Below are 72,089 nucleotides of genomic sequence, written 5' to 3' on the forward strand. Positions count from 1 at the left end.
CTTGGACTGCAATTATTATCATTCCTTATTTATTTTAATGCATAGTGATGCATGCTTATGATTTGAAGGTCCTACTCTGGTACCGATTTATCAACTTACACATTATCAAAAATTTAGTTTGGTTTTAACGTGGTCTTGTCTGGTCCTGGTCTAGTAATATTGACTACCAAATGTCAAAGTCAGAGACGTAAATAAAATAAAAAAAGGCATGGAAGAAGAAAAACATAAGGAAAAAAGAAAAAATTAACAATAAAAAGAAGAAAGGATGAAAAAAAGAACAAAGTAAGATGAAATGAAGAAGAAAATAAAAAAGTAGAAGAAGAGAAGACAAAGAAAAGATCAACAAAAGAATAAACAAATAAAAGGAGAAGAATAATAAAATAAAAATAAATGAAGATGAAAATAAGAGGAAAATAAAATGACAGTAATGATTAAAACAAGAAGAAAACAAAAAGAGAAGAACAAGAAAAGAAAGGAAACCAAACAATACAATAATGGGAAAAAGGAGAACAAATGAAACAAGAAGAATTAAATAGAAGAAGAATAAAACAAGAAGAAAATACTGGTCTGGGGGGAAGGTGATGGTTGAAGAGAACAGTGAGGGGCCAACCGAGGGTGATCTACAGTGGGAGGGTGGCTGAGCGCAACGGGGGCAGGGGGGCAGGGAAGGGGAAGGGGCAAGGGGCACATAGGTTGATTCAGTCTCCTTAAACATCATTGTTTCCATAGTTGATAAAGGTGTCATACTTTGAGATTTAATTTGACTTCAACCTCTTTATGAAAAGTTTGTAGCTTCTTCAAATGCAGGCTCTCTATCCCTATTGATCAAAGTTGTATTGAATGGAGCAAATTGTAGACATAAACCTTGAATAATATTGTGTAGTTGGTCTTAGAATATATTGCCCAATACTTTCAATATCTCTTCCATTGCTGATGCGCACCTGATGAAATCACCTTTAACCAATGTGAAAATTTTTAAGCATACATTAATCAATTATGTGCACATTCTCCTAGTATTTAAACATACGGGATTTACAATAGAGGCATCTGATAACATGCATATTACATGTATAATTACATATAAACCACCTTATTTGTTGCATAAGTGACATCATTTTTACACATGTAATCATGATATTCATACCTTTTTCATCTATGCCATGACATTCTCCCTAAATGCTATTTCTGAATATTTTTATCATTAGTTTTATATTAGGGTATTTGACCTTTTCCAGGTTAAACATCTTGAGTGTAATTATATTCATGAGCTTTAAAGTAGCAGGCTTAAAATGAGAAAAATAAGGAAGAATGATGAGAAGAAATGATACAACTCTTTCAAGAATTTTGTTGGACAGGAGGTGGGTGCCCGCAGATACCTCAAAGATAGGGAAGGGGCATGGATAGGCTTGTACTTATCTCCTCACTGGCAACAACATCAGGTGCCTTAACCTTAGAACAGCGGCAACCTGTTGCATGCGGGTGCGCACGCAAAGGCATATGACCAATGCTCCATGAGTCCATCATAGCACTTAAGGAAGGGGGTATGTGGGGCAACAATAGTGGCTATGATAGAATGACAGACAAATAAATCCCATATATATCAGGTTAAGATCTGACGGTGGATATATCTTCCGATAGACTTCTCACCCTCCCTAAATAGAGGGTGATGTGGCCAAATCCTAGCTATTTTCACTCAAAGTCGGTGCTTTTTCACTCTATAAATAGGAGATTGGACGGCCAACAGCCACCAGGGGCACCCATAAACATGTGTCCTTTTCATTGAGTGAAAAAGAAGTGTTGGTGAGCTTGGGGCCTTCTTGACATGACTTTCAGTAAAAACATCCATCTATGTGTTGATCTTGACCTGATATATGAGGTACAAAGAATAGCTGTGTACCGAGGCCGGAATTGTGTCAACATCAATCCTAAACAATTCAATGGTGGATCAAAGTTAGTATAATATGTTTCACTATCTCATCATATAATTAAGTGTTATACCATATTATATTAATATTTTCAAAAGTTTCAAAAAAAAATAGCATTTTCAAATGTTGTTATTATTTTGTATTGCTCATATATTATTTTCTCTATCTAACATGTCTCTATGATATCTCTGTCATTCCTTGTCTGATTTGGATGTTCATGAGATTTTTGTAAAGCTAGTCTACTTTCCAAATACTACTTTGGAACTCAGAATAATTATTTTCATCAAGTGATTTTCAAAAATTCAAAACTGTTTTCATTGTATTAGTTGTCAGTGCCTCTAATTCCCCATATTACCAAACTTGACTTGCTGCTTCACCAAACTTGAACGCAAGTGTTGGGCCTAGTTATATTTCTTTTAACATGTCATTTGTTCATTTTCATTGACGTTATATAAGCTAGGTCAGCCTCCTAATGTAAGGAGGCATTGATTCCAATAACCATTCCATGATGATGGCATTATCTCTCTTTAACTTTCAGTTAGGGGATTTTTGGCTATTGGAGATTGATTGGGTATTGCCTAAAATTTGGTCATCCAATCAACATCATTTCACATATTCCAGAAGATTTTGTCCTTTAAACTTTTATTCTGTACGAACTTTTGCGAGTTTGGACTTGCTCTTCACATAATCATTAGTAGAATTAATTGAAACAGAGGATATCTTCAGAGTAGTTTTTAACATGGTAATGACATCAGGTGTTGACCTAGGCACATTTTCCATTCAATTCTACAGTCAAATGACACCAAAAGCAACTATCTAAAAAAAATGGCTCTTGCCCCGAACCCTCCATGAATAGCAATGTATTGAGGGTTTGAGGCCCTATGACAAATAACAGAGGAAGGAAATGACAGAGCTTAATGTTTCTTTTTGTGTAGGTGTGAAAGATTTTTATAGGTTCTGGTACCTTGTTATATTCGATGTGTTTATGGGCGAAATGTTTAGCACCAAAGACCCGTTAAGCTCGTAGAAGACACACAGACTGATTGGTCACTGAACACCCAAAAAGAGAATAATTAAGTGAAGTCAATGAAATCAAGAGAAAATTAGGGTAAAGCCCCCTTTTTTCAACGAAAAAAGAGTGATGGTGAAGAGGTCTTATTTCTAAATACATAAATTTATAAGCATAGAAAGAAAATTCCTATTTTCTCAAAAACAAGTAAATTTTTTTCTCTGAGGTTATAAGGATACAATAATCGTTCTTCATCGATTACTTTTCCTCTAGTTTTATAATTTTTGAATTATTTAAAAACTCGTTCCGTCATGTTTCTTCACAACAAAATGAGCGTCAGGAACCCAATTATTTTCCAATAATTAAAAAATAAGTGTGGAAAGCCTTCCCGTTATTTGCTTGTCTATGATTCACCATGATATTGCATAGTATTTGTAAATTCAAAATATCAAATATCATTTAAAATAATTAAAAATCTGAAAATTTTTAAATAATAAACTAAAATTACATAATTCTTGAAATAACTACGATAAGTTTTCACAAACACACACATTTAATTATCCTATATATATTGTCTAATTGGCTATATGTATACATATATAATTAGATATACTGAAGCCATCTAACATATCCAATATTAGAAATTTATTCTACTAATAGGTTGGAGGACATAATAGATCAAATGGAAATGAGATTATGTGATAGATGAAGATGTGAAGTGATGATGGATGTAGAAGATGAATAAGATGATACATTAATGAAATAGGTGAATGGATGTGAGTGGATGTGGATGGATGATGGTGAAATGGAATGGTGGATGAATGGATAGGTGGTTGTGAGATGGAGAAGATGATGATAGACTGGATGATTTAGGTTTTTTAAATGAAACAAAGGTTACAAGGTCAAGATCTAGATTGGATATGGCTGTGGTTGGGTGAGATGGTGGAATATGGCAGTGAGAATAAGTTGATGATGAACATAAGGATGTAGATCTGAGTGAAAGGATGTCGATGAGAGAAACCAACATAATACAAGATACTAACCTTAGATCCGTATGTTCCACCAGGATCAAGGATATTTTTTGATGCAAATCAGCTGCTCCACTTCTCTATTGATCTTCCACAATCACTCAAAACAATAAGAACATTGTGATTAACCTTCAAAACCCTCACTCTCTTTCAATAACCCTCCCTTGGAGGAAGTGAATGCAAAGATAGTTTTTACAAAAATATGGGTCTGTATAAATAGATCCATTAAAAAGGAGGCTCCATTAAAATTTTCAACCCAAAACTCCTTCTAGATCATCAGATATTGCAATTCGAATTTTGATCATCCTCATGTTGGGTTCTGTGCCTTGGTTCGTTCATGGAAAACATGTTCCATGGATGCGGAAGTGTGTCGATTGATTCACAATCGATCTTTAAAATGATATATTGCATGTACCTTTTGGGGAAATCATTCCACCATTGACTTTTGATGCTTGGAGATCATTATGAAGCCATTCACGCGTCCGGCCTCTACAAGTATTCATGCGATCACTTGGCGCTTGGATCTCCACGTCTTACTTCTTCAACTCTTCTTGAAAATCTAGAAGATCTCGTCACCATGAAGACACTCTTTCTTGGATGAGTGGAGAAGAGAGTGGAGAAGGGGAGATGCTCTCAGATTAGACTTTCATAGGTGCTCCAAATGAGACCCCTTTCCCTCTTTATATTTCACTTAAGATTTTTCTCAAAAACCCTCAAGAGTAAAATATATCTACCGATGCCCTTATGACCTTGTGTGTGTGACTCTCTAGGCCCATGTATCAATCTATTTAATAACTTTAATGACCCAATAACATTTATTGACTAACCTTATTAATTAACTGTATCAACATATAGATTAATTAAATAAGGATCGATTCAACCTAATCGATAGGTTAAATTTCCAGCCCGTGGGGTGCCAAGCTACGCCTCGTGCTCTAGAAGATACCGAGTAGTCTCGAACTCTCTCATGGAACCTTTACCGTCATCTGTTACCGTATATGTATAATCCATCATCCGTGCGAGACTATCGAATGACTTAGGGTAGGGCTTATCTTCAAACCCTAATCCATCATTCGATTAGTACTAATGCGTAACGGGGATCATTGGAGAACACCTTCTCCAATATCTTCACTACCCTGGCCAGGGATTTTTCTGCATCGTCTTCCTCGAGTCAATCTCCTCTTATACCGAGGACGGATGATCCCATCTCGACCACTCAATCGTCTTCGTAAGCTTCTTTCTATATCCCATCCATAACTTATTTAAATCCCATGATTAGAGGCTCGTAAGTCATAGTCAAAACGTAGTCGTCCACTCACGAGATGTCCTTGGTGTCTCAGGTCAATGGATCACTTATACAACTGTGACTTGAATGAACGTAATTGACGTTTAGGTTAATACCATTCAGTGAACTCTTTCTCCAAAGAACACCCACTATTTGTCCTTAGTGTCACCACACTAATAGCTACATGATCAGCTATACTTATCGTATAAGTAGGATCAGCTAGTGTTATTCGATCTGGATAATCCAATGTCCATCCCGATTATCCATCAAAAAGGAATATTTAGAAAACATGTCCAAATATTCTAAATATTTAGAATATTTAGAATACATCTCATCATAATTCACTAGGTCATTGCATACATTCATGGACTTCGCTATAAACATCACACAGAATAATAATGAATGCAAATATTTTATTCAACGAATTTAAATAAACATGGTAGGGTGATTGGCTTGACGGCCACATATATCCATCATCTGAACAATCTGATTTTCTTTCCCCTCCAATTATCTCTCTCCTCCCATTTTGGAAAAGTCAATAAAATCATTAAATAATTCCAAAAATAGATGTTAATACATTAAAAATTATATGTACATATTTGAAGTTGATACAAATTATATGAAACAAATTCAAGAAAAATATATTCTGACTAAAAAAATTATGTTCTTTCAGAATTTCACGTCATAAAAATAGTAATTTTTTAAAAATCATAAAATCAAAATATCATTTTAAAATTAAATTGAATCATTTTAGGCTTGATTACATACATATATAATCAATTTACTATAAATAGATATGTAAATATGGTCATATTAACCTATTAAAATTGGTGCTATCAAAAACCTGGGGTTGACACTAGTTACCTTCTTCGTAGTCATAACTAATATCGTCTTATTTGGAAAGGCATTACTAGTGGTCACATTGTAAACCTGCATAAACAGATGTTATGTATAGAATCATATGTCTAACTTAAAAGTGGGAGTTTGTTTTTCAAATGTTGACCTTGGGATGTAGTCCAAACTCTTCTAGGATTTGGACAACGATAGATGTCATATTCTCACCATCGTGCTTGCCGACGAGCTCTCAGATGCAAAGTACTCACTTCTGGTACACACAATTCTTGTCAACCCAATAAGTGGTGATGCCTAAAAGTAAAGTATCATTCTCTTCAGTCCATGTGTTTTCAATGAAAGGCACTTGGTGGACATTATCCCATAGCTTCTATAACCCTTCTTTCATTGGGCTATGCATTTGGACCATCGATTGCTTCCTGACCTTTTAGGCATGAAGGAGAAATGGAGGACAAGATGATGAAGAAGAAGAAACGGAAATAAAAAGGAATAACAAGAAGAGGGAAGGAGAAAAAGGAGGAGAAGAGAAAGATAAGGAGGAAGAATGAAGGAATGAGGAGGAGAAAAAGAAGAATTAGAAGAATTGGAATATGCAGCGGAAGAGGAAGAGGAAGATGAAGGAAGGAAAATAATAAGAGAAAGAATAAGAAAGGGGAAGGAAGAAAAAGAAGAAGACGAAAAAGAAAAAAGTGTAATAAATTGTTTTAATATTTAATAACAGGCATTTATGATCATTGTAATGAAAATAAGCACATAAAATAAATGAAATTTCTTCTAAAAGTTGCATTACATTTATTATTAATATTAGGAGGCATTGGGATGGTGAAAAATGATGAAGCCATGAGTAAAAAAAATGAAGATAACCTCAACATCATGTGCCCAACGGCCTGAGGTGTTCTTTTTTTCATGTGTTTTCATCTAACAGACACTCCTGCAATCTTGGAGTGAAAGAAAATACTAATAACACAGATTTTAAAAAATTAATTTAACCATATTTACATGTTTATTAAATTAAAATTGATTATATATGCATGTTATCTACCATACAATGATTAAATTTATTTTTAGAATTTAATAAAATTAGAAATTTTAATGGTTTTTATGTCAAATTCTGAAAAGACTATAATTTTTCCTGAATTCTCAATATTATATTCAAAGATATATGATTTTTAAACTCAAATTTTATATTTATAACACTTTTATGAATTAATGTCTATATTTTTGAATTATTGAATGGCTCTTTGATTTTTTCCAGACTTCCAAAATTAGAATAGAGAGAAAATGAGAGGGTTGAGAATAATCCAAATTCAAACTGGGATATCTAACGATCCAGAAGGAGTTTTTGGCTGAAATTTTGAGTGGACTGTAATTTTCCCATGTCTTTCCTTCCATATGTTGGATTTATGAATAGAGCTTCTGATTTCTGTAAAAAATACTTTTAAACTCACTTCCTCCTAGAGAGGTAGATTGAAAAAAAGTGAAATTTTGAGGGTCCATTAAGAGTGTTCTTGTTGTCTTGAGTGCTTGAGGAAGATCAACGAAAAAGTAGATAGGCTGTTCTACATCAGTAAAATACCTTCATCCTGGTGGAAGATAGGGATATAAGGTTAAACTATTATCTTACATTGGTTTATCTCCTTTGTATCCCTTTATATAGATCCACATCCCTATTTTTATCATATCATTCATAACACCATCTTCCATAATGTCACCCTACCATGCCCATTACAATCTCAATCTCATCACTTTCATGTCATATAAAAGCCCTAAATCATTTAGCCCATCATCCTCTTCTCCATCTCAGAACCACCTATATTTACCAGGTGATCATTTCATATTATGTCATCTTTTGCAAGTGATTTGCTGCACTAATCATTGAAGAAAGAGACGATTGGTCCCCATTAATCAAATTAAATATATTTTATTTAAATGAAATAAAATTCACAAAAATATAATATATAAGTCTGAAATAGAAAATTAATGTCTTCCTGAATACAGTGTCAAAAAATTCATAAAAATATCTCAACTTAAAAATCAATTATTTAAGAATATGATGTAAAAAAATCCTTTAAAATACCAATGAATACACAAAAATAGGAGAGTCCCTTAAAAATGAATTTAAGGATTTTAGATTTAATAATACACGCATATAATTATGTGCATGCAGAAACCATGTTAATTTTATAGAAGTAACCAAATAAATTCTGTCGTATCGATAGTGTGTGCGGTACAAGCCTCTCATGACACTTACTACATGATTAATTAACAGCTGAGTACCAAGGAGATAATGCTAGGTTGCCAAATTTTAACTCTGCATCTCCATAGTTCTTATTAGTGCTTGCCTTCACGCACTATGTTGTACGCTTGAGGCTCTCTTAATCTATCCAAATATATTAATGATAAATGCACACTAATCATAAGGAAGCTGGGTAGTGAGTCAATACTATGTACTTCATCAACTCTAGAAGAGTGAGAGGTTGTAGTCTAGTCACAATCTCAAATGGCAAGTGTCTCCTCACTTAGCTCTAGTTGATGGCTCGGGAGCACTAGGTTGAGTCCCCCAACTCAACTTGAATTTCCCAATGGACCAGAAGGGGTGCCTTGGATACTCTTCGAGCATCCCATTCACCTGATCTAACTTCCCATTTAGTTGTAGAAACTTGGTGAGAAGTTGAGCTTCGAGCCCATGTACTTCTCTAAAGAGTTCCAGAATCAACCCATGGACTTTGCATCATGGTTTCTTACTATGTCAAGGGGCATCCAATGATACTTCATTACACACACCATGAAGTGTCAAGCCACCCTTTCAACCCTCGACCAAGATTGAGTTGGAATGAACACCATGTGCTTGGAGAATCAGTCCATAATAATTAAGATGGAGTCAAGCCTATTTATTCACGTAAGGCTAGTGATAAAGTCCATGGAAACGGATTCCCACAAATGGCCCATTTTTAATTGCCACTCTATAATCCCTGTTGCTATTCCCCCTCCATCTTGTGTTACTAGTTCACAAGACAGGATTGAATGTATACATCAACGTCTCAATCCATTCCTGGCCATTGGTAGCTGACAGACAGAAGCACTTGTGTGTACAACCATCAAGGGTGCATAACATAGTGTGTGGCTTGTGCCTCATACAGAAGCTTACACCACAACCCATCTGCACGCAACACATAAGGCCATCTTCAACAAAAATTATTAGGTGTCACCTGTGATGGCGCACTTGGTGATACATATGTAGTATGGATCCTCCTTCAATGCAAACAAAATCTCCCCAAAATGGACCCTTGAACCAGGGATGGGGCTGTCAAGAGTACTTCAAGTTCCTTGTGGTTGACGGTGAAAAACGTCAACCAAGGAATTAACCAGATTGGCCCACCATTTTTTTCTTCATTCTCATCTTATTTTGGGACTCTAACAGTTGGCCATGTTAAGAGTAAAACCATAAAGTTTCCCCAAGAAGGTAGTGATGGCATACCCTTAGGCAGTGCACCAAATGTCTGTTCATGGTTATACTATGCAAGAAATTAACCAAGGAACTTCCAATAGTTATTTTCTAGTCCAAAAAGGAATGCAGTTCCAGAGCTCTTAGAATTTTCCAATCTGGGAAAATGCAACCTCGGATGGATCCATCCTCACACTAATTTTTTGAACATATACTCAAGAAACCCAACCTCTTCCAAAGAGAATTCTCATTTTCTCAGTTTGAGGTAAAGTTAATGCTTGCGCCAACGACTTGCGCTTGGACCTAACATATCAATATGCACAAGGATACCATCTAATAACACTACACCTACATCATCAATGTACTCTAAAAATATTAAATTTATCAAACTGAAAAATGTTGCAGGGGCATTGGTGAGCCCAAACAGCATGATTTTGAATTCCAAATATCTATAGCATCTCAGTCAAACCCTCCTGGATCCATATTTGTCCCGACATCCTCCTATATCCATACATGGTATTACTTGCTCTTCAGAAGAATTTTGCCTCCCCAAGATGATCAAAAACCTCCTCATCAGTGAAATATCAGAGGTGTTCCCACACCACAGTGTTCTCTTCTTGGAAGGGTCCAATCCAGTGTAGTAATCTTTTGGATTCCCAGATAATTAATAAAAAAATTAAATTCAAAATTTAATCCCTACAAAATATTTAAATATGTAATTTAATATGTAAAACAAAATTTTACATATGACCATTCACATTATCATTTGATTCGAAAAATTAAAAACATTCATATATGACATGCACATATTCCTGTTATAAAGTTTACTCATTCAAACTAAAAGGTTTGAGCTACTGACAACAAAATAAGTTCCAGTCATAAATCTAAAGATAGTAAGCAATACATCCAATTTATTTGAAATTATTTTATTTCTTAGTTCCTTATTTCCTGATGTGTTATTATCATTTTCCCGCATTATAACATGAACTTACCCAATTCCCATTATATTTACCATTCCATTTGGAACTTATGCTATTTTTTTTAATAATCATAAAAAACCAAACGTACTAAATATTATGCCTGAGCCTTGAATCTTCCGACTCCAAAGCAGCACAAGTCAAAATAAGATTCTCTAAACTATTTGATCAGACACATGTTTTAATAATCATACAATCACTAGACGGTATGAGTCTACATGACCAGACACATTTGTGTTTACTTCAAAAAACTTTTTCCGCACATGATTTAAATTTAAACATTTGAAAGTAATTAGATATCATTTGATTCCAATGAGAAACCAATCACACTTGAAAAAGTCATCCTAAACACAATTCATGATTTCAAGCCGACCTTCAGAAAAATATCTAAAATCATTGTTATCCTTTGGTCTTTTGACCCAATTGAAATTGCACTTTTATTGTCGTTGGTTTTTAATTCATGTTCATCAAGGTTAACAAATGCGATGTGTACTGTATTTCCTCTGGCTAGAGCTGTTCCTTGCAACTATAGTTCCGGATTGTCCCGGACGTGGACGATGGTCGGGACGAGAGGAATTTCGTCCTGTCCGACATCCAGGGTAAGTTCATGGACGAATGACGGGATGGTTTTTCGTCCAATGATAAAAAATTGTCCCGTCCAATCATACCGGGACAGTTTTTCGTCCCGTTCAGTCCTCCTGGGATGAATTTTTGTCCTGAAATTCGTCCCGGACGAAAAAACCCATTTTATATTTTTAATCAATTAATATAGTTTTTTCTACGTTTTTTAAGGGAAATATGGAGGAGAAAGAATGCAAATGGACATATGTGCCATTAATTCTGAGCATCATCAGTTTGCACGTGCGAAACAATACATGGACCTTGATGCAAATTGTCATAGCGAGCCACGTGGTGAGATCTCAACCATCTGGATGTGAATCTGGCGGTTTTCGTCCACATCCGTTCGTCCATCGTCTGATACAATTACTAATATTCTCAACCAAGCCACTGCCTATGAGTCGCCGGCTCATTCTTCAACATGCACATGTTCAGAGATCATATTCTCCTCCTGCTTGAGAGCTCACGGTTTCATGTTCTATTTCACTCCCCCATGGGGGTTCTTTTCACCTTTCCCTTGGTAGATTATGTCGAAACCTTTCGCATTATTACAGTGGGTCTTAAAAAAAACAGAGTTTGTACCAAATAAAGTATATACTTAGACTTTCATGTGCTCGAATTTTGGCGCGTAAACATAAAACAACAGTACGCACTACAGACAGTTTTTTCGTCCCACTGGACAAAAACCGTCCCGTCCGATGGTCCCAGGGATGAATTTTCGTCCGTATCCTCGGACGAGACGATTTTTTCATTCTGGGACGGAAAAATCATCCCATCTGCGTCCCTGAACTATAGCTGCAGCTTTACTTTCATGTACAAGTTCACACAGAATAATTAGATATTTATATACTCTCCACCAGTTGTAGCACACATCTTCAACCTCTATTTATTTACTATACTTCAGACGAGATATTCCAAAACATAACAATAATTGTGTGCTGATCTGAAACATTGAGACACAATGTCTTCCCGTGAGCATACATTCAATGATATCTCAATCTATACTTAAAAGTTCCAAAAAATGAGCAGCTAGGGAATGACACTTCATAAGAATGCATGTATTCAAAATAAGAGCTTGGGGGAGTGGAATGGTAATTTATTCAATGGAGCTAGAGAATGAAGGGCCGGAGTCTACCTTGGTAAAGATAAAAAGATAGAGAAAGGAGGAGGTTCCGTTTTTTTTCCTCCTTGCCTCGGTGTAGGAAAAGGAAAGAAAGAAAGAATGAAAGGGAGGGGGCAGGTGAGTGTATAGATAGACTCACCCTGGTTACACGGTATAGTGCTGCTGGATGTTGTCGATGTCCAGGCCCTTTAGCTTCACCACCGATTCCACGTGGCCTTTGAGCGTGTGCAGCTCCCTTAGCCTGAAAACACGAAACCCCACGAAATTACTGTTTTGCCCCTTTTTTTCCTCTGTTACGCTATTTTTTAGGCTGTTCTTAAATCCCAAAAAAATCTTCCGAAACCTGCAATTACGAAAAATTTACGAGAAGCCGTGTTTCGTCGCTCTCTCTCTCTCTCAAGAAGGCTAGAAATGATGAAAGCCCGTATATCGCTCTAAATGCCCTCTCTCTCTCTCTCTTCTAGTAAGCCTAGAATGATGAAAGCTCGTATGTCGCTCTACATGCTCTCTTTCTCTCTCTTCATAGGTCTAGAATGATGAAAACCAGAAAACCCTGATATCTGTAGATGATCTCTTTTTCTCCCTCTCCTCATAGGTCTAGAATGATGAAAACCAGAAAACCCTGATATCTGTAGATGATCTCTTTTTCTCCCTCTCCTCATAGGTCTTGAATGATGTAACCCAGAAACCCAAATATCTGTAGATGCAGTCTCTCTTCATAGGTCTAGTAATATGAAACCCAGAAAAACCCTGATATCGCTAATGCTCTCTCTCTTCATGTCTAAAATGATGAAACCCACAAAAACCCTGATATCGCTAATGCTCTCTCTCTCTCTCTCTCTCTCTCTCTCTCTCTCTCTCTCTCTCTTCATATGTCTAAAATGATGAAACCCAGAAAAACCCTGATATCACTACATGCACTCTCTCTCTCTCTTCGTGTCTAAAATGATGAAACCCAGAAAAACCCTGATATCACTACATGCACTCTCTCTCTCTCTCTCTCTCTCTCTCTTCATATGTCTAAAATGATGAAACCCAAAAAAACCCTGATATCACTACATGCACTCTCGTCTCTGTCTATGTCTCTGTCTCTGTCTCTCTGTCTCTCTCTCTCTCTCTCTCTCTCTCTCTCTCTCTCTCTCTCTCTCCTCTCTTCATATGTCTAAAATGATGAAACCCAGAAAAACCCTGATATCACTACATGCACTCTCTCTCTCTCTCTATCTATCTATCTATCTCTCTCTCTCTCTCTTCATGTCTAAAATGATGAAACCCAGAAAAACCCGGATATCACTACATGCACTCTCTCTCTCTCTCTCTCTAAAATGATGAAACCCAGAAAAACCCTGATGTCGCTACATTTTTTCTCTCTCTCTCTCTCTCTCTCTCTGTGTCTCTTTATAACTATTGCACTAAACTAGGACGGCGAAAACCAACAAAAACCCTTATCCATCTAATTTCTGTCTGTCTCTGTCTCACTCTAGCTAGAACGATGAAAACCCAGAAAAATCTAATCCCTGTCTTTCTCTCTACCTCACTCTAGCTTGAACGATGAAAACCTGGAAAAAAATCTAATCCCTCTCTTTCTCTCTACCTCACTCTAGCTAGAACGATGAAAACCTGGAAAAAATCTCATCCCTCTCTTTCTCTCTACATCACTCTAGCTAGAACGATGAAAACCCAGAAAAATCTAATCCCTCTCTTTCTCTCTACCTCACTCTAGCAAGAACGACGAAAACCCAAAAAAATCTAATCCCTTCTCTTACACTCCCTCTCTTTCTCTCTCTACCTCACTTCGCCTAAGTATGTCTTTTTTCTCTCTCTAGGAGTCTAGTTAGGGGGGTTAAGGAGGGAGGTGAGAGGTCTGACCTGGCAACCTCGGCGCGGCGCTTGGCCTGCTCGGCGATCTCGGAGAGCTCGTGGTAGCTCGTCTTCTCCCCGAAGAGCGGCGGCGAGTCGGCCGGGTGCAGCCCGTGCAGCGTCCTCTGCGCCAGCGCCCACTGCGCCTCCCTCTCCCCCTTTCCGTAGTCCTTTTTAGTCGTGAACGCCGTCTGCCACGCCAACAAAATTAGTAAAATCCATTTTTTAATTTTAAAATAAAAGAAAACCCAACGACGAATTTTTTATGAAGAAAAAGAACATTAATGTTACAAAAGAAAGAAAGCGCAACGACGGATTTTTTCTTTTAGTATGACGAGATCGAGAAAATTGCAGCGAAAGTGACAGACCGGAAAAAAAGACATTTTTCTCCGAAAATCGAGGATATCCGTCAAAAAAAGCACGAAGAGAATCACCATGAAATTTGCATGGCAAAAAACGTGGCAAAGAATTTAAAACGTGGCAAAAAAGAACAAAAGAAACCAGACAAAATAAAAGAAAGAGAAGGATTAATTATATTTAAACAAAGACAATTAACTTCACAAAAAGAAATTGCGCAAGAAAAACCTTAAAAATTAAATTTAAAAAACGAAAAACCTTTAAAAAATTATTTTTCAAAAAGAGCACGAAGAAAAATTATTTTTCTTTTAGTATGACTTTTAAACGTGCAAGGAAAAGAGGCCACGGCAATTTTTTCATGCAACAAAATCCACAAAAACCCAACTAACATCGCGACGAGAAAAACAGCTCAACGTAAAAGGACCTCGAGAAAAAAAAATCAACACGAGACAGAAAAGTACCCTTTAGAGGTTTTAAACACTCTCACTCTCAAAAAGTCCCCAGTCAAAATTACCAAAAATACCCTCGAGAGATTTTAAACACTCTCACTCTCAAAAAGTCCCAGTAGAAATTACCAAAAATACCCTCGAGAGATTTTAAACACTCTCACTCTCAAAAAGTCCCTGTAGGAATTACCAAAAATACCCTCGAGAGATTTTAAACACTCCTCACTCACAAAAAGTCCCGGTAAAAATTACCAAACAATTGCGCAAGGAAAGCCTTAAAAAATGAAATATAAAACGTACCCAAAGACGCATAAAAGAAACCAGCAGGAAAATCAAAAAAAGAAAAGAAAGGAAAAAGAAAGGGCTTAGTAATTGTTACCTTGTTCTGGAGGAGGTTGTCCCAGGCCTTGCCGCTGAGGCCGTAGCGGATGGCGAACTTGAGCAAGTCGAGGGGGAGGTACGTGGCGAAGCTGTAGAGCCAGATGACGCCGGCCCAGCCCCAGCCGATGGCGCGCACCCGCGCAAAGTCCCATGTCGAGTAAACAGCGATGATGGTGGCGATCAACTGCGCGACCAAGAAGGCCACCACCAGATACATCCCCGGCCTCTCCGCGTACGACCAGCTCCTCGACCGCGTCACGAATATCAGCGCCTGGCTCACGATGCTCACTTGCAAGTACAGCGCCGAGTTCAGCTCGTGCGCGTCCCCCGCGATCGCCCGCACCCCGAACGTCCTCTACAAAGCGCCCTTGCAACTCCACCCCTTAGACAAAATCCGAGCTTCCCGTATGGGGCGTACGGGACGGGACGGGCTTCTGTTCGTCCCGTTCCGTCTCATCATGGAACGCTAGATGGTGGGTATTAGCGCCGAGTTGACTTGCGCGTACAGCGCCTGTCATAATAGGGCTGACGGAACGGGACAGGTTTCTGTGCGTCCCGTTCCGTCTCATCAAGGAACTGTAGATGGTGGGTACGGCGCCGAGTTCATTTGAAGGTACACAGCCAATCTCATAACAGGGCTTACGGGACGGGACGGGTTTCTGTGCGTCCCGTCGCGGAACTCTACATGGTGAGTATTAACGCCAAGTTGACTTGCAGGTACAGCGCCTGTCATAACAGAGCAGACTGAACGGGACAGGTTTCTGTGCGTCCCGTCCCGGAACTCTACAAGTCTACATGACTTGCATGTCATTACAGGGATTACGGGACGGGACGGCATTCTGTACGTCCCTTCCCTTCCCGTCAAGGAACTCTAGATGGTGGGTACAGCACCGAGTTGACTTGCAGGTAACACAGCGACTGTCATGATGGGAGCCTAGGACGGGACGGGCCTCTGTACGTCCCGTCCCCTCACGGACCTCTAGATGACAGTGCCGGATTGACGCAGATGAGAATGGCATAGTTGTTTCGAGAGGACAGACGATGATGATTGTGTTTTGAGGAAGACGACTAAGCCTCTGAAAGGCAACTGTTCTGAGGATTATCGCTGATTTTAATCAGAAATGAGTAAAGATTCATCTTCATCTGAATGTTCCGAGTCAATTCGGATGAAGATGAACGGCTTGTTGGTTGACGGCCGATGGAGAGAAGAGAAGAGTAGCGTACCGGGAAGAAGTCGGTGTCGTGGGCGACCCAGAAGAAGACGACGGTCATGATGGCGAGATAAGCGCCGAGGACGATGCCGGTGGCGAAGATCTCGTTGAGCTTCCACGAGTCGGGCAGCGGGGAGGGCTTGACGCGATCCTTGGAGATGGTCATGATGGTGCCGTCGTTCAAGACGGCGATGATGAGCACCATGAACGGCGAGAAGTCGAACTCCCAGATGAGCGCGATCAGCAGGAAGCCCAGCACGATCCGGATCGTGATCGACACGGCGTAAATGGTGTAGTTCTTCATCCGCTGGAAGATGGCGCGGCTGGTGAGCACGGCGGAGACGATGACGCTCAGCCCGGGCTCGGTGAGGACGATGTCGGACGCGCCGCGGGCCGCGTCCGTCGCGTCGGCGACGGCGATGCCGATGTCGGCGGCCTTCAAGGCGGGCGCGTCGTTGACGCCGTCACCCGTCATCCCGCAGATGTGCTGGCGTTCCTGGAGCTTCTTGACGATGTTGTACTTGTGCTCGGGGAAGACGCCGGCGAAGCCGTCGGCCTTCTCGATGAGCTCGCCGGCGTTGTCGCCGAGGAGGGCGGAGGAAGGGTACATGTTGGAGCCCATGCCGAGGCGGCGGCCGGTTTCCTTGGCGATCGCGAGCTGGTCGCCGGTGATCATCTTGACGTTGACGCCGAGGTGGAGGGCGCGGCGGATGGTCTCGGCGCTGTCGTGGCGGGGCGGGTCGAAGAGGGGGAGGAGGGCGAGGAACTCCCACGAGCCGCCCGGCGCGTCTTTGGTCTTCTCCGGCACGAGCTGGCGAGCCACGGCCAGGGACCGCAGCCCGCGGTCCGCGAACTTGTCGATGGTGTCGTGGGCTCGCTTCTTGTCTTTCGAGGAGAGGTTGCATAGCTCGATAATCTGCTCCGGCGCGCCCTTGCTTACCCTGTGCCATCTCCCGTCCGCCAGGTCCACGTACGTTATCGCTGTTCTCTTCTCCACCGGGTTGAACGGCAGGAAGTGCACTTCCTGAATCCCCGCCCTCGCCTGCCACGCCCCGGTTTTGTTATCTTACTAGATGTTAATTTCATCGCAAAAAATAAAGATTGGAGTAGATGTGAGAAGATTGGAGTAGGAACAATCTTCTTGTTTGTTTGGGTTGTTCTTGTTCCAGTATATGCATGGATGGCATTAACTTCTCGTTCTATCTCTATCTCTCTCTCTCTCTCTATCTATCTCTATTTCTCTCTCTCTCTATATATATATCTCTATCTGTATTTCTCTCTCTATCTATATCTCTATCTCTCTATATATATCTCTATCTGTATTTCTCTCTCTATCTATATCTCTATCTCTCTATATATATCTCTATCTGTATTTCTCTCTCTATCTATATCTCTATCTCTCTCTATATATCTCTATCTGTATTTCTCTCTCTATCTATATCTCTATCTCTCTCTCTATATATATATATTTCTATTGTATTTCTCTCTCTATCTCTATCTCTCTCTATATATCTCTATCTGTATTTCTATCTATCTATCTATCTATATCTCTCTCTCTATATATATCTCTATCTGTATTTCTCTCTCTATCTCCATCTCTTTTTCTCTATCTATCTCTATCTCTATTTCTATCTCTTCTCTATCTCCATCTCTTTCTCTCTATCTATCTCTATCTCTATTTCTATCTCTTCTCTATCTCCATCTCTTTCTCTCTATCTATCTCTATCTCTATTTCTATCTCTTCTCTATCTCCATCTCTTTCTCTCTATCTAACTCAATCCCTATTTCTATCTCTTCTCTATCACTATCTCTATCTCTATCTCTATGTCTAAAATGAAGCAGATTGGGATAAGAATAGTGTAATTGTTTTATTGGTTGGGTTACCTCTTTAGGGTCGGCGAGCATGTTGACGATGGAGGCATCGATGGCGTCTTGATTCTCCGTCCGCGAGGCCCGGGCGGCGAGCAGGATGACGGAGTCCTTGTCGATCCCTTTGGCAAAGACCTGTTATGGAGTTTTCGCGGAAGAATGCATAGAGGTACATAGTTAGATAATTAGATAGATAGGTAAGGCAGAAAAATAGATAGCTTAGGTAAATAGATACCTTAAGCAGATATAAATGTAGAGAGAGAGAGAGCGAGAAAAAAACAGAGGAATAGATACGAGGATAGATAGATAACCTGTCAGACTGATAGACAGATTATGCAGACAAACAGATAATAGATAGGAAGATATCAACTTATAGATAGATATAAAGAGAGTATTGAATAGACAGATTAATAAATAGATAGGGAGAGAGTCGGACATTTAGATAGATTGATTATATATATAAATAGAGACGGAGAGTTGGACAGATTAATAGATAGACACATTAATAGATAGATTGGGAGATTAATAGGGAGAGAGACAGATTAATAGATAGATAGGGAGAGAGTCGGACATTTAGATAGATAGATTATATATAAATAAATAGAGACGGAGATTTGTACAGTTGGGTAGGTTGATAAATCAATATATAGATAAATAAATTGATAGATTTGACAGATAATAGATGGATTCTTTCGTGGATCGCCATTGTTAGGGAGGTTTAAGAAGGTGGTCGTACCTCGATCATGGTTTGGTCAACGCTGAGCTTGTTGAGGGTGAGAGTGCCGGTTTTGTCGCTGCACAGAACGTTCATGCCGGCCATCTCCTCAATGGCGGTCATCCGCTTTGTGATGGCACCCTGCTGGGAGAGCCGGTGTGACCCAATAGCCATCGTCACAGAGAGAACTGTGGGCATGGCGATCGGGATCCCTCCAATAAGAAGAACAAGGAGATTGTCGATCCCATCTCTGTATCTCCGTCTCTGCACCGGGTACATGACCACGATTTCCACCAGCATCCCCAGCGCGATAGAACAGATGCAGAAATTGCCGATCGCCGTAAGAACCTGCAGTATTTCTTCTCTCAGAGTTAGAATTCGCAGTTGGAGTCAGGCGTTCGAGCGATCATCGATCAATGAAACGAAGATCGCTCGAAGAGTTCGATCGAATCGCGATCAGATGTCAGCAATCATCTTTTTATCGATATTCGATCAAGAAAATATTTAATTATTCAGGCACCTTGATAAGTTCGATCATTCATGACCAAATGTTCGATCGGGAACCGGTCTCTTGATCAATTCTAACCGGTAGATCAGGATCTGACCACTAATCAATCGACTAGAGGCTAAGTTGACGGTGATGATTAAAAACATCGTCAACGTCAAATCAACCGGTCGACTCGATTTGATCGAGCAAACGATCAAAGGAAACAGTCATCAACGTGAGTGTAGCGGGGGACAAGGCTAGGGTTAGGGTTAACCTTCTGGAAGTGGCCGACATTGTTGGTGCTGTCGACGAGATGAGCAGCCTTCCCGAAGAAGGTATGGACGCCGGTGGCGATGACGACGGCCTCGATCTCGCCCTGCTTGCAGGTAGAACCGGAGAAGATCTCGTCGCCGGGGCCCTTCGTGACGGGAAGTGACTCGCCGGTGAGAGCGGACTGATCGATCTTCAAAGGATCTCCCTCGAGAAGGCGCGCATCAGCAGGGATGATATCGCCCAATTTAACGCTGATGATATCGCCGGGGACGAGTATCGCTGCGTCCTGCTCCGTCCACTTCCCGTCCCGAAGAACCTTCCCCGTCCCGCAGTTGACGTTTATCAGATGACGATGACGTATAAATTCAAATTTCGTTGACGTGACGGTTTGAGGTGTAAGCTAACCTTGGTCTTCGGAGCGAGGCCGGCCATCAACGCGGCTGCCGCGTTGCCGGCGCTGTTTTCTTCGATGAAGCTGATCGTGGAGTTTATCAGCAGGAGAGTGACGATCCCGACGAAATCCGGCCAGTCCGGCGGTTTGCCCTGAGAAAATTATGATGAATAATGATAACGATGATGGTTATGATCATGATTATGATGATGATGATGATCTACCTGACCGTTGGCGAGGATGATGGCCATCAGAGCGGCGCTCTCCATCACCCATGACAGCGGATTCCACATGAATCCAAGAAACTTGAGGATCTTGCTTTCCTGAATCACGCGAGTGAGAATTTAGAGAGTTTGAACAGAGAGAAATGGATTTGCAGTCGTGATCGGGATTTGTATAGATGACTGGCCTCCTTTTCCTCCAGCTTGTTAGGGCCGAAGATCTGGACGCGTTGCTCGCCTTCCTCGGTGGTAAGGCCATCCGTGGATGTCTTAAGCAGAGTGAAGACCTCACCGATCGGGATCCTTTCCTGTACAAATGGTGCAAAAATCATAAATCAGAGTAGAAAGCTATGATAAGACGAATCGAAATCGATTCAAAAATCTCTCGGAAATGTTTTCATGACTTGGCGGAGATTTTCTCACCGAATCGACGTTCTCTTGCTTCGAAAACTATTCCAAAATCTCTCGGTAATGATTCCACAATTGTGGACGAGATAATCCCATCAGATAGGACGTTCTATCGCTACGATAACTATTCAAAAATCTATCGGAAATGTTTTTAAAATTTTGGAAGATTGTCTCATCAAATCGACGCCCTCTCGCTACGAAAACAATTTTAAAAAATTGTCGAAAATGTTTTTGTAATTTCGGAGGAGATAGTCTCACCAAATCGACGTTCTCTCGCTACGAGAACTAACAAAAAATCTCTCAAAAGTTTTTTGAAAATTTGGAAGAGATTATCTCACCAAATCGACATTCTCTCGCTACGAGAACTAATAAAAAATTTATCGAAAGTCTTTTTGAAAATTCGGAAGAGATCATCTCACCAAATCGACGTTCTCGCTGCGTATCTCCTCTAAGCTGATGTTCTCCATGGCGGATCCGGAACCTAGAATCGCAGAGGCGGAGATTGAGATGGAGATGGAAGGAGTTCCGCTCTCTCTCTACCCTCTTCCTTTCTCTCTCATCGTCCTCCCTCTTCCATCGCCAAAAACGGAAACCTCCTCCTCCTCTTCTACAACAATCTCTGGCAATGCGCATTTTCCGAACTCCTCGCCTTCCCGCCTTTTCCGCTCTCTCTAAATTTATACTCCTCTCTCTCTCTCTCTCTCTCTCTCTCTCTCTCTCTCTCTCTCTCTCTCTCTCTCTCTCTCTCTCTCTCTCTCTGCCAGTTCTCTGTCTCTGTCTCTCTCTCTCTCTCTGCCAGTTCTCTGTGATTTGGTCATCGGCTTCTTCCTTATCAGACGTTTCGGCGAGGTAGAGAGAGAGATGATGTGGAGTCCCCGATGAGCAGATCGGAGGAGAGAGAGATAAGAATATAACACAAATCTAAGAAGATAATGTTCATGTATAAGCAGGTATACATATGTATTAATATATTCGACACATGGAGAGAGACATTAGACTGTGAACGTGAGAGAGTACGGGGGGAGGAGGTTCGTTAGTTCGTTAGGCGTGTGGGCCCAATTTGGTGCCACGTGTAGTTATCATTACTGACGTGGACGACTGCTTGCTGACGTGGCAGTTCTGCGCATTTAAATATCTACTCGATTAATTCGATCAAGATCGAACCGAACGATCGACGGAAAATTCGATCAGATCGACTTTTGATCCTTGGGACTGGCCCATCCGATCTATGCTGCTATGCAGCCGTTCGATCCTGTCTCATCTGATCGGATCGAAACTTTCGATCTGATAGATCATTTAGCGGATAAGAATTTTGATAAGGTTAATCGAACCAAATTTTCTATCGATCTGATAAGAATTTTGATGTGATAGAACTTTCGCAGATAAGAAGAGGAAACATTTAATGTTATGGTGGGGCCCGCATTCTATCGGATCGACTCTCGGTCGATCCGATTGGCCCCACCACGGATCGTCCAGATCGATCGAAGGAACGGCGATCCGGCCGATCAATATCAGTCGGGTCGATTCGCCGAACAAGAGCCCTAATTCACACTTCACTTTGGTAGGCGAGAAGCCCCAATTCAAAGAACGAAGACTGAAGAAGTAGAGAGGAGACTGCGATCGATTGGGGAAAGTTGATCGCGGGGAATCAGACTAGTAGAAGGCAGATAATCTGTTAATTGAAATTCCGCCTTTAAATTTTGTTCGCGGAGTTCGTCGCAAGGTATGTCACACTCGGATTCTCTGGGTTATCGACAATTGTTGTCTTTCTATGCTTATATCCGGTATTTTCGAATTATGTTTTGTTAGTGTTGATGAATTGTGCGGTAACCTCCTCATCGTTCTGTGATACTGGCGTGGACGGTAAATCCTCGTAATATCTTTACAAATCTATTTTCTTGGGATCTTCATTGCCATAGCTTCTTCACAATGGCTAAAAAAACTGAAATGAGATCGGATCAGCGGTTGGGAACACAACACCGTGGCGTTGTGTGTATATGTCCCTTTTGACGTGGAAAATCGAACCTTATGTTCTCTTGAAACGCTCTCAAGGCTATAGATCTAGTATCGGGAACATACATAAAACACGATTCAATTGGAAATAAATTCTTGGATGGAATGATGTGGTTTTCTACCAAATCATCCAATGCAGAAATCGAAATAACGGGAGTAATACTCGTAGCTGAAACGGCTTTTCTGGCCAGCCTGATTTATTATCACTTCCTGGGTTTGGATATCTAAAGGTCCAGTTGTTTGCCAATAAATAATCTTATGAGTCAGAGAAGCCAAATAGCTTTCATAGATTCTAGAAGGTTTGTAAAAATATTTTGTTAAAAACTTATGGTCGGGAATAAGTTGTTTAATTCAAAATTTTGAGGTATCAAAACACGACAAGTTTCTCAGGTGGTATAAATCTCTAGGGAGAGTTGTCTAGGTTCATTACTATCTCTGGAAGAGTTGATGGGGTAGCTCCTATGACCGCATATCGCCTATCATCTTGAACCAGAACATTATCCAGTTCTGTTCTGAATTGGGGGGTTATACCAGTTTCCCCCGGCCCCCGTCCCTTAGACAGTGGGTGTTCTTGGACTGTTAGTGACTAACAATTCCATCTATCACCGGATGTAAGGCGGTGACTTCCAAAACCAGGGTGGTTGTCAGTTCAACCATGGCCCCAGTTTGTCTCTTTCTTTCCTGTTCCTCCCCTTCCCTTCTCACAACGCATCAAAGGCACCTGATACTTTACTCCTTTGAGTCATCTGATTCTATGTATAAATGGTCCCACATGCCACATGTACTCTTCATTTTTTTCATATCTACGGTACCCCTGGGAGCAGCAACCAGGGGCAGGGCCAGCAAGGCTTCATTTTTGCCAAAATTTAATAAATCAGTCTGGATTTTTTCCTTTTCTATTGTGATTTGATGCAACAGCTCTGTAAGTGTTTTCTAAGAATATTGATTGATGAGTGAGGTATAAGTTCCTTCTTGAAGCTGACTTCTCTCACTGCGATCATGTGTAGAACACATCGTGCTATACATTTATATTTGAGAAGACAAGGTTTCATCCATGCTTAATCTTGTTTGTCAGCTATTCTCAGTTCAGCTTTCCCAAATATTTAGATTTACTTCTTTCAGTGGTCATTCAGCTTGGAAATTGGAAGATGTTTAGAGTGGTTCGAATAGTAATAGCTGTCAGTAATGAAGAGACAAGAGAGGGGAGAGAGTGACACAGCCAGGAAATTGGGGCGAAAAACATAATCTATTATTTTCTTCAACAGGCCCCTTTATACACCTTAAACTAGAGAGAGAGAGAGTCCCCTTAACGGTCATATTTTTTGAAAAATATGACCGTTGAAGGAGATAGCTGTCCAACGGTCAGAATTTCTGACCGTTGGAGCCTGGGCCTGAGATATCTCAGACCCAGTAAATATTAGGCTCATAAAGGGCCTAATATTGGCCTTACTCGGACCTCCCACTAATGGGCCCTTAATGGGCCCTTAGTGGATAATTAGTGGGCCCTTAATGGGCCCTTCATTTTAGGTTAGTCTTTTATTCATAATCCTAGAGTTAATCTATTACATTTTACACAAAGGCCTCGGGCCCATTGGTTAGCTTAAATCCTAACACATATCTTCCATGATCTAACACCCCCCCGCAAGTTGGGTATAGATGTTGATCATGCCCAACTTGGACACCAACGCCTGAAATTGAGGGCCTGGGATGCCTTTCGTGAAGATGTCCGCGGTCTGCTCCAGCGTAGGTACATATTGTGGGACGATATGCCCCTCATCAATGTTCTGCTTGATGTAATGTCTCGCCACCCGTGCGTGCTTTGTGCGCTCATGTTGGACTGGGTTCTTCGCCATTGCAATGGCTGACTTGCTGTCTGACTGCAAAATCATACCCTTACGGTTGTATAAGTGTAGGTCCTTCAAGATGCCCTTGAGCCACATGCCTTCGCAGACCCCCTTCTTCAAGGCTCGAAGCTCTGCTTCAGCACTTGAGAGGGAAACTTCCTTCTGCTTCTTGCTTCGCCATGTAACGAGGTTACCACCAAGGAAGCTGCAGTACCCAGAAGTAGAGCGGCTGTCTTCGAAGGACCCTGCATAATCAGAGTCAGTGTATAAAGTAATACTTGGCTCACCTCCTGTTCGGAAGAATAGTCCCTGTCCAATAGTTCCTTTTAGATAGGCTAAAATTCTGTCTGCTACGCCTTGATGAGACTCCCGTGGGTCGTTCATGAACTGGCTCAGGGAGTTCACTGCAAATGCAATGTCAGGTCTCGTATGATTGAGGTACAGGAGCTTACCAATGAGTCTCTGAAACGATGTCTTGTCCACCGGAGCATCCCTCTCATGCTGCTGTGCCTTTAGTTTGACATTAATGTCAACTGGTGTGGCGGCTGGGCGGCAGTCCAGCTTACCGGTTTCTTTCAACAGATCTAGGATGTACTTGTGCTGAGACAGTACAATCCCAGTCCCTGAGTAGGCAACTTCAATTCCTAGAAAATAGGTTAGAGGCCCCAGTGATTTAATATCAAATGATGATGATAGGTACCTTTCCAGTTTCTGAATTTCTTTGTCGTCATTCCCTGTTATAATTATATCATCCACATACACAATTAATATTGCTACCATACCTTCCTTACCATGTTTTATGAAGAGTGTATGGTCTCCTTCACTCTGAAAGTATCCTGCTGTCAGCATGGCCAAAGAGAACTTTCCGAACCATGCTCTGGGAGACTGCTTAAGTCCATATAAAGACTTTCTGAGGCGGCAGACGTTCCTGGGATTGTTGCTCACCTGATATCCAGGAGGTTGTGCCATATATACCTCCTCTTCAAGTTCTCCATGTAGGAAAGCATTCTTCACGTCGTACTGGTGTAACTTCCACTTGTAGATTGCTGCCAGTGCAATCAGAATTCTGACCGTGTTTAGTTTCGCAACAGGGGCGAACGTTTCATTGTAGTCAATCCCATATGACTGCGTATACCCCTGGGCCACCAGTCTGGCTTTGTGCCTTGCTATTGACCCATCTGAGTGGTATTTTACCATAAAGACCCATCTACAACCGACTACCTTTTTTCCCATTGGAAGGGTACCGACCTCCCAGGTGCCGTTCTTCTCAAGTGCTTCCATTTCCTCGTCCATTGCCTTTCTCCATTCTGGGGATGTCAGAGCTTCTCTGACGTTCTTTGGGATAGACACAGCTATCAAGGCATGCACCACTTGATTATATTCTGGGGAAAAACGACTGTAGGAGACATAGTTGCTTACTGGATATAGTTTGGTCTTCGTACACTTCCGGGTACCTTTACCAACTGCAATTGGCCATCCATGGTTGCTTTGATTTGCTTCTTCTGCTGATATTTGTTCTTCGCTTACGGCATCCACTACCGGGTGAGGTCCCTCTTTTTCTGTCATATCTGGCACAGTGTTTTCTTCACGTTCCTCTTCACTATCCCTTAATTCTAGCAATCGACTGGACTTCCCACCTTCCGCGTCTCCTTCCTCTGATTCCAAGTAATCTCCAGATCTGTCTGCTGTCCCATAAAACATTCTGACTTCGTCGAATTGCACATCTGCAGAAACGTACACTTTCCTTGACTCCGGATTATAGCACTTATACCCTTTCTGCGTGGTAGAGTAACCCAAAAACACACATTTCACTGCCCGATGATCCAATTTTCGTGCATTGTGGACATAAACATACACAACACAGCCAAATACTTTGGCCGGCAGGTTAGTCTTTAAAGTTATGTTAGGAAATTCAGAGGATAAAATGTCAATTGGGGCCTTGAGTCCCAATGTCTTTGATGCTGTCCTGTTGATGAGGTGTGTGGACGTAGCTACTGCCTCAGTCCAAAGGTGTTTAGGGCAATTTCCTTGAAACAGGAGTGCCCTGGCCGACGTCATAATATGACCAATTTTCCTCTCAGCAAGCCCGTTTTGCTGAGGGTATTTACATGAAGATTGATGGACAATTCCCTTCATTTCCATGTAGTTGTTTACTTCTCCGCAGAAGTATTCCTTGGCATTGTTGGATCTCAGACATTTAATTCTTTTTCCAAACTGATTTTGAATCATTTCGCAAAACAACAGAATAATAGACGGTACTTCTGCCTTTGATTTCATTAGGTATACCCATGTATACCTCGTGAAATCATCTACAAATAGGACAAACCATCTCTGGTGTAATAATCCAGATATGGAACAGGGGCCCCATACATCACTATGAACACACTCGAAGGCCGAGGAGGCTCTGTGGTTCGTACTGACGTATGGGGACCGTTTAAGTTTAGTGAATTGGCAACTCTCACAAATTAAGTTTTCAAAACAAATTCCATTAAACAAATGAGTATGCAATTGTTTTAAGGTATGAAATGAGGGGTGTCCTAATCTTCTATGGAGAAGGATGACCCGCTCCTCGCTCTGGGCAGCATAGACCATTGACTCCCCCCCTCCTTCCCATGATTCATCTAGCAGGAGAAGACCGCCTCTCCGGCTAACAGATGAAATCTTCTGTCCGGTGTCCTTTACACATAAAAAACAACAGTCAGAATCCAAGGAGAACCGCCATCCGGTATTCTCCACTAGCTGGATTAAAGACAAAATATTTGCCTTCAATTCAGGTACGTGGAGTACCCCCTTCAGGACTTTCCCTTTAATGAGGATTGTTCCTCTTCCCTCTACCAGTAAGACTCCTCCATTGGCAGTGAAAACTTTAAGATTTCCTTTTTCAAACTCGTAAGTTCGAAATAAGGATCTGTGGGGTGACATATGGTCTGTCGCCCCTGAATCCAACACCCATGATACTGAAATAGGTTGAGAATTTGTAAAAGTAGTAAATGCAAAACACTTACTACACTGCACGAGGGACGTTAAGCTCATTTTCTGCAGGATTTTGCTTACTTCCGCTTGAATCATTTTCTGGATGTCGCTCCCGGTTTCCTCCTTCTCGGTGGAGGGTGGTTGGTCTCCCTCGTTGGCCACATAGGCCTTCTTCTGCTGGCCTGGGTTCCAGGTCCCTTTCTTGATCTGCTCCTCCTTCCACGCCAGCCTTCGGCAGTCTCGCTTGATGTGCCCGGGCTTTCTGCAATACCCGCAGATAAGTTCTGAGGTATTACCTTCCTTTGGAGGGGCTTTGGGTTGCTGGGGAGGTGCCGCAGGCTGGGGCTCTCTTTTTGCTAGGTGGGCTGCAAGGGTAGGCTTGGGAGTTTCTCCTCCCTTACTACCTAACTTCTTCCTGCTTTCTGCTCCTTGGAGTTCTGAAATTGCCTCTGCTAATGTGGGAAATCTTTCCCGGTGTAGCAGCTGGCTCCGGAGGGTCTCGTACTCGGAGTTGAGGCCCATTAGGAATTGTAGAGTTCTGAACTTCACCTCTCGGCTGTACGAGGGGGAATTTTTATCCCCTGTGGGCCACAGGAGATCCAATTCCCGCCAAATCGCCTTTAGCCTTGTTGAATAGGTGGAAATCGTCAGATTTCCCTGCTTTAGTGTCCGCTCTTGCTCGCGGAGATCATAGACACGAAAGTCGCTGTGCATTTCTGCACACGATCTGTTTACCTCTAACCAGAGGTCTCGGACGCTGTCGATCAAAAGATAATCCTTCTTCTGTTCATCCTCCATGTTCTTTATCATCCAGTTCGTAATGAGAGCCTCTTCCGACTCCCATACCTCCAATCCGGCATCATCTTCTGATGGAGCTTCTCCTGTCAAATGTCTCCCAAGATAGGCTGCCTTGAGAGCTCTTTGTGCCATAGTGACCCATGTTTGGCCATTTATGCCGTTGTACTTCATGTCCAGGTCGGGCAGGACAGGCCTTCCCTGGACTGGTGTGGTGAACTGCATGGCAGCGGCTGAAACACGTACTGCTGGAGCTGCTGCTGGAGTGGAGGCAGCTAGGGAGGCTAGCTCCTCAGCTTCTTTTTCTGCTCTGGCTCTGGATTTTCCCATAGAATTTTAGGGAAAGGAACACAGAAATCTGAGCTCAAACAGAGCCACAAACAAAGCTTCAATGAAGACTGCGATCAGGGCTTCAATAGACTTCGATCAGGGCTTCAATAGACTTCAATCAGGGCTTCAAACAATGCTGCAGCAGGCTCAGATCGATCTCTGCTCTGATACCATGTCAGTAATGAAGAGACAAGAGAGGGGAGAGAGTGACACAGCCAGGAAATTGGGGCGAAAAACATAATCTATTATTTTCTTCAACAGGCCCCTTTATACACCTTAAACTAGAGAGAGAGAGAGTCCCCTTAACGGTCATATTTTTTGAAAAATATGACCGTTGAAGGAGATAGCTGTCCAACGGTCAGAATTTCTGACCGTTGGAGCCTGGGCCTGAGATATCTCAGACCCAGTAAATATTAGGCTCATAAAGGGCCTAATATTGGCCTTACTTGGACCTCCCACTAATGGGCCCTTAATGGGCCCCCAGTGGATAATTAGTGGGCCCTTAATGGGCCCTTCATTTTAGGTTAGTCTTTTATTCATAATCCTAGAGTTAATCTATTACATTTTACACAAAGGCCTCGGGCCCATTGGTTAGCTTAAATCCTAACACATATCTTCCATGATCTAACAATAGCTAATTAATCTCAGCTAAGTTCCATCAGGTACAGAGAAAGGAACCTTAGCAAACAGCCGCCACAAGATGAAAAACACCATGAAGATTCATTAATTGGGTGTTTTCTAATTGATTTTGATTTACATACGCCATCTTCCATTACTACTCATCTTTTGAACACAGTGAAAGGGAACAAGTTGAAGCAAATAATAGAGGAAAACAACTCACATGATGACAAAAACAATAACAACATCATAACATTGATCCCATTTTGGGTTTGTCGTTGCTGGATTGATCCTTAAAAAATAGCGCAGTCTGTGCGTTCAGTGCAAACTGACTCAATACAGTTGTATATGTGAGAGCTTGCTTTCATAAAAATCATAACCCTCTTTTTCCTCGTGGGCTTCTTTTCTCACACAAAAAAAGAAAAAGGTTGAATTCCTAGTCTAGTGGGTTGCTTCTCAGAAAATATTTCAAAATTATATTTGATTCAATCATCTATTTTCAGCATACACAGTTCTGATGGACTATTCAGAACCATTGGAGCTCGTGCAGAGTGGTATGTCTGGCAGCAGAAGGCCTCGTGTGCTCCTGGCAGCTTCAGGCAGCGTGGCAGCCATCAAATTTGAATCCCTCTGCCGCATCTTTTCAGAGTGGGCCGAGGTCCGGGCTGTGGCCACCAAGGCGGCCCAACACTTCATCGACATCCCATCTCTCAACAGAGACATTGTCATTTACACAGATTACGATGAGTGGTCCACGTGGAGTAAGATCGGTGATGCCGTCCTTCATATTGAGCTCCGCAAGTGGGCGGACCTTATGGTCATTGCCCCCTTGTCAGCCAACACCCTCGCCAAGGTAATCATTATTAAATGACACAATTAAAAATTCAGATTCACATAATTAATTATGTTGCTTGTTTATCATGATTTTGGAAACAACGTATTCCTCCGTTTAGTTTATAAATTCTTTTGCATTTGAAACATTTAAGATAATGACATGATCTTATATTACCTTATATAAGTATAAAACATTTTATATTATATACCCATCAATCAATTCTTCAAGAAATATACCCATCCCTAAACCTCCTTGGTTTAGCTTTCCTTGTCAATTTCTCTAACTATGTTATTTCATTTTAAACAAAATTTTCTAATTTTTCCTTTGCCAATGTCCCATGCGGATAACCAAAATTTTATGGGTTTATGTTTTTTTTTAAAGATTGCTGGGGGGCTTTGTGATAATCTCCTGACCTGTGTTGTGCGCGCCTGGGATTACAGAAAGCCCATGTTTGTGGCGCCAGCGATGAACACCTTGATGTGGAATAATCCATTCACAGAGCGCCATATCAGTGTGATATCAGAGCTGGGAATCAAGCTTATCTCCCCCGTGACAAAGAGGCTGGCCTGTGGGGACTCTGGGAAAGGTGCTATGGCTGAGCCCACGGACATCAATAACACTATAAGGCTGGCATTTCCTCATGAATACTGGAACATGTCTACGCGATGCTCTCGCCAAGGGGAGGTCCACCGCCCTCCCCCGTGAATATCAAAGCACATTTACTCTCTCAGCACAACCTTTGTCTGGTTCCTTCTGTGAAATTAAAGTCATATTTGCCATTTGTGAACCAGGTACTGGCTTCTCACATATTTCTCACCTTTTAACACACATGATATTTACAGTTGGATGATGATGACTGATTCGTCCGCAATCTGTGCTTCCTGACACTGTATTTGAAGTAGTATTTAGAATTATTTATGATACACAAGTGAAACAAGTTCTTGCTAATGGCAAAAAAGTGTCATCATCCTTGAATTTTCTCATGGTTTTTATCATCCATGTGTGGTTCAGATGAATGATGATTACAGTGAAATTCATTAAATTAGTGATGAGGACAGTGACAATGACAATGAGGGGCCCTGGAAACTGGATGATGATGATAACAAAATTAAATGATCTTAGATTGGAAACCGATTGGATGCAGATGATGATCTGTCATCTACAAATGGATGGCGGTGATGATGAGAATGAAAGCTCTTAGATGACGATGATGATTGCTCATCTACAAATGGATGACTACAATGATGATGATCTGTCTTCATCATCTTTGATGCCAAACTCAGATCTGGATTTTTGCTCTTGAATTTTCTAGAATTTGTACACACGTGATTTAGAGATGTAGGGATAACTTTAGTTGTACGGCTTTAAGGTCAAACTTGTGATGTGCTTGTTGTCCTTACAAAAGGCCTGATGAGAGGAAATTCAAGGATAATTGGATTCTTCTATCTGGTGAGGATGAGCATTGGGTCAAATAGTAACAAAACCGGCAAAGGAAAACTGGGTCAAATAGCAACAAAACCGGCAAAGGAAAACAGTAGCAACAATTTTTAATTAAATAAGATCATACTTCTAAGGAATTGGATCATTTCTCTTTCATAAGAAGACTTGACTGATATCGCAAGATTGAATCTTGATCAAATGATCCTAGAGAAGACGTTAGAAAGTTAAACATAATGTGTTCCCATATAAGATGTTACAACATTCACTTGCAAAGATTTCTGACTTCAAAATTATTGTCCTTTCGGGTGCTCTCAAATTCTGAAAAGAAATGAATCTTTATCAGTTGGCTTGGGGATGGAGAACAGGTGTTATTTCTCCAAGAAAAGAAGCTATATCTTTTGAAATTCTTATTTTGATTGATCAGTCTCAGAGTAGTGCAGGAAACTAAGTGTAGTTGTAATTTATGGAAAGTAATTGATGTTTTTAGTAATCCTGCGTATGTTGCAAAGAAATTGACATATGAACTTTCTACAAAGATTAGAGAAAATCCATAGATCATCAAAAGTTCCATCTGGGAACCAGAGTTCTTTTTTATCCAGGGTCAACTTTAATTTTAAAATGTTATGAAGTACACAATATTAAATACCATGGAAATTTTACAGTTGTATTAGTATCCTTTTTAATGATCATATATATTTCTATCACTCTCTCTCCTTCTCCCTCTCACTCTCTCTCTCTCCCTCTCACTCACACTTGCACTCTGATGAAGGAAAATTGCGTGTAAACTTTTAATGTGTTGTCTAAAATCAAATAAATTTGATAAAAGACATAAATTCACTCAGACACATAGTTGGAAGTAAGGTCGTGGCCTTTAGATGTAAATTTAATAGTTGAGTTTTAGTTAAGAGGTAATAATAATAATAAGGATAGAAATTATAGTAAATGATAAGTAATTAGTAAGCGACAAAATATGAAGTAGATGAAAGAATTAGATATAGAGAGAATATCATATAATAATTATATTTATTATAGATATTAAATATAATAAAAAATATGATATTTATAGGAGCTGATAGTGTTAAAATTAGGGATAACATTAATACTGATAGTGGAGGAAGTAGATAAGGCTAATAAGATAGATATATTAGTAAGATAATATTGATAGAGATAAGAGGATATTTATTTAACTAATAGCAAGTTATATTCTAGATAGAAGAGAGGTATAATAATAATGATTATTAAAATTTTAGTACTAGTGAAGAGTAATGTTACTCTTTGTTAGATGGAAGGAGCTAACTAGAGAAATTATTTTAGTAAGAGTACAGAAGAAGAATAATAATAGAATAGAAATTTGATAAATAGGGGGAGATTATTTAATTAGGTGTAGATAAGTAAGCTAGAGAAGTATTTATATAGGACAAGAATGTAAGATTAAGGTAGCTCAGGAGAGAATAAATAATTATTTAATTATAATGTAATTAAGTAGCTAGATAGGTATAGATAGATTAATGTAGGATAAAGGAAATGGTAACACTAATTAAGAAGTATATATAGTGGTATAGGATCGCACATAGTAGAAGAATATGATTTATAAAGGTATATTATTTATTATATATTTAATCTATATATTATTAATATTTTTATATTTATATATTTAGTTGAAATCTGTAGTTAATGGGTAGTTCTGTATATAACACCCTTGAGGTGTTCGACAAAATGCCTGAAAGGAGTCAAAATAAGATATATATATATTATTTATATAATTTTTATATGCTTTTATAAGCAAAAATAATGAGTAAGAGGAAATTCTGCCAACACCCAAGAGGTGTTCGACAGAATGCCTCTTAGAGACTGAGATAGGACTAAGTAAATATGTATATTCATATGTTTATATTTTTGTAATTATATATTAAAAGTTATATAAATCGATAAGAAGCCTCTAATGCGCACAAGACACTCAACGAAATGCTTAAGAGAGATTACAGTGATGAACTTTGATAAAAACAAATTGGGTGATTGCTGAAAATAACTCTAACCAATGTATGGTGTTTTTCTATTTAAATTATAACAGATCAAGCAAAAAAAATACCAGATCCACCCTGATTCGAGGAACGAGAGTGGCGGCGTCGGGTCGCCGTCGCCTAGCTTCAGTGTGCGGTCTCCCTCCTTCATCCTGGCACAGATCTGAGCTCTCCAAACTCTTCCCTGAAGCCTCTTTGAGTCTTCCGCACCCGCCTGAGCTGTCACGACGCAGCCGTGAGCTTCCAACCTCGAGAGAGACCTCTGCCGACCAATTTTGTTCATGCGACAAGAGATGAAAGGAAATGCAGATTCAATTCTCTCTTTAAGGGGTGAGGCTTGATCCAACAGCCCCTAGAGGGCCGTTGGACAAGCCAGTGGTCCTCTTGTTGGGTGCCTCCACCAGCTGGCTGACGAGGATGACAGCTGGGGGTGAAGAAGGATGGGATTGCCCCCCGGTCAATTACTGTGATTAAATCACGGCTGTGGACCCATTCTAATTGGTGTACCGCTTTTAGGCCATGTCAGCATGCCCCTTCAGTTATGCATACTCTGAGTCGTCCATTTGGTGTGCTCCACTGTCCTCGTCAGTCGCTAGAGTCAGTTAGAGCTCTGAAAAAGAAAGAAAACAAGTTAAGTAAAATGAGGTAGATCTCACCGTCTGATCTTCTTTCAGAAGATCAGATGGATGAGATCATGACCATTTTCTTAAAAATGGCCCGAAAGGATACAGACTTTGGGCCAGGTCAGTGCGAAGCCCGGTCATGATTTCAATTTAAATGTCATAAGATCGTGGCCTGTTGGGCCGCGATCACTTTTATTGCTCATCCGCCCGGCCCAATGCGTCACTGATAGAAACAAGGAAACATAGTTCCACATCGGAAAGATTTGAAAGATGAAACGCTATAAAGTTATAACCAAAATTATAGATTTTAAATAAATGACTACCCTATATTGCATGCACGGACTTCTTCTTCACCTTTGTGGTCCTACTGTTGGGCCTTTTGGGGCCGATTTGTATGTGTTGTAAGTGGGCCAGCTGTTGGGCAGCTGGTGTGGTTGTGCTTCCCAACTGCTGGCCGGCTTGAGCACTGTGCGTTCACTGGCGGGTGGCTTTCTTGAGTGCCGCCGATTCTGTCCCCTTCAGCTGGCCACTAACACACATTTTTTTATTATATATATACTTTGTTCCTTTATCTCTCCCTCCTATTTCCTTCTTCAACTTTGACTTCTTCCCTGAAAAAATATAGACTGACATACTAGATAGAGCATTAATATCATAATATTGAACAATGTTTTAACAATATTTTTAGTAATGAATTCTTCGTCTTGTAAATTGTGTAAAAATTACATTAAAAATGCATTGTTTTATCACTTTCTCTATTTTGTGTATGAGATGGAATTTCTTGTAAAGTTGAAGATAATACTCATGAAATGATCCCAAAATGACTTTAAAATGTGTATGATTGCATGCCACATTTTGGGTCTATCACTCTCCTTCCCTCCCTTTCACTCTCTCTCTCTCTCTCTCTCTCTCTCTCTCTCTCTCTCTCTCTCTCTCTCTCTCTCTCTCTCTCTCTCTCTCTCTCTCTCTCTCTCTCTCTCTCTCTCTCTCTCTCTCTCTCTCTCTCTCTCTCTCTCTCTCTCTCTCTCTCTCTCTCTCTCTCTCTCTCTCTCTCTCTCTCTCTCTCTCTCTCTCTCTCTCTCTCTCTCTCTCTCTCTCTCTCTCTCTCTCTCTCTCTCTCTCTCTCTCTCTCTCTCTCTCTCTCTCTCTCTCTCTCTCTCTCTCTCTCGATTATATGCAGTATGGGAATCACTCGATAATAGGGAGCTTCCCAAGAGAAGTGAGAACCATAAAAAAGGTTATATAGAGAAGATTCAGAGAGGACACAGAAGTTGGGTAATGAGTCAAATACAGAAGGAAAAGGTCAAATTCCTATTGGCAGTGCATTAGAAGATTGCATGATGCGTCCAACCGGATAGGAGATTGCTAGCTCAGTTGGAAGAGGAGGGGATGATTGAGAAAGATACGCAAGAATAAAGTTTCAACTAATTCATGCTATGGAATGAGTCTTCCCCATAAAAATAATCATAGGTAGTGTTATGGAATGAACCATCTCTATATTGTAAATCTGAGTGACAGTCTAGAGGAAAGCCATGATATGCTAGGTGCTGGCTATGATCATCCTCATAATACCTATAAGATGTGGAGTAGTCATTTTAGAGAAAATAAAATATGATATGTAGGGTCATATTGTTGGATATCTGAATATGTGCTGTATGAGTGTGATATCCGGTAATCATTTTATGATTCATACCCTTCCCAAGGTAAGGATGGGTATTCATAATCTGAATAAGCATGGCTCCAACAATAGTCTCCATCCATGATCAATCATGAGAGGGTAGGTACATAGGGGTTTCCAATAGCATCTTTTTCAAAAATGTAGGATATAAAATAAATAAAAATGAAAATATAAATTTAGAGAAAATAAAATAAATAAATAAGAAATATCTGAAATTAGATAAATTAAATTTCACCTTTCTGTTAATTAATTCATATACCTGCAACAAGCTTAACAATAGCACAAGGAAGTATAAAAATATATCGTTTGAAATAATCTAAATTAGGAGAAATAAGATGTCACCTCAAATTCCTCCTAACTAGTTGATATAAGATGAAATTTCCTTTCCTATTGTCACTGTGACTTAATTTACCCAAATCAAATAAAAATTTTAATTAGAGGAAACTCATTCAGGTTCACATAATAAGAGTAAGGTCGTCTCCCCAGGGACTGGCCTTTAGGGGTGAATTAAATACTTAGGTAAAAAGGGTAATTAAAGAGGTTGGTTATAAGTTGAGTAAGAGAAGTAATAATAAATAATTTTTATAAATATAATAAAAGGTGAAGGTAAGTAAGTAAAAAGAGGTAAAAAGGAAAGTGGAAAAATTAAGACTATATATGAAATTAAGTAATAATAAGTAATGATAGAGAGAATGGGTGAATGGAACAGGTAAGATAGTTATAAGATAGGATATTAACTATATCATTTATTAGTATTAATATTTTTATAGATATTTGATATAGTAAGTAAGATGATGAAATTTATTTACAGTATTATAATGATGGGATATATTAAGCTTGGCAGTGGACGAGTTATACAAGATTAATAAGCTAGATATAATAATAATATATTATTCTTAGCAAAATATTGGAGAGTTATTTATTTAATTATTAGTAGGTTACGTATAAGATAAGAAATAGATCTAGGAATGATGATTTATTTAGTTATATGTAGATTAATGAGGTAAGAAATATTTATATACGATGTAAATTTCAGATTAAGAGAAATAGAGAGAATAGATTTTTGTTTAATTTTAGAAGAAGAACATAGGTAAAAGGGGGACATGAAAAAATGAGAGAGTGAATTATTAGGATAGCTATGAAATTAATTATGTGTATAAATATAGTAAGGGAATATGATATATAATAATATAATATGGGTTATATAGTATATATGTAACATATATTTTTTTAGTATTTTTTAATGAGGTAAAATGGAGGAAATTTTGTGTAAAATACCCAATGCCAAAAGGTGTTTGTCAAAAGGCCTCAAAGAGGCCAAAATTAGAAACAAGATAGAAAACCAATTTGGACTTTGATTTGAATCAAATACACACTTCTAGAGAGGATAAACACATAGAAATCAACCTTATGGAGTTCAGAAACTCACCTGAATCGCCCTTATTCAGGCAGACAGAAAAATGGGGGTGCTGATTGCTGTCCCTGAGCATTGGTATGCACCGCTCCCTGCCTTCCTCTTTGTTGGCATGAATCCCAAGTATTCGAGAACCCCAAAGGCTTAGTCCTGGGCATTTAGAACCATCGGGGATGGGCCATGCCTCTCCCCTAATTTGTCTTTACGTCGTTATGGTCTCCCCCCATCGCCTTGTGTCTAGACCAGAAGATGGAGAATTAGGGGTCATAGACCCTTGTTAAAGGTTCTAATATGAGCTCCAACGGCCTAGGGATCCTCCTTTGGCAGAAAATCACTGTTCGACCAGAGGAGAACGATAGCCAAGGGTAGATATGGATGCATATGCCCCTGGACATTTGATCTGGCTTCAGGAGGAGTTAGGGGATGTAATTAAGTCTCATTCGTGGACCTTATAGACGTTATGGAGGACCCTTCCTTACCACATCAACCACCCCATCAGTGGGCCCGCCAACTGCCCTACTAGTGATCGCCTTCATGATTTGTCGATTGTATGACCCCGCCATCCTTGGCAGCATATGGTGGCAAATCAGAATCATGCGAGAAGAAGAAAAACATTATAATAGTGTATTCTTTAAATATCATCATCCGATCTTCCTTTAAGAAGATTGGACAACCAAGATTATATCAGCATACTTTAAGAAGCCTATTATGACATGGGCTTCCGGCAGGTCGGCTCGAAGCCCGAACAGAGTGTCTTGTTTTTTTCTTAATATTGTGATCCGTTTGGTCTCGATCCTTCTATTATCTTTTGTTGGCTCAACCAGCCTACTGTCTGTAAAGGAGACAATTTAATCTCCTATAGACAAATTTAAAACATGTATAGCTATATAAATTCCATCCATTTCTCATATATGAATTATTTTCTCCCTTTCCATCGTGCATGTGCTGGCATTGCTGTTTATTTGTTGGGCCTTTGTGTGTTTGGGCTCTATGTTACCCACATTGTGGTTCTATATGTTGTGCCAATTGGATGGTGCTTGCGCTAGCACTGGAGCTTGCCAGCTGCAAGCCAGATTGATTGCCCTACACTCACCCACCTGCAGTTAAATTTGAGTGTTGTTGCGCTTGGTGCAGTCCAGGCACTTCACTATAAACCCATTTTTTATTTCCTTTTTATTTTTTAATTTATGCCTTATAAAATTTTGAATAACCACAAGAATTAATCCATAAAAATAATAATTTTAAACTCATTTTGCATGAAAATAATTGGACTTCAAAATTATGCAAAAATTAAAATGTATAATTTAAACCAAACACTTCGTTAAATACATGAGATAAAAATTCATATAAAGATGAAGGAAACATCAATAGAATATTTTCAAAATGGCCTTAAAAATATGTACAATTTGGTGTCTCATTTTGGGTTCATCACTAGGTCAATCAAAAGAGGAGGGGAAGATTGAGAGAGATACACAAGATGAAATTTTCAACTTCAAAAATAATCTGTGTCTTCTCCAAGAGTTTCCGCATGTAACATATTCAAGAACGTATAGAAAGCAGTAAATATATATGCTAGATATGTCGTGTTTTAACAAAAAGTAAGGTATGCACTAACCTACTCATAGGTTGGTGGTAGGACATTGTCCTACGTCAACTCCCACGGGGTGTTGAAGATTCAACTCCTTTGAAGACAGCTTGCCTCTAACGATGGAGAGGACAACAAGCACCTCTGCATGGGGTTTACTCAACGAGCCATCTGTTGCGAACACTAGGTAGAGTCGGGGACGATGGATCGTGGGCTGCACCAAGCTGTTTGGGGTTGCAAAATGGTTGTACGATGATACATCGAATTTATTTCTAATTATATCCTTGGAAAAGTTGTTGGGTATCCAGAAAAGATGATATCAAAAACAATAATATGCTACCTTGCAGCAAAACAAAAAGGGTTGAAGGCATGCAAGTAGACACTCTTGGCTGGTTTTAATCAGGTCCCATTTATTAACATCAATCGCTGGTTCTGAGTTGGAGTTGACGAGGATGATATCTGATGTGTGATGTTATTAGCTTCTATGAGGAATGTGGTGGCTGCATCAAAAGGGTTCATTTTTAGCTTTAGGGTGAGTGTCTAGGGTGACAGCAGATTCAGGTTGCGAGAAAATAATCCTTGTGTGTTCCAAGAGAATTCGTTCATTAGTGAGGTCAAATCCTTGACGAACTGCTCCATTGTACTTGAAAAATACTCATCACACAAGTGGGGGGTGAGAGTTGAAACATCAAGTAGTGAAATACATGTCGCTTTCACTTTTGGATTATTCATCCATTTGATCAAGACATCTAGGTTTGAGGAATCATCCGGTCTGTGTGTCGAGAATTTCCTGAAGAGACTGGTATGAAATTGATTGATTCAATGACAGGTCGAGCATCTCTGTGGTTTATTGCAAAAAAGGGTCTTCCTCTAAAAGACGGTGTGGTATGGTTGGCTCACCAAGATAGTGTGTAATGTCAGATACATTGAAGTAGAGATGATGCCCTAGTGTGTGGCAATGTCCATAACATAGGCGTTGGGACCCAGCTTCTGGGGAACCTTGAAGGGATCCGCACTTCGATTCTGAAGTTTGTCATATGATTGTGGAATTATGGCATGATGGAGGTGTATCATTACTAAGTCTTTTTCTTTGAAATCCGTGGGAATGCAATGAATGTCTCAGAGTGTTTATACATGTGATTGCACTATGTGATCTTACTATTGACTTCAGTATGGAGAAATTGGATGCGAGCAACCCAAGACTTGGTCGTAAATGAAGATTTCCTCCATGAGAATCAATGACCTGAAGATCAATGGGCTTGCACGGTTAGTAACCATATTCTATCATGAACGAGTTCTTCCTTGTGCAGCGATTGTTGGTACTATTGAAAGAAAACTCGGTATGGGGCACTAGCGTCTCCGAAGGGGCACATGTATTTAGTAAGATACAACCCAACAGATGTCACATGCTATGGTTGATGACTGATAATCTCAATTTTAGGGTTTAACTCACGATCGATAATTGAGATTATTCAATAACTATATACCAATACTTACCTATGAATATTTATATAGTGATGAGTACAAATTGTCTCCATAGGGAAGGATGATTAATGATTCAATTTTCTTAATATAGTGATTATCAATATGAGAAGAGATAAACACGAGAATATGATAGGAGATATAGTGATATCGACTAAAAGGATGTAGTAGTTATAATTCAAACTTAAAATTAGCAGATAAAAGGGGAAATGAAAGTAGAATTACACGAAGCTTTATGTGAATGAGGTAAAGAATGTACCTGATATGATAATGATCGAGTGAGTTAACGGTATGATGATAGAGAGACAAGATCATGGGGACATAAGGAGGTGTTGTGATAGTGATAAGATGATAGTAAACTCTAATTAAGCTATTGACGATGTCGGGAAAGAGCAACGTAAGGCGAAGATGCTTACCTTAGATCCTTACGTTTCGTTAGGATCATGGAAATTTACGAGTGCTGGTAGGCTCCCCCTCTTCTCTAGTGCTTCTTCCCACTTACCCAAGACACCAAGAACACACTTGATGGATCTTAAAACTCACTATCTTTCAATCGGCCCACATGAGTAGGAAGCAAGTGCAAGATAAATTTCATAGTGATCCAGGCCACTATTTATAGATCAGAGGGTACGGATGGAAAGAGGAGGGGAGACGAAGCAACCCTGAAAATTTCAGCTCAATCGAACTTGTGGATCGTTAGATATAGCAGTTTGAATTTGGAGCAATCCTAGCCCTTATTTTTTATCTCCTCATCATCGGCGTTGTTGCTTCCCTTTTTCAGTTTTGGTTGAATTGTCAAAGCATTGAAATTCCTTGTCCTCTCATCTTCCGTGTGCGCAACCTTCAAAGCTGCCGCATGTACCTGCAAGGAAAAAGACAAAATACGTGTTTTTTTGTAATTGATTATTCCATGATGTGGTGTCACATTGTCGCGTGGTACATCATGAAATATTCCTTTTCTCTCTTTACGTGAATGATGTGCTGACATGCACCATTCACATCAGGGGAAAAGGGAAGATTCCCCTTTTCAGTCTCTAACGAGACACGTGTTAATCATTGCAGAGGGGTGTGATTGGTCGACAATAGACGAATTGAATGGCAACACGTGGCTATCGTATTTTAATTCCAAAAAATAAAAAATTAATATATTATTTTAAAATAGATTCTAAGTCATAAAATTATAATAAATATGTATCGCAACTTAGAAAATTCATATTTTTTAATATATGTCCAAAAAAGTCATAAAAAATATATTCCGTGTAGTAAAATTAATTTCTTTCAGTATATGATGTCAGAGAAATCCCCAAAAATACATTAAAAATGCAGAATATCATTCTAAAAATAGATTTAATAATTTTAATCTTGATAACATGCATATATAATTGATAAAATGCAAATAAACATGTAAATATGGTCAGATTAAGGTACTAAAAATGCATGTCATCAACGATCTCTGTTTGCCCATAAGTCTTAGAATGAAACACGAATGAGAATTGAAGCATGGTTTCCATGTGTTTCACAATGTCTTCCAGAAATAACATATAAACTTTGGGTGATGATCTAAGATAATTGTCTTGGGAACATCGTGAAGCGTGACAACTTTTGCAAAAAGTTGTTCAGCAATATGTGAAGCATTTGACATCTTGCAGAAAGGGACAAAATGTGCCATTTTTAGAATCTATCTACTATGACACACATTGAATATGGTTTGCTGACAATAGGGGGAAGTCTGAAGACAAAGTCCATGCTAGCATCCTTCCATGACTGAGCAGGAATAGGAAATGGTTGATAGAAATCTTGGTTTCTCTTGACAGTTTTGCCCAATTTGCATGTATGACACTATGCAAGTATCATACTGACGTGAAGATCCATCACTGGCAACTAAAATCATTCTCAAATTGCTTCTAGTGTCTTGTCCCTCCTGTCGTTGCCAGACAGACATCCTTGATGTAATTCCCATCTGATAAAATTCCTTGATCTAAATCCAAATTCATATCACAAATATATTTTGAAACAAAAATAATTAGAACTTTTTATTACGTTGAAATTGAAAGAATGACATAAGATCCATAAATTTGGACTTATCAACTTAAATATCATTAGGGAAAGATGATGATCAGCACTTGGGATGAAATAATACCAGCAGGGATATGGAGAAATAAAGTAACTGCAGACATTGTAACTTCTAGTAAAAAATATGAAGATTATTGGCTTTAGATCTTTGGTCCATTCAGATATTCCTTCTTGTTTCTTAATTTCTACCAAACCCTGTCATATTTAGAATGTTTGAATTTTAGATTTAGTTTCAACCAATTATATGGTGCACATGAAGTCATATCTTATGAAAACTGTTGTAACACTAATGAATTCCAAACCGCTGCTTTTTACGTTACTAAGTAAGGCTGGTATCAGCAGCATTGAATTTGAACCCATTAGAATATTTCCCATTTCTCACATGTTCCCGTATTATGTGGGGATTTGATCTCTATCCAAAGATTGGCTCGCATTTCCACAATTGACAGCTTGATTTCCATCATTTAAAGTTTGAAAAATGATGCATCCCAATGCGTGGTATGGATCCAATTTGCAAAAGTTATTTTTCCAAGAATGTCATTCGATTAAACATAAGATTAATATTTATCCTTCTACCCATTCTCAATCTGGATTTTTTTTTTGAACTTATAGATTATGATGTGTTGGGTCTTGCTCCATTTCAGGATTTACATAGCTTTAGATGGTTTATAATAATCATTGATGATTTATGTACCTTTAGTTGGATTCATATCATGATGAATAAATCAAAGGTTTTAACATTTATCTGTGAGTTTATTCCCATGATTTATTCCTAGTTTGATATCTGATTAATTTTTTTCACAAGATAATGGGAAAAAATCCATTAACTCTGAAACCGACTTGCATTTTGATGATATAGGAATCATTCATGAATCATCAGGTCCTTATACCCCACAACAGAATTACCTAGCAGAGAGGAAATAAGGGCATATTTTTTAAAAGACTGAAAGCTCTCACAATTCAGACTAAGGGAGCTAAAATTCTCTAGGGTGAGACTGCTTTGTTTTCATTTCATCTAATTAGCCCATTATTTTCCCCATAATTATTAGGAGCTTAGCATTCCTTAATCAGAGTGAGCTCCAATTGGGGCTGACAAGGCAACACATCCATGACAAAACAAATAAAAGTGACGAAGCCCAAATTTTATAGCGACTTATAGGAGACAAGTAGAAGAAAAAATAAAAAGAAATACCAAAAAATTGAGTGTGAGTAATATATTCATTTGATCCACACCAGACTAAAAAATTATCCCCTTGATAATGCATTATATTATTCTCATGTATTTTGTTCGGTTAGTTGTATCGAATGATTATTATGTTATCAACTAAAAATGACTAGAACGTTTTACCAATGATATCACAATATTTCTAGATTTTTGGTATTTTGTCAAAAACATTGAGGTTATATTTTTAAAGAAATATTTTTTAAGGAAGATTGTATATTTGGAATTTTGACATTCAGTTAAAGGTTATTTTTAAGTCATAATTTTATTCTTGGAACTAAGTGAAAATTGGATTTAGTTACAAGTGGTTGTTTCCTCAACCAATTGTGTTCTGCTGCATGTCACCATCCAATTTATTTGGATGGTGACTAATCACTGATTTTTTCCAATGATTAATTACAGTAATAATAGAAAAATAATTCAACTATAGTATCACAAAGTTATATAACATAGTCATCCAATCACAAGAAAAAGGGTCATTTTATCGACAATAAATGTCATGGATGCATTAGACATGTGATAGCATTATAAAATCTAGTGATTTAAATGGTGATAAAGGTGACGAGAGAGTGAGGCATGTGAGAATCAGAAAATATGGTGATTAAATTATCCATAAATGCAGCTCGAAGACTGAGAAATGCATGGTTACATGTTATTTCTGATTTTCTTAAATGGACTCATGCAGATAACAAGGCACATTTTTTTGGAAAATTCAAGGATGACTTTTTCACTCATGGACATACATGAGATTGACATTTTAACATTGATAGTTATGGATCGATGAATAGAGACAAAAATAAATGACTCAGAATGATCCAACTTCAAAATGTGATAATGTTGATCTGGACAGAGCTTTAGGCTGCTTATTTTGAGGTAAGATTTATCTCGCTCTCATGTATGTGTTCATGTACTTTTATCTATAAATAGACACGTATCCATGTAAAAATGATCTTGGAACCACTCTTCTATTGGCAGGGCAAGTGTAATAAGTGATTTGCTACTGAATTTGAAAGGAAAAAGAGAAGTGGAGGGCCTCTCCTGCATCAACAAATTTCTCTGATTATATTAGAGTATAAGGATGTATGTATAGTTCCTTGAACTTACATTGTCATCTTCTTCTCAACACCCATCAATCCACATACACCCCTAAACATCCATCTACTACTATCATTACTTACCCATACATACCCATCTACATCCATTCATCATATCTAATTCAAATCATCGGACATCATGCACTATTCAAACTTATTCCACATATATAAAAAGTTTTATTTTCATAATATGTATATCTATAATTATCCCTTTTCACCATATTTTTTATCTTATAAAATATCTCTTGTCATCCCCTTAATCACTATTTCAAAAGTCATTAATACAATAATCATCATTCCCTTTGAAGAAGGCATGTTAATATATTAATAATGTGTGTTATCACTTATTCAAGTCGTTCAATTTCCTGGCCTCTAGATTATCCTCGTGACTTGAAGGTTAATGGATCTCCTCACCCTCTTCACCAACTCTTCTTGAAAACCTTGTGGATGTTCTCTCTGTCAAGTAGTGATTGTGGAGTGAGTGGAGAAATATGGAGTGAGTGGAGACAGATCTTACTTTGTTTCCCATATCTAATTGGCATGGACACCTAAAATGGATGCCCTTTATTTGTACTTTTTAATATTTTTTCATAAAATTCCTTAATAAAGTATATCTTCCAACATCCTTTAGTCTTATGTGTATGACCCTCTAGGCCCATATATCTATCTAATTAATAATTTGAAAGGTCCAATAATATTTATTGGACGGCACCATCATCGTCATCGACGGCCCCGCCGGTTTGCGTTCAGCCCGACCGGCACGCCAAGGCGAAGGTGAAGACACCCGGGTTAGAATGCCCCAGGTAAAGCACATCCGCGTACCCGACCGTTTTGATTTATGTCTTCATATGCTTCTTATGTTTGGTATTTTACCATGTTCGTGTGTTCGTGTTCGTCGTGTCCGTGTCCTTCGTGTCATATTTGTGTTTGTATCGTCTTGTGTCATGTCATTTTGTGTCGTCGAATGAGTGTGAGACATGTGTTTTATTTGTGTTAGAGGGGGGTCCCTATGTATAGGACCCTCCCTGGTAAGGGCACTTGGGCCCTTACCAAGGGATCATCTGCCCTTAGTAAAGGCCATCGTGCCCCTATATAAGGGGGCACGATGGTGCCCTAGTTTCTTAGACCTGGAATTTTTGTTTTGGAATTTTTTTTTCAAAACTAGGTCTCACGAGGGAAGAAGAGAGGAAGAGGGAGGAGAAACAAGAGAGGGAAGAAGGAAGAGTGGGGAAGGGTATAAGGTTCGACACGCCACCGGTTCTGCACTCGCGCCATCCGGTCCCGCCCACCAACCTTCATCTCACGCATGCAATAACACCCGCCAGGGATGCCACAGCACCGCACAGTTGGTACCCGACACCGTCGTCGTGTGCACGTCCGCACGCAGGACGTTTAACTGCCCATCGCGATTCCGTTGATGCCTGCACAACCGCGCCCAGGTTGACCTTCTGCTCCTATGATGCAGCTGCAGTTTGACTTTTGCACTCGCGGTTGCTTGACCGCCTTGACCAGGACGCCACCAGAGCCACTACGAGCCTGAGTTGCACTGCGAGGGAACCAGCCCTTGTTCTACCAGCCACCTGACCCCGAGTGGACCGTGACTTCCTTCCCCATTGTGCACGTACCCCTATACCGCCAGCGCATTGGGAAAGTCTGCGGGTTCACCGACGCTATGCCGCTGAACCGTGGTCTCCACAGCATGCGATGACCGGGTTGACCACGCTACGGTCCCCTACTGCATGGCTGCTATTTTGCACCGTCGACCGTCCCGCAGACACCGTCAGCTGCTCATCTACCAGCTGGGTGGGGCCATGGACGCCGTCCTATTGCCCATTTGTATTGCTGGACAACTCCGCCGCCAGCATAACCAGTACGCTTGCTCTGCTGGGCGCCCCACTGTCATCTTAGCCTGCGCGTCTCCAGTCACCCATCTGCGCCGCATAGCTGCTTCACCTGTTGTGTCGTCTATCAGGTCAACTGCGTCAACTAGTAACCCCGCAAGATGCCCACGATGTCGTCCTCTCCGCAGTGCCGCTCACCATGATTGTGCACTACTACACCCGCCACACCGCTCACCTTATCTGCTGCACCACTGCTAAGCCGTTCTGCCACATGCACAATGCTAGTTTGGCATGCACTACTCCGAGCCGCAGCGCGTGCCGCTCTACCATGCCATCGCACTGTCTCACAGCCGACTGCCGATGCCCTAACTCGCACTTATCGTCGTGCGCCCGCCGCTGCTCACCATAGCTGTCTGTCTCCGGTCACGCCGATCCACCTTCAGATTGTGCCCGTTGAGCTCACTCGTTCGCTAGAGATGCCTCGCCGCTGCACTTCTTTCCTCCTCACCTCTACCCTCTGACGTCATGCTCCAATGTCGCACCATCATCGTTTGTCGAGCTACACCATGCTCATCCCTGCACTCCTCTATCGTACATGCCCGCACCGGCTGCTGCACTGACGAGAACATAGACGACGAACCACACTATCAACGAGGTACATCATTTCCCCTCGCCCGTCAATTATATTATCTTCTTTAGTATATTTTTGATTGCACTCCATCATGCTAGTGGTAGATTAGGTGAGAGTTTATACACCGAGAACTATGAGTCAAGTCAATTCCTAGGTATGAGACAAGCCCGACCGTCACGTGTGAGCGTCATTATAAACATCGTCGCTCTGAAGAGGGTCAGAAGGTCATCGTCACCGTCACCCGCCACCCACCCCGGAGCTTGGAGCTCAGCGAAACCCCATGAGTCGGGGCATGCACATACACTCACCTAGGATTCAGTGAACTCTTTCTCCAAAGTGAACCCACCATCTGTCCTTAATATCTCCACACTAACGACCATAGGCTAATCCATAATTTTCATGCAAGTAAGATCAAATAGTGTTATTCTATCCGGATAATTAGACGTCCATCTCGACTATCATTTAAATAGGAATATTTAATGTATCTATCAAATAGGACTTCATTATAAACATCGGACAAAAATAATAATGAATAAATGTTTATTTCAATGAACTTAAATAAACTATGGTGTTGTGATTGGTTTGACGGCCACATAATATCCATCATCTTATCTTACTAAATGATATGTTACTAGACCTACTATATTACACAACACATAGTCCATCTCCTCCAGAAATAAGTGGCACAAAAGAGATGATTACAGGGGGGCCATAAGTGGTTAGTAGAGAAGAACTTGTTCACACTACTTAAGGATTGCTCCCTTCGTATCCTAAATATTTTATACAAACTTGGATCATAAATTTACCAGTAAACCAGCCATGACCAGAGGACCATATACCTTAGTTGGGATCTATTTAGGTCATGCCTGCAGTTGACTAAAGGAGCATCATGAAGCAAGACTAACCCATGTCTACTTTGTGATATTCTGACTTAACTGAATGCATCTTATGCCCATAATACATTCTTAATTGATATTCACCATATGATCATGCCACATGCTGTTCAAGATGCCATCTCACATTGGCATTAAAAATGGGCAATGGATATTGAAACGTCAGCTCGTTATGCCAAAAACATGAGAGAGATAGAGAGAGTTTTGTCCCTTCCTCCAAGGTACAAGCAGATGTTGAGGGGTTTATGTAATGAATTACATGGAATATAGTCAACTTAAAGGGAATAAAATTATTTTTGCCTACGGATGTAAGAAAAAATGGAGTACATTATCTGGACACATTTACATAGTGGAAAAGATGAATATCATCAGAATCATTGTCTCCTTGGTTTATGAGCAAATTTGGGAACTCTATCAGTTTGATGTAGATAATTTTTATTAGATTATCTCTTGAATGAGGATGTTTATATGAATCCATCTCCAAGATATGATACATGTATAAACAACTTTGTCATCAGAGAAAGTTGTTCAATGGTATGAAACAATCACCTCAATCATGGTTTTATAAATTTACTCAAACCAGGAAAAACACTCGGTTAATGCTAATCCAATAGTGATCATACCCTATTTTACCAACATACATCTAGGGAAGGACACAGTCTGACCGAACTCGGTCAGACTGACCGAACCGGATCGTCGGTCAGCCATTTTGGGGCTGACCCAACCGTTCAGTCCGGGTCCGGTTCGCAAATCAAACCGGACCGAGGACCATTCCTAAAGAAATAATAATATCATTATTATAATTACAATAAGAACAATGGAGGAAGAGGAACGAGTCAACCTCTCCCCCATTCCTCTCCACTCCATCAATCCATTCCCTCCATGCACTTCTCTGGGAAAGGATCAAGAAAGGACGCCACCCCCCCTCGCCGTCACCACTGCCACCACATTTGTCGGACTCTCGTTCACCAGACTCCGTACTGCCACCCTTGTTCTCCATGTTAAAGCAATTAATGTGCCATGTCATGATTCCCTTCGAGTGCAGCCCCCTCAGCAACAGCGTGTACGGAGGCATCTCGAACCTTCTCCAGCAGTCTGTCACAAGCTTCTAGAGAAATGTGGCACGTCGCCTCACCTCGACATCCAAAGCACCACCACTGCATACTGTACGGACGCCGCATCTTCTCAACATTCGATGCACCACCACTGCTCTTCACTGTACGGAAGACGCCAATGATGTGCTACCAGTACAGAATGACACAACTGTTCCAGGGGGGCCGCGATGTCTCATACGCGCCATCATGTCATTGGTCATGATGACGCACAGGCGGTGACGTACGCTATTAATGAATGAGATCCACCCTGATTTCATGGAAACGCCTATATAAGGCATGGACCAGATGTTCTTCCGTTTCATGGGATTATCTCCTACTATCCAGTCTTCTCTTCGTCTACCTCTCCTTGTTCCACTTCTCTCCTTCTGCGGAGACTACTTTTTTTATCACTCCCCACTTGGTAAGCCTCATTTCCTTCTCCCTATCTCTCTCCCTCTCGCAGTCCCTCCCTCACATGCTCTCCCTCTCTCCATCTCCTAGTCTCACTCGACCCCTCTCCCTCTCTCTCTCTCTCTCAGCCTCTCCTGCTCTCATTCCTACCGTCTCATCCTCCCGCTCTCTCCTCCTCTCATGCTCTTCCTCTCCCCCTCATCCTCTCTCACGCTCTCATTCCCTCCCTCTCACACTCTCCCTCTCTCTCTCTCTCGCTCTCTCTTCCGCTCTCATTCCCTCCCTCTCATTCTCTCTCTCTCTTGATCTCTCCCCCTCTCACACTCTCTCTCTCTTTCTCTCTCCCCTATCTTGTTCTCATGCCATCATTGCCCCCTTCTTACACTCTCCCGCTCACACTCTCCCTCTCTCCCCTGCCCACACTCTTTCTTCTCCCCCTCTCATGGTCTTCCTCTCCCCCACTCCCTCTCACCCCCTCCTACACTCTTCCTCTCCCTCTCCCATGCTTGTCCTCTCCCCCCCCTCCTCCCCCCCCTCCCCCCCTCTTCCTCCCCCCCTCACATGCTCTTCCTCTCCCCCCCCCCATGCACTTCCTCTCCACCGCACCCTCTCTCTTCCTCTATCAACTTCCTCTCCGCCTCCATCCTCTTCCTCTCCCCAGCACCCTCTCTCCCCCTCCATCCTCTTCCTCTCCCCAGCACCCTCTCTCCCCCTCCATCCTCTTCCTCTTGAAAACGAAGCATGAAGACACAACGATGAAGCACAGAGTAACGAAGCCAACTCTCTGGCGGGCCAATAAGAAAACTAATAAAGATTAGCCAATAGTAATGATACACATACCCTATACTCGTTAGAGATTAGATGAAATAGGAAACATATAAGTTCCAACATAGACTAGGATTAAATATAGATAGGGTTAAAGATAGATAGGAATTCGACGGTTAGGATTAGATCGGGACATAGCCGTTATACTAGTTATAAAGGCTATGATTTAAACAGATCGAACGGTCTGGACCGTTCGATCCATAGCCATTATACTAGTTATAAAGGCTATGATTTAAACAGACTTTCTAAATATAGTATAACCATAGTTATATAAATACAAACTAATGTTAACGATTAAGATGTGTGGGAAATAAGAGATTTAATTCAGATCTCGTGTTCCTCTCCTTCTCCTTCTCTCCTTCTCTTCTTTCTCATTTTTTATTTCTTCTTCTCTATCGGTCTCTCTTTCTTCCAAGATAGGTCCGACCCTTACACCTCTCACCCGCACCCTCTTTTCCCCTCCATTCTCTTCCTCTCCCCGGCACCCTCTCTCCCCCTCCATGCTCTTACTCTCCCTCTCCCTTTCTTCCTCTCTCATTATCTCCCTCTCTCCCTATCTCTTTATCTCTCTCTTCCTCTCTCATTATCTCCCTTTCTCCCTCTCTCGCTCTTTCCCTCTCCCACTATGTCACTCACCCCCTCTCTGCTTCTCTCACTATCTCACTCTTCCTTTCCCATTAGCTCCCTCTCTCCCTCTCTTGCTCTCTCCCTATTCCCCTATTTCACTCTCTCCCTCTCTCACTATCTCACACTCCCCCTATTTCACTCTATCCTTCTCTCCTCTCTCATTATATCCCTCTTTCGCTCTCTCCTTCTCCCCCTATTTCACTCTTACTCTCCCTCTCTCCTTCTCGCACTATCTCCCTCTTACTTTCTCATTAGCTCCCTTTCTCCCTCTCCCCGTATTTCACTCTCTCCCTCTCTCCCTCTCTCACTATCTCCTTATTCCTCTCTCATTATCTCCCTCTCTCGCTCTGTCCCTCTCCCCTTATTTCAACTCTCTCCCTCTCTCCCTCCCTCACTATCTTCCTCTTCCTTTCTCATTAGCTCCCTTTATGACTCTCTCACTCTCTCCGTCTTCCCCTATTTCATTCTCTCTCTATCTCCCTCTTCCTCTCTCACTATCTCCCTCTTCCTCTCTCGTTATCTCAATTTCTCCTTCTCTCTCTATCTCCCTCTTCTTCTCTCATTTTCTCCCTTCCTCCATCATGAAATGCAAAGGAGAGGACAGTGAAGTTGAGGACATGGGAGTGGAGGAAATTGAAGATTAAAAAAGGTACAATCTTTTTTTCTACTATTGTTTTCGAGTTTTTTTTCTATTTTGGGCATATTATTTATGTTTTCAATCATCATGAATATAATTGCTTCTCTTAGGTACACAATATCAAGCACTCAGATGAAGTCTAGTAAGATGAGACAAGACAACCAAGTACAGCAAAGGTGAGCTAAGAAGGAAAAAGGGGACTACTTTCAGTGAAGCACCAAAAAGTATTAACCTATTTTCTAATTTTGATTAAAAAATACTTTCTAAATTTTGTTTAAATTATTTTCTTCATATTGGCATTCACTTTCACACGGACTAGTCGATCTGACCGGACCGAAGACCGGACCAGACTGAGACCAAACCGAGACTGAGACCACACTGAACTTTAGGTTTAGGTTTTGCTAAAACCGGACCGTGTCCTTCCCTGCATACATCACATTTGAATGTGAGTATCGCTATGTTATATTTAGATGATATTATTATAAGTGGGAATGATTTCCTTAGAAGCATTAGGTTATAGAAGGAGCTTAATACTCACTATGATATTAAGAGCTTAGGCTAACTTGATTTTTTTGTAGGCATAGAGTGTCACATTTTTCCAATGGTATCACCTGGTCTCAACATAAATATGTTTATGATCTATGGATGAAAAAGTTCACCATCAATGCCAACCCGTTTTTACCCCAGTAAGGTAAATCTTAAACTTAAATTTGATGAAAATGAACCTGATACTAATCTATTTCTCTATCAATGACTAATTGATATATTTTTTACCTTGATCATGAAAGCATGATATTTCCTACTATGAAAATGTTCTTAGTCACTTTATGCATAACCTATTATTTTCTCACTTGACCTTGCAAGTACATTTCCAGTTCACTATTGTTTATTGATTAGTGTTGTGCGGTAATCTGGTTACCAAGAGAAGCACAGCACGAAACTTCATCTCTCAAGGCATAGAATTCAGAGTTTTGGTGCACGGGAGCAGTGAACTTTTGTAGCTTCAGAGAGCCCTCCAAGAACTTGGTGTCTCACTATATTCAGTGCAATGATAAATCCACCATTATCCTAACATTAGATGCTCTTCAGCATGATATGGCCAAACATGTTGAGTTGGAGTGATATTTAATCATAGAAAATCTGGAGGGAAATATTTCTGAAGACTTTCCACATCAACACTATACAACTATAGGCTAATTTCTAATATTCTCAAAATTAGTGTTTTAATTCATCGTTGGTAATTGAGATTGTTCACTAAACATATAAACCAGTACTTATTAATTTTAGGTAGTGAAGAATACGAATCGTCTCCACAAGGAACAATGATTAAGGACTTAATATACTTTCTATGGTGATTATCAAGATGTGAATAGATAATTCTTAAAATGAAGTCTAATAAAGAGGAAAATACTAGGTAAGATAGTAATTAGACAATGATAATTTAATTTTAAAATGAATAATTGAAAGCGAGGATGAAATAATGATGACACGAGGCGTGACCGGAGTTGGGTACTGAATGAGTCGGATACGATAATTAACGAGTAAGTAAACGGTAAAAAGATGGTGAGACGTGATTTTGAGTACGCATGGAGGTAATGTGATGGTGAGATGTGATTGCGGAATCAAATAATGCTACCGATGATGTAGGGAAAGAGCAATGTAAGGCAAAGGTGCTTCCCATAGATCCTTTTGTTCTGTTAGTAACATGGCAATTTGAGAATGTCGATGAGCTCTTACGCTTCTCTGATTCTTCTTCCCACATGCTCAAGGCACCAAGAACGCACTTGATGGATCTCAAAAACTCACTATCTTTAAATCAGCCCACATGAGTAGGAAACAAGTTTAAGGATGATTTTGACAGTGATCCGCACCTTTATTTATATATCCGAGGATATGGATGGAAAGAGGGGAGGGAGATGTAGCAACCCTGTAACTTTCAGCTAAATCGAACTTGTGGATTGTCAGATATCACATTTTAAATTTGGAACGATCCTAGCCCTTCATTTTTATCTATCTCCTCGTCATTGGCGCTAGAACCTCTTTTATTTGTTGGTTGAGCTGTCCAATTGTCAAATATTCTACAGTGATTTCCATCACTTCGTCTTTTGCATTCAGGCGCGTCAAAGTTACCATGTGAACCTCCAGAAGCAACAGACAAAAAAGGGCATTATGGTTTTGCAACCCGCGATGGCCTAATTGCGCTTTTTCACAATGATTAGTTGTGTTAATCATTGGGGAAGTGAGTGATTGGTTGTCATTTGAGACATTGATAGGTGACACATGGCGGACACATTTTAAAGCCAAAAAATTTATCAATAAAGTATTTTAAAATAAATATTAAGCCATAAAATATAATAAATACATATTGATTTAGAAAAATCATATTTTACTGAATATAAATTCAATTTTTTGTAAAAAAATATATTCTGAATCATAAAATTAAGTTCTTTTGGGTACGATTATGGATTCTTTCAAAAAAAATTATATCAAATTCACAAAAATCAGAATATCAATCTTAAAATAGAGAAGTATGAGTCAATTTCTCTTTTGTTCTCTTTATTCATCTTTGTGTCTTGTCACTCTCTCTCTCTCTCTCTCTCTCTCTCTCTCTCTCTCTCTCTCTCTCTCTCTCTCTCTCTCTCTCTCTCTCTCTCTCTCTCTCTCTCTCTCTCTCTCTCTCTCTCTCTCTCTCTCTCTCTCTCTCTCTCTCTCTCTCTCTCTCTCTCTCTCTCTCTCTCTCTCTCTCTCTCTCTCTCTCTCTCTCTCTCTCTCTCTCTCTCTCTCTCTCTCTCTCTCTCTCTCTCTCTCTCTCTCTCTCTCTCTCTCTCTCTCTCTCTCTCTCTCTCTCTCTCTCTCTCTCTCTCTCTCTCTCTCTCTCTCTCTCTCTCTCTCTCTCTCTCTCTCTCTCTCTCTCTCTCTCTCTCTCTCTCTCTCTCTCTCTCTCTCTCTCTCTCTCTGAGGTGACCAAGGCACTTTTCACTATTTAAATGAACACTGAAATTTAACATCTTTTCTGTTACTCATATTTGAATTACCCATCATTAATTGACACTATGTAGAGCACCATTATTCCACGCTAGTCAAAGCCTCCAAAAAAAATGTTTGTTTACCTTTTTTACGGTTAGAAGAAACAACCAAAATATATCTTATGCAATGTGATGAACTCAAATTTAGGATGTTACTTTTTCATTGATCTTAATAATAATTTATAGACCTTTACTCATAAAATAATTTGACAAGTTAGTGATGAGCAAAGGTCGTCTCCATATTAGGGTTTAAATGTTCTTTAAATGATGATTCAGGAGGGATGAGAAGAGATGCTTATATAATAGGAGATTATTATGTGATGAATATGAGGTGGTGAGAGAGTGATAATAATTATGTAATAAGGATAATATGAATAATAATACAAGTAATATGTAGGATGTGGATAGATGAAATAGAAATGAGATATTGAGATTGATGAAGACATGAAGTGGTGAAGATGTAGAAGACGTAGAAGACGAATAAGAAGATAGGATGATGAAATGGATAAATGAATGTGAGTGAATATGGATGGATGATGGTGAAAGAGAATGGTGGAAGAAGACATGATAATGATCTAGGTGATGGAAGAACATATAGATGGTTGTGAGATGGAGAAGAGGATGATGGACTAGATGATTTAGGGTTTTTATATAAGACGAAGGTGATGAGATCGAGATCAAGATCAGAGATGGCTGTGTTAGGGTGAGATGATGGAAAATGTTCATGAGAATGAGATTATGAAAATAACAATGTAGATCTAACTGAAGAGATGTGAAGGGGAGAAACCAATGTAAAGCAAGAGTCTAACCTTAGATCCCTATAACACGCTAGGATCAAGGCATTATCCTGATGCAGAATCAGCCTATCCACTTCTCCGTTGATCTTCCCAAATTACTCAAAATACCAAGAACACCATGATGGATCTTCAAAATCCTCACTCTCTTTTAATCAGCTTCTTTAGGAGGAAGTAAGTTCAACGATAATTATTATAACAATCTGAGGCTCTATTTATAGATCCAACCATATGGATGAAAAAGGCATGAAAAACAAGGGTTGGCTAAAATTTCATGCCGAAACTGCTTTTGGATCGTCAGATATCGTGATTTGAATTTGGATCATTCTCAGCCCTCCAATTTTCTCCCTCCTCTGGTTTTCCCTTCCTTCTATTTCGGAAGATTGAAAAAGTCAAAGAGCCATTGTAAAATTGCAAAAAGTGGATATTAATTCATAAAAATGATAGACATATAAATATTTTGAATGGAAAAAATGATATCTCTTCAAATGTAATGCCAAAAAATTCAAAAAAACCATATTCTGACTTTAAAATTTATGTTCTTTCATAATTTGACATCATAGAAACCATTAAAAATACCATAAATTCATAAATTTCAAAATATAATTCTAATCTAATCATTTTAAGCTTGATAATACGCATATAAAGTAAATAATACAAATAAACATGTAAATACGGTCATATTAACCAACTAAAAATGTGTGTTGTCACAATGCAGCGATAAAAATTTTGAATCATTAGCTTACAGTGTACATGATCCAAATTATTAAAATTTTGCAAGAAAATTTAAAGACCTTGAGCCAATAAGTCATTTCTCCATCCCCCAGTTAATTTTTATGATATTAAACAATAATTCTTAATTTTTGTATCAGCTCTTTAATATACATACGCCTTTGCATGTTCAAGAAGACTAAACACAATTAAAATAAGATACAATTGGTAAACTAGCTGTATTAAGATTTATGTGACTTGCTCTTCTGCTCTCCATTTACATCACAACATGTACACTTCTTGTTAAGTTTCAGGCTGTTTGAACATGGGGATCATAAGGCTGTAAGAGATTATTTTAGCATGATTATAATTTATTAGATGGTTTCAGTAGATGTTAATTCAATAATAAATTTGAATTATAACTTAGTAGTTGATATTTGATTGACTTCTAAATGATAGTTGATCAAATTTTGAAAGCCATAATGACTTAACCTTATTTCCATTATGGCATTCCTAATTGAGGGGTATAAATACCCCCTGATGTGGACACGTGAAACCAATCTACTCTCTCTTTCTCAAAAAACATGAAAACCAAAAAATGATATATGTATGATTATGATATCAAATCATTTTGTGAGTGGTGAAGTATCCCTAAAATAGTGGAATTCTTCCTTCAGCTAGACCAATTTAGATTCCATGTTTACCATTTATGTCGTTTGCTGTGTTTCTTCCATGATTATTGGGAACATATATCTTTTAGTTCATTCCTCTCAATGCTATAAACATCTCACAGATCTCTGTTTTATTCTACCTTCTCTTGGATTTGGGTTTTCTGAATCCTATCTCACGTTTTGTTTCTCAGATATTTTGTCAAAACTTCTCTCTGATATTTGATTTTGAAATTATTCTCTGATCTATCTTTGAATTATTTTTAAGGTCAGCTTTTTTATATTTCTCTCTATACATTTTCCCAAAATATCTCTTAAATATGTCTTTGATATATCTTTATGATCTTCCCAGACCCTTTTCAGACCTGCTTTCATTCATATATTCTACACTTGGCAGGTGCAAATTATTCCTATATAATATGGTATCTTGTACAATTAAATATTTATCTATGTAACACGACGGACGCCGGGATCGAACGGCTTGTGTTACACCACAGGGAGGGCGGGAGCAGTCATATCATGTAGTGGAGACGACTAATGTGGTTGTAATGCAAGTGATGATGCGACGATGAAATCACTGAGAAGTATAAATCTGGCGTTGACAGACACCGACAACCACTAGACTACAGTAAGTGTGACCTGGGGATGCTACTAGGCTCCTGATGACCCAGACAACGGGTTGAGGGTGGACGATGCGAGTACGACTATTGACGCTCGTGAGTGCACCGTTCAAAGCGCCAACCAAGATTGTACCGATAGAAACATATTCCCACTAACGTATTCCTATCTATCACTAATCAAACCTCGGTGGTGGAGAAAACGGTTGCGAGGCACTGAAAGAAATAATATAATGCTGAGTGGGAGTTAGGGAGCGTACCAGTAGCAGTAGACGCGGGTGATGCCTGATTTGGCAGCAGTAGAAGGAAAGTAGCACGTAGGCCCGATGATGGCGCGGGTAGGTGCAGTGGCGCAATAAGGCATGACAATGGGCGTAACGGTGGTCGTAGTGATGGGCATGACAAGGGGCGGAGCGACTAGCGCGGCAGGGCTCGACAACGGCAAGGCGCAGCAAGAGTAGGATGCGGTGATAGCAGAGCGGGACGCAGAGCAGCAACAACAGGATGTGGCACAGCAGAACGGTAGCAACATGGCGTGGTGGCGGCGCGCTGACAACGCGGTAGCGTGGCGGCGACATGACGCAGTGGTGTGGCGCCTGCAGGGCGTGACCGCAGGACATAATGATAGCGGCAAGACATGGAGGCGGCGCGGCAACGTGGTGACGACAAGGCGTGGCAGTGTAGTGCCGACAAGGCGGGGCAGTGCAGCGGAGCAGTAACGGCAGCACTGCAGTGGCAAGGCGCGGCGGCAGCAAGGCATGACGGCACAGCAGCCACGGTTACGTGCCTTGTCGGGTTGCGTCCGCGACTGCGGCTGACGTCCACAATCGCAGCCTCGGATGCGACTGACGGCCGCAGCTGTAGTTGACGGGTGCGGTTGCGGCTGCGGTTGCGGCTGATGACCGTGGTTGCAGTTGCGGCCACGAAGGCGGCGGGCAGCTGGCAGCGTAGTCGACCTCGGTGGTGGCACGGGCGGCCTAGGGGGGTGGTAGTTGCGGACGGGAAGGACGGCGGCGGCGGTTTCCAATGATCCAAACTAGGGTTTCTAAGGTCATAGTGGCAGTTTTGTAATTTTGATGAAAACTAAAAAAACAGGAAAATCCTTAAAAATCACATTTTTTTCTCAAACTTTTCTTCTTCTTTGTTCCTATGGGTGCCCCTCCTTCTTCTAGGGGTAAGTATGGGCCTTCCCCCTTAGAAATAAAAGGGAGAAGGCCCACTTAAAGTGTCCTAGGGCCCTCTAATAGGAGAGAGAGACCCACTAACACGCCCACACATGGGCTCGCACATGCACAAACATGTAGGTCCATACAGAGGCCCAAATATGTGCGAACAAACAGGCTGACATAAAAGGCCTACTAAACAAGGAAAATATAAGGAAAGATGGCATCAAATCTCTATGGCCTGTTTACTAGGTCGGGTACTCTGAAGGTTGGGTCTCATGTGAGAGGCCCCCCTCGACAAACTGGTTCGACCTGGTCTTCGAAGCTGGATGGTCCCCCATCAATCCTGATCCCTATATTTAATATTTTATTCAAGAAACTGGGATAATAGAATGTAGGCCCTCAACTTTACTGGTATATCCAAATCAAAATGGCTAACATGTGAAGATGTCAGTCCAGTCAATAGGAAATATTATTGGAAGAGTTCTACATCTTCCAATATTAGAATTCTAACATGGTTAATAGAATTCTAATATAGGGTGAAAAAGTCTGAGAACATTAAAGCCAACAATTCAAAGATATACCCCCACATATCATAGGGTGTAAAGTACAGGTTTATGACAACAAAATAAGCCTCTGTACAGGGTTGACACTATGTAGATTATAAAAGACGTAAATCCTGTAAATAATATAAAATATGAAAAATAAAAAAAATTAAAAATAAAGAAATAAAAAATAACAAACGTTAGAAAATTTTAAAATTAGATAAATTAGAAATTAGAAAATTAGATAAATTAGAAATTATAAAATTAGAAAATTAAAATAAAATAAGTTTAAATAAAAAATAAATGAGCTAGCAAGTCTTGGGTGTGAGGCTTCGCCGATTGAGAACTCCTAAGCTCAGTTGAGGCTTCGCCGATTGAGAAATCCTAAGCTCAGTACTTGGAGGCTTCGCCGATTGAGAACTCCTCAGCTCAGTCTTTGGAGGCTTCGCCGATTGAGAACACCTAGAGGCATTGCCAATTGAGAACACCTCAGTCCTTAGAGGCTTCATCGATTGAGAACACCTCAGTCCTTAGAGGCTTCGCTGATTATGAACACCTTAGTGAGGCTTCGCCGATTGAGAACATCTTGGAGGCTTCGTTGATTGAGAACACCTCGAGCTCATTTACTCGGGGTTAAGCAAAACCCTTATTTTTACAAGGACTAATTTCTCATGTTACACTCACATAATATTAAATATATGCTCTCTCATGACATGACATTTTTTGTGCTAGACTTATGATTCATTCAATTCATGGTCCAAGAGACTAATTTATGTAAGTAGAATTCATTGGTCACGTTCTAACAGGGGACCCTGAAGGCTATAGAAAACTATATTGATGTAGACTATGATGGTTCATTAATTTTTGTCAATCAATAAATGGATAATGTGAATTAGTAGAAGGAAATCTGATTAATTTGAAGATTAAAAACTAAAAAGTGTTTTACTGTAAAAATGTACTTGCTGAGTTCAGAACAGTTGCAAAGGGAATTTGTGAAGATTTGTGGATCAGAAGTATCTTGGACAGTCTTTGAATTTTTATAAATGTTAAAAGTGTTATTTAATCTCAAAGTAAATCATCTATAGATAGTTCTCATTCCAGTATGCTCAAACTAAACATGTCAAGACTGAAAGGTTTTTATTTGAGAACAAACCTATCAACATATCATTCACATTATATTCAATCAAGACACCAGAGATCTCATCTTCTTATATGTGGATTATTTGGAAAAATGCCAAACAATATTACACGAAAGGTGGGTGTCCAAAGCATCAGCCCACTATACTGAGGGCCTCAACCTATATTGAATCCATTAGTGACTCCCTAATCTCAATACTTATTGTAACCTTGTAGGGTTGAGATGTCTAAGACCTGACAGGGATGGATCTATTTAAATAGTGGTCTCAGTATGGCCTAATTTTGTATTTATAAATGATTCTTCATCCCACAACTTAGTTATTGAAGTTTTCTTTTAGAATTCCCAAACTCAAATGTTCAGGAAGAGAGGAAAGTTCAAGACCTCCGCAAACCTATTTATATATTATTTTCCAAGGGGAAATTCATTTCCAAACTTTAATAAAAAATAACTTATGGTTTAATAAGGATGAGATAAGACATATGTTTAAAATTCGACTCGAAACTTATGCAGAAAATGAAATTGAGGTCTTTTGTATAAAACCAGAAAATAACCTAGATTTTATTGATGATGATATTTTAAATTATACTGAATATGTCTTAATGATAGATAGATTTGATGAGATAAAAGTAAAATAGGAATTAAATGAAATTTTGAATTTCATCAAAATCTATAATGAAGGTTAGGGAAATAGAACTCGGTTCAGTTATCCTCTCAATAAAGGTTATGACTATGGTTATAAATCAATCTACTCATAGTTTTCATGTATTTATTTATCAATTCATTCTTGTTTCATGACTCTTACCATAAATACCATCTATATTGATTGCATGCCTAGTACTAAGTGGATGACTCAATTCGTCAGTAGATAATTAATATACAATAAATATTAATTATATGAAATATTTTATATTCAATTAACTGATTGAAACTATATTATATTTAATCAATGAAACATAATAAATAGAATAAAAATGCAAAAATTAAAGTAAATAGAAAGGGGTTATTTATAATTTATTTAGGATATTAATAAGTGAATAATAAATAATCACAAAATATTTGACGGTGACAGTAGAAATCCATTGTATGTATATGTATCTTTACTCCTTACCCAAGATGTAATCCGAAAGTCATCATTGAACCATAAATATCTGAGTTGTCGATTGGAAATCATGACTTGGAGAATACTAGTCCAGAAAATTTTCTGGCTACACAAGATGGAAAAATTAAAACTCAGGCTGTCATAAATATCATGATTTAATCTTATGTATGATCACTTAGGGATGAAATAGCCACAGAATGCATTTAATAATATGATAAGGTGACCAGAAAATGTGTCATCTGTCGACATTCCTTTGTATCAGATGGCATGAAACCAATACATGTATTTTAAACCAAAATCAATTTCATTATCTTATATTAATTTCTTCTTTTAAAAAATTTGAAAAAATTTAAATCCTTCCACATTTCACACCGAAGATATTAGTCTTTTTCCATTAAAATTACCATCGCATCTAGAGCAGAATTTTCAGAAATTTTATTGGCATCCATGAAGTTCCACTATTGACCTTACTTCATCAACCTCTACTTTACCCTTTTCCAATTTTGGCAAATATTAAATCCACATTTCAAGGAATAACCTAGTTAACCTATAATAAAGTCTTATTTATTTGACCAAATTTAAGGGACAAATTTTATATCATTAATTGCATGTTATAAGACAATATCATTCCGAAACATATCATGATCAAATGTTCAAACAAAGTGATATTGTTCTGCTTAATGGCTAAGTGAGATGATATCTCAACTTGTTTGAAAAATGTTAAATGATGAAAAGGTTTTGTATTTTCAATATCACAAAATTATCGTCTCATTTGAACTACTTTATATTTTCATTTACTTTATTTTTTTACATTTTATCTCAAAACATTAATTGTTTTATTAAAAGAAGCTCCATAAAGGGTGGTTGACAGCCCTTCAAAACATACATTCCATTATCATATTGAAATATCTTTAATGACCCAAATTAATTTTTATGGGAATGATTTTAAACCCAAAACCTGCATCCAAGTATTATTGAAAGAAACTTTGATGATTTCAATAAAATAGACTTATACATGAGATCATGGTAGCTAGTAAAAGTTGATTTGGTATGTCTTCCGCAAAATAATGTGATCGAGTATCCAAAAATTGTGAAAAAGGATAACATGAATAACAATTTTAGAAAAACTTAATTAATCATGTTGATGTTTGTTCAATAATTTTTTTAATAAAATGGGCTTAGGTAGAATCTGGTTGTATGTACTTGCACTTTGCACATGAGGGTATCAAGGTGAGAATATGAGTCAACATCGAATTCGAGTCTCCTTAGCATGATGTCATATTTTATCCTCTTTCTTTTATCGTGAATGAATTCTGAGGTTATAATATATGTAAAACTGTAATTCCATCAATCATTCATACTAAAAAATATTGGATATCTTGAATGACTTCTAATCCAAATATGGTGAGGCTCATTGTAACCTTTGAAAGGTAACAGCATACTGTGGCCATCAAGTTTTGTCTCAAAACATAATAAACCACAGGAGGTTTAAAACGGTGATTAGGCTCTTGCTATGGCAATCAAAGTCCCAAGGAACTCAATGGCTCAACCATGAGGCTTTTAAAGGATCAACATTATCATGGCCATGGCAGAAACAAACCCCACAACTCACAGCCTTGTTTATTTGTATTTTGTATTATTTATCTTCTCAGTAAAAAAAACAAGTGGCACTACTTACGACTGGATTAGGCAAAAAAATTTTGAGATGAATAATGATTATGAAGAAAAAGGTAACCTAAGAGAAAAGTTAGCTAAATATATTCACACAATGAATTCATTCACCCTCAGAGAAATAAAATCCTTAAGAAAAATAAGAGTAAATATATCTGCTATTTGAGGAAGAAGAAGAAATAATTGAAAGGGAAAACTACGCCAAATAAAGACATCTATCATCATGATTCAGAGTATTTTTGGTTATCAATGAAAAACTTAAATATTGGAGAGATAGGTTAAAGGTCATGAATTGCTATGAGAATTAATTAATCAATTCCTGGATAAGAATCATGACCTGATTCTCTGCCAAAAAATGAGGCTCTCAAATTTTTAAGTTATCCAGTCTAATCAATTAATTCAAAATTTTATCCAATGATGATATAAATAATATTATCTTTGGATATATGAGGACAGATAATCGACTGAGATTATGAAAGAGTGTTTTATATGAAGGCTTTGAATTGTAAAGTTTATTTGTGAATAGTTATTTATAAATTAGATTGTCTGATGTAGATAAACATTAGCATTTTAATTAAACCTATTACAACTATTAATGTCGATACCGATGATTTCTAAAGAAGTAATGTATGGGTGTAAACATAATATGATGGGGATCAATCATTAAGACCGACAATTATGAAAATATTAATAAGAACAATAATGAGGAATTTGATGGACAGTTCATGAAAGGAAAAAAAAATAATTCTAGAATTGTGTGCACTTAATAAATTTGAATCAGATGACAAGCCCAGTAGGGTGGAATTGGGAATTAAAAGCAGTTTTTGAGAAAATACTCAAGAAACATGTGGAGAAATTAGCTGATTTTATACTCAAAACAATTTTAAAATAAATATTATACTTCATCTAAAATATTTTTTAGATTCAGAAATTGGTAGAACTAAAAAATCAAACACATCTATGCACCATGCTTTAAATGACTTGAGTGTATCAGGTGTAAGAAAAAATACACTAGAAAGGAAATAGAATTTTCATCTTCCCCACAATTGATCCATTATTTGAAGATGTCTCGAAAGATAATATTGTTTCACATTGTAATGTTCATTTTTAAAATAAATACCACCCTTTCCAAGCTTTAGTTAGATATCATTTGAGTATCACAGATTTTTGTCCTCGTCACTCCGTTCATATCTATTAGTAAAATTATTTCAATTTTGAAATTCTTTTGAAGGCTGATCATATTAAGCATAGGTCCTAATTTTTTTATAAAGGAAAGATATGATCTGAGAGGTAAATTGCAATCCACCATCTATGCCTTTAGTCTTAGGACACATTAAACATGTTGCATCAATAGGACATGGATATAGAGGCCAAGGAATAATATGAAAAAATATTGATTAAGGATTCTAACATTAACAAAAAAGTAGTCCTGGAAAACATATTTTTCTTTCAGCTCCTATACAGCGATAGGATCCAAAACATATGTAGGGGAACACTAGTCATTTCTCCCTCAAGGTGCAAATTTTCAAATATGTTTTGGGGTTTTATCCCTTCTCCCGAGAGAGCATCTTTGATACGAACCTTGATCTAGGTTCGTGTCGGGAGGGAAATATAGGGCGAGGCAAGGTAGAAGTTCCCGGGGTAGGAGGATCGAAATGGGAATGATAGGAGGGGTCGAACAGAGGAGGTAGGGATCGACCAGGGACGAGCTGGCTGAAGATCCGGTGAGACGATCACGGGGGGCGGGGATCGCGGACGGTCAAGGGGACCGGACCGAGACAGGGAGAATCGAGATAGTGAGCCACGGGGCCAATCTTACCTGAATTCTTGACTGCCCTCCTTGCTACACATATTTATAAGTAAATGAAGCAATCTACCCTAAACATGAAATGAGTAAAGTGCCCCTAGAAGCCTAAAATGCATAAGATAGCCTTTGGGGTACAGGATCGTATCATAGTCCATCAAAGTTGTAATCATCTCCAGGCAATGTCCATCACGCCGGTATTCCTCTACAACAATAATTCTGGAATCCTCTTTCTCTCGCTCCCCATCTTCTCCCTAATAAGAACTTCAGGTTCTTATCAAACTGAGGCATCAAACACCACTTACTTACAAAAGTAATGGTTAACATGCACCAACACATTGTAAATTTCCTTAAAAAAATATGTCTTGCAACTTAAATGCACAAATAGTATCCATATTTAACAGATGTCAGGAAATAATGCAAGCTCCTTACCTGATAGTTTTTTTTCGCTGATGTCTTTTTTCTTTTTTCAGGAATGTGATACAAAGGCAGGGAGCCAGAGAGTTGAAGGATATTTCGATGAGTCAAACTTCTGACGTGCTTGTTGACTCTGAAGTTTTAATGAGAGGGGAAATAATTTCTTCTTGGATTACTGGATTCTTCTCTCCGACCTTTACAGGATACAGCACGTAGTGCTGGAGGATGAACAGGAGATCAAAGAATACCACTTCCTGTGAAATAACAAGAAGAAATGAATTTTAAGAAGAAACGTGGAAACTTCCAATAGTTTTTTTGGTCCAATAGTTTCATTTACAGATATACACCTACCAAATGAAAACAACAATAAAAAACTAAGAAAATTATAAAATGAAAATAAATTCTGAAAAAAGTAATTTCCATTAATTGGAAATTTTACCCTCGGCATCGCGAATAAAAAAAAGACAAAAAAACCCAATGTAGTTTGTTGACATACCAAGGACAGCAACGTCTTGCCTATGTTGCCGTAAAAATTCACATAAGAACCTACATCCAGGGCAAAAGAGAATCCAAGAATTATCAGCATCTTATTTGAATCTACAAATGAAAAATTGTAAACAAAAAGAGTTTTTGATTCTCTCACCCTGGTCAACGGATTGTACAGTCATCTGTCCAAAATTCAGGACACCTCCAGTCAGATCAAGTAAGATATTTCCAATACTCCAACCAACTGTGCTCTTTCGCTGATAATTCATGAACGCCTGCACCAGAACATGATTTATTTATTTAAAAGGGAACACTAATGACCTTGCCTGAGAGATTTGATAACAGAGATATTTGACATAGTTGTTCCTCTACAAAAAAAAATTGACAGACGTACTATGTTTTAAGATAATCCAACAATAGCGATTACGTAATATGTTTTATGTACAATGCAGAACAAAGAGGACATAATTTGACTTCTCAACCAATTATCGTAATATGTTTAAGTACAATGCCGAATGAAATCAGTTGATTGTGAAGAAACTATTTGGCCAGTAGAAACCAAACTTAATGCAGCCGCATGAAGTTGAAAAAAAATTTCAGCATATCATTGATCAACACTTTAATATTGGGAGATATAAACGCAAGCTAAGCAGTCGATGACATTGTCAAATCATTAGAGCATTATGGCAAAATAAAAATCTCAAATCATGAGATATAATTAACACCCTTGATTCAAACAGACCTGTCCTTAATTGACAGGGCTGTAAATCAGCCCTGAACTATAGAAAAGAACATATTAACAAAAAATAACGATGTGATAAACTGGTTAGTATCCTCAATCTCCGTAAAACGTGCTGTCTGAACGTCAATTTCTATCCTAAAACACGTTAACAAAATATAATCATGTTAGACAGATGACTTATTTACTGTACTTTTCATTTCACTGCCTAAGTGACTTATTTATATGAATTGTCGCTTAAATCCGGGCAGGGCTTGGGCCCGCACCGAGTTTACGTTGGCATTTAAACTGCAGACTAAAGAGCACGAATTTAGGTTGTCTTTTTCTTTCTGAAACCCTAAAACTGGAGGCTGCCTGCTGGTCTGTTCTGATCCAGCATAACTAACAAACCATGCATTTTTTGTATAAACAAATCCCTTCTAATTTTGATAAGTAGAACTGAAGACTGAAGATATAAAATTAATAAGGAAAAACGACATAAATCAAAATTCAAACGATCTGATAAAAAGATTAAAAATCAAACCCCACCTGTGGAGTATACTTGATAGCTGTGATGATGAGTTGTATCGTGCTGTGATGAGGGATTCCCAGTGAAAAGGTTAAAAGTTAAATGGCAGTAGCTCAAGATTACAGTTCCAAATGACAATGACTGTGCATTGAGAACACTAACTTGAAAACTGAGACGAGCCACAGCCATGAATCACTTGGCCATGCAACAATTAAGCAAACTGCAGCAGTAATCCACACGAAGGAAGTAATAAAAATACATATCCTTGAGACCCTCTGGGTTCCACGCTGTAGATACAAAAAGATAAAAAATATGTTTGAAGAAAAAGAGGAATCTGGGCAGGTGGAGTGGATTACCTCATAGATTATAACCTGGAATAATGTAACCACTGTTAGCAGAACAGCATGAACCGAGAAACACACGTCATTGGCAGCAACAGGAATTATCTGCAAAAATAAATACGCAGTTGAACATAAACAGCCCTGAAAAAGTTTTAATATAGTAAGATTCATGCAGGATGTTGTAGATGAACCATAGCTGTTTGATAGATAAGTCCAATATAGGAATCATTCCCTAATATTGTTGAAAATAGAGGAATAGCAATACAGGGTAGAAGAGCGACAGAGGAGTGGACATCGCCATGAACTATATACAGAGTGGACTTCGCCTTCTAGTTGAGAGATAGAGGAGTCGGCGGAATAGGCATAGTCTAGATGAAGGATACTGGTAAAGTGGACATCACTAGGGAACTAGGACAGAGTGGGCATAGCCTACCAGTCAAGACGGGAAGAGAGATAGTGACTCAAACATTTCACTTCTTGAGTGCTGTCCTATGGGGAGGGCTATGAGTATTTTAAAAAGAAAGGGGCAAACAAATTAAAACAGAAAAAGACCAAAATCCCCCTTGTGGGCTAACGTGCCACTGTATAGGGAGAAAGTTCACCCTGATGCAAGTATATATCAGTTTCCTTTTCATACAGATGAAGGGATAAACCCCAAATTGACTTATCTACTTATTCCTGCTCTAAGGATCATAGCAGTTTTGTAGCAGATGCCCGCTATAATGTCTCCGCCAATGCTTTTTTCCAACCCTTATACCTAACTTAAGGACAGAAGTCAAGATATATTGTCCAACATGTGCGGAAGAGATACAGGATTTAGTATTGAAGGCAGATCAAAAGTTTTGGACTGTCCATTGTGGGAAAAGACGGGCCTTGACAGATTCCCCATGACCGAGACAAAGCTGCTGCCCTACCCTCTGAGGGGAAGCTCAATGACAGAGATAACCCAATGGAAGGTGAGTGACAGACAGCAGACACCTTAAATGGTTACAAAAGAGAAGTTTTGGGCTACAAGGAACAAGGCTTATGTTTACAGTGAAACAAGCAATCCAATCCAGGCCAACAGAATTATTCAATCTCTTTCTCCTTCCCAGGATGCAACAACTCCAAACTCTTCTTAGGGTTTCATAAAAAAGAGGACATTCACTAGTTTTTAAGGACCTTTATAAATACAGGTAATAGCAGTACCGGGCCTGGCCCAAAAGACTTTCTCTACAAAAACAAAACGAAATCTCTGAAGGACAGGTTTACGAATATAGGGGAAAGTAGGTTTAAAGACATAATAAAGCTGAAGACAAGGACCAGAAGAAAAGGACTTGAAATACAAATACACTGCTACTCGTGCACTGCTTAACAGATGCCAAAAGGAACTTCACAGTTTTTTAATCCTGGACCCAATCAGAAGATGTGTCACTGTCGGAGGAAGAGATGAACCAACTGTCTGGAGATAACCCAAAGAGAAATAAACTCTTCTGGATCATGCTGACCTTGAGCATAATCACTTGTTTTTCATCACAAAGGACCATTTGTCAGCAGGTCAGGTTAAAAGACAGGGATGTCAGCAATGATCACGAGAGAGGCAAGTCAGGACCCCAGCCAGAGACTCATTTGATCCACTATTGAGCTGTCACAGCAAGGAGCGAGTTGTGTGGGTGGCGAGAGAGATAGATGGATGTAGAAAGATATTTAAAAGATCCAGCAAGATCGTATAAGAACCTAGTAATAGAAATAACCTCGATCATCTATCGGTCAACAAATTTTTGAGAAGAACGTGTAAATGTCACTGGAAATTGAAACAGACAATGTCCCCGTTACAGGTTTCAGAGAAAGATAGGTGAAGGGAAAGAACCACAAAAATAAAGAGGATGCCGAATCGGCCTTTCCCCTCCTCTGGATCAGGACCGCGATCCCGCATTCCCGCCTGCTTCAGCACTAACGAATTCTCTTTGTGTCTTCTTGACTTATCCTCCCTCCTTTACATAGGGTCTAAAGTCAGTTGGTCAATGAGGTTTGACTTCGCATGGGTCCCTTCACCGTCGTCACTGGGGCAAGGCAGCTTCCATACATGCTTACTCTGATAGGAACGACAAAGGTTCCTATCAAATATGAAGAGAAAGAGAGAGAGAGAGAGAGAGAGAGAGAAAGAGAGAGATAAAAAAATACTAGAACACAACACGAACAGGACATGATAATGCAACATACATTATAGAGGTCAACACTCCTCTCTGTAGGATCCACCAACTCTCTTCGATCCTTCTCTCTTCTTTTCTCCTCCTTAATCCACACTTCTTAAAAGGATTAACATTTGTGGGTCTATGCTGCCTAACAACCCATGATTATATGGACAACTAGGATAGGCCACATACAAATTCATTTAGCAGTTGAATTTGACGGAGTTTGCTGATTCCACAGTCAACAACCCATCCACAGACATTACAGAGGGGGATGCCTCATAAATTCAGAACAAAATTAGTAAAAAGCCTCAAGATTCTACAGTATTTTCTTCTTTTAGATTGTATTAGACCGGAAGTGATTATGGCCATCAAATGGGTGACTTGGCTGGACTAGAATGAAGTAGGAGCAGCTTAGAATGGGTACTGGTTGGAAGCATGCGTATTGTTTTATGTTTGTAGGACCCAGGGAACTCGGAGGAATCGAGGGAGGACAACCTTACCTGTCAGCCGCCTATGATTTTATCATGTATCTGTATTTGTACTTGTTTATATTTTCTGTATACTTATGTCCTTATCGGATATAAGTGAAGCGGATCCATGCTATCGGGTCCACGATAGCCTGGATGCCTGAAACGCCCAGGTTACTTATAAAGAAACCCTAGGGCGCCGTCTAATGTATGGAGTTCTATAGCTCTTTTTGTAACGTGAGTTTCTTCTCTTTGTTCTGCCCTTCTCTATACTAAATCCGGATTAGGGTTAGGGCTTGACATGGTATCAGAGCAGAGATCACTGGAGACCTTGCTCTCGGTCGGTTTCTAGCTGGCGTTTTTTTTTGGGAGCTTCTCAACATTGAAGCTCGTGGGTTAATCTTCTGGTGAAGGCTTGCGAGTTCCATCGTCTACAGAAGGGTTGTATTTCAGATGGCGGCTACAACATCTGTTCCAGATAAGAGCTTGCAAATCTCGGAGACATCTCCTCACCAGTTGGTGATACAATCAGTTCGGAAGCAGTGAAGTATACTGGCCTCAATTTACTTCATTGGAGCAAGTATGTAGAGATGATATTGGAAGGAAAAGGTCTGAGTCATCATTTGACCAAGGAAGCTAGTTCTTCAGATGCGAATTTCTTACAATGGAAAGCCAATGACACTACTATTCGTGCGTGGCTCCTTAGTAGCTTGAAGCCTGAATTTTTCAACAAGTATCTACTTTTGGGTTCTTCAAAAAAAATATGGGACACGTCCATAAGAGTTGTCTGCAGCAAAGCAATGAGTGGCGTATTTAGGATTTAACAAGCAAGCTTGCTATGGTCAAACAAGGAGATCTAACAGTCCAACAATATGTTTCTGAACTTGAAGGTTTCTGGCAAGAACTTGACCATTTTAGAAGTGGAACCTTGGAAAACTGTGCTTGTCAGCAGTATATGCAGAAAGATCGACTTTATCGTTTCCTTGGTGGTCTGAAAAGTGATTACGACTACCTCAAAAGTCAAATATTGAATTGTGAGCATGTCCCAACCTTGGAACAAGCTATTCAACAAATACTTGAAGAGGAATGTCGACTACACTCCAACGAATCATCGGAGGATCTTGGCACTGCCATGGCAGCAAAATTCAAACCTCGAAAGTCTGCACTTCCGTCTTCGGGTGATTAGCCCCGGGAGATAGTTGTATGTTCACATTGCAAGAAAAGGGGCCACAAGAAAGAAACTTGCTGGGATCTTCATGGGAAACCACAAGAGGTTTGGATTTGTTCACATTGTAACAAGAAGGGCCACAAAAAGGAGACTTGCTGGGATCTCCATGGGAAACCAAAGAACTACACGCAAGCCCATGTCGCCAAGGATGTAAAGGCTGTAAAAGGTCAAGAAGCTGTCAGTCCCTCCGAAGTGTCAATGTCTGAATTCCTTCAACTCAAAGAAGAACTCGAGAAGTTGAAGAACATGAACTCTAATGCACCGAGCTCATCCATGGCATGCTCTGGTAAGAGCTTTGCACTCCTCGGATCTACCTCTATTTCTCCGAAATCGAGTTGGCTTTTGGATTCTGGAGCATCCAGCCATATGACTCCTCATCGATCAAATTTTTCGACATATTTTCCTAGAAGTAACCTACCTAAAGTGTTTACAGCAGGTGGTGACAGATTACCCGTAACAGGGATAGGCACTGTTTCTATTCATGGGTTGGGAAAGATACATAATGTTCTTCATGTCCCACAAATTCAAGCTCAACTTTTTTCTCCTCAACGCTATGTGAAAGATACGTCAACTATACTAACTCTGAGTTCTGATGGTTGTTTTGTATGGGACA

General features: G+C 39.5%; 3 protein-coding genes across 3 annotated transcripts in view; 1 reads left to right on the forward strand and 2 right to left on the reverse strand.

Annotated features, from left to right (window-relative positions):
* Positions 1-12,249: 12,249 nt before the first annotated feature.
* LOC144705154 (plasma membrane ATPase 4-like) lies at positions 12,250-21,464 on the reverse strand. Its single transcript, XM_078577704.1, has 11 exons — positions 21,301-21,464; positions 20,662-20,781; positions 20,477-20,575; positions 20,267-20,404; positions 19,863-20,177; positions 19,123-19,449; positions 18,402-18,521; positions 16,531-17,559; positions 15,305-15,661; positions 14,132-14,313; positions 12,250-12,503 (listed from the first exon to the last, which is right to left on the reverse strand). The coding sequence occupies exons 1-11, from the start codon at positions 21,346-21,348 to the stop codon at positions 12,407-12,409; spliced, it is 2,832 nt and encodes a 943-aa protein (XP_078433830.1). The 5' UTR covers positions 21,349-21,464; the 3' UTR covers positions 12,250-12,406.
* Positions 21,465-22,430: 966 nt separating this feature from the next.
* Positions 22,431-31,160, forward strand: LOC144705153 (putative phosphopantothenoylcysteine decarboxylase). The gene is made up of 3 exons (XM_078577703.1): positions 22,431-22,604; positions 29,958-30,307; positions 30,671-31,160. Exons 2-3 carry the CDS (start codon positions 29,972-29,974, stop codon positions 30,992-30,994), a joined length of 660 nt encoding a protein of 219 aa, XP_078433829.1. The 5' UTR covers positions 22,431-22,604; positions 29,958-29,971; the 3' UTR covers positions 30,995-31,160.
* Positions 31,161-65,435: 34,275 nt separating this feature from the next.
* The window catches only part of LOC144705845 (PQ-loop repeat family protein / transmembrane family protein), a 14,069-nt gene continuing 7,415 nt past the window's right edge, over positions 65,436-72,089 (reverse strand). Inside the window, exons 3-8 of the mRNA XM_078578683.1 lie at positions 67,623-67,712; positions 67,429-67,553; positions 67,287-67,329; positions 66,177-66,294; positions 66,030-66,079; positions 65,436-65,787 (exon numbers count right to left, since the gene is read on the reverse strand). Coding sequence (XP_078434809.1) covers positions 65,641-65,787; positions 66,030-66,079; positions 66,177-66,294; positions 67,287-67,329; positions 67,429-67,553; positions 67,623-67,712 — 573 coding nt within the window. The 3' untranslated portion in view covers positions 65,436-65,640. The remainder of the gene's footprint in view (positions 65,788-66,029; positions 66,080-66,176; positions 66,295-67,286; positions 67,330-67,428; positions 67,554-67,622; positions 67,713-72,089) is intronic.

The sequence above is a fragment of the Wolffia australiana genome, chromosome 7, assembly GCF_029677425.1.
Source record: "Wolffia australiana isolate 7733 chromosome 7, ASM2967742v1".
Taxonomy (NCBI): domain Eukaryota; kingdom Viridiplantae; phylum Streptophyta; class Magnoliopsida; order Alismatales; family Araceae; genus Wolffia; species Wolffia australiana.

Coding starts and splice junctions, on each gene's coding strand:
- LOC144705153 (XM_078577703.1), top strand. CDS start 29,972: ATGGACTATTCAGAACCATTGGAGCTCGTGCAGAGTGGTATGTCTGGC. Junction 30,308..30,670: donor CAGCCAACACCCTCGCCAAG/GTAATCATTATT, acceptor TTTTTTTTAAAG/ATTGCTGGGGGGCTTTGTGA.
- LOC144705154 (XM_078577704.1), bottom strand. CDS start 21,348: ATGGAGAACATCAGCTTAGAGGAGATACGCAGCGAGAACGTCGATTTG. Junction 20,782..21,300: donor GCAGCGAGAACGTCGATTTG/GTGAGATGATCT, acceptor CCATTTGTACAG/GAAAGGATCCCGATCGGTGA. Junction 14,314..15,304: donor ACAACCTCCTCCAGAACAAG/GTAACAATTACT, acceptor TTGGCGTGGCAG/ACGGCGTTCACGACTAAAAA.